Raw genomic sequence first — 60,948 nt, forward strand, 5'->3', positions numbered from 1 at the left:
AATTCATTAAACAGAACTTGCAGTTGCACGCAAGCATAAAGAGCTCTTCAAGTTTAAATAAACAATGAGTGGTTGTTATTAAAGACTGCTCTGAATTACTCATTGAGTCAATATCTGTACTTTTAGCTTTTTAATATCTTCAAATATGTGATCTGTGGCCAACCACTTCCTCTGGATAAAATTAAAAAATGTACCCATAATTTTTCTCACGCTAGCATTGCCAGATAAAAGTATCAAACCACCTGTTAATAGGCACCGGAATGCAGGAAATGACTTGTACTCTGTTAAATATTTGTGATGAAGGACCCCCAGATGCCCTGTTGGATTGTCCCACCCACATTTTCAATGCCTCTTACGCCCATGTGAACACGTAAATGATGACATCAAGTACATTAGCTGCTTGCCAGCATGTTGAGCCGACTGAGTCTCACTAAGATTACTAAATGCGGTCAAGTGTTTCCCACATCCAACATCCTATGAAGAAGAACAGCAAATCTAGTGCTGTGGCGTGTTTCATGCTCAAACTTAAACTGATGGATTACATGTTCTCCTGTGTGTTGTGGAAACAACATGACCTCTTGAGCAGATGAAACAGTTTAACACTAAAAAATGTTATTTAATCAAACTGAACAAGAAGTCTGGCTTTGTAGGTCTGAATTTTGGAATTTAATGGCTTTTGCTGTTGCTGTTATGTTCATGTATTTGCTGTATATTTTATTTGTCGCTGTGCTAATTCCACAGAGACATTTACTGTGAGAGTTACCTGAATGTGATTTAATAGGAATATATTTTAGCCTCTGGTTATAGTTGCAGTTACATGACATGAACAAAGAGCTAACAGACTCTGAGTGATTATCATTTTCATGTGTAAAAATACCACAGTGGAAGAAGTTGGCCTGTAGTGCAACGGAGTGGCTGAGTGCCAAACTGTGTCCTCACACAGCCATAAACAAAGCCTTACATGGGGAGACGTTATACTGTATAGAGCGGCATGTGGGACTAAACTGGCCCTTCAAGGTGATGAATCTAACAAATTTCAAATGATTTTAGTAAGATAAATTATTCATTTCTCAGCCTGAAAATGAGACTAACAGTGGAGAAACTTCGTAGTAGTGTTGTTCCAAAATACAGTACGAGACAGAGAGTGAGTTTTTATACCTGGCACCAATCATTTGCTGTAGGAAAGAAACATTTGTATATTCCTCCCTTATAAATGGTAGTCTCAGAGATGCAGCTAATCCTTTTTTTCATTGTAAATTAAACTATAATATAGTCGATAATCTATAATCCAATCAATAGTGTATAAAATGTCCAAAAAAGTGAAAAATGGCCATTACAATTTCCCAGAGCTGAAGGTCATGTCCCATGCTTGTTTTATCTGACCCCTAATTTTTAAATAAACAATTATATAAAAGTATATAAATTGATAAATTATATTATATAAAATTGAGAAAAGCAGCAAATCCTCACATTTTCAACATTTTTAAAATTTGGCATTTTTCCTAAAATGATGAATCGGTTATTCAAATAGTCATCGATTCATATTTTGTCAATCAGCTAATCGATTAGTTGACTAATTGTTTCAGTCCTACCAAGCTACAGTATCTTGATATTATAGAACATAAGAGGCTGGTTTACATGTGGTTTGATTTACTTTTGATTTACTGTCACCTTTTCAAACAAAATATCGGTCTGCACAAATGATGCGGTTAATAAGTAGAAAATAATTGCCTCATGTTTTTTAGTTTCATGCAGCAGAAAAAGAAGAAAAACAAGGAACCATTTACTGTTTTTATATTCTAGACATTTTTTTGTGACCTGATGACAGTTACAGCTGGTACAACTTAAGGATTGGGGAATGAAATACAATATTCCAAGACTTGCAAAAATACAGTAAAAACATACTTATACTGTGGGCAGTAAAATTCAGAACTGTTATAATTTAACTAAAATGTTAAAAACAGAGCAAAGATGCCATTCTCTCAAGTTTCCCGTAAATCAGATGTGCAGTGGCAAAAAAGACAATATATCAAACTTTTAGTGCCTCCATTTGGCCGAAGTATATTTTAAAAAATTCAGGGTCTCAGCACTGATGTCTGATTAGTGATGTCGGAGGTACTGTGTCTAATGGAGGGACCAGATATCGTATCTGGATTTGACAGCACTCTTTCTTTTGGCCTTGATTAAATTTATGCTGACCACAGCACAGTATTTGAACTTCAGTAAGGTTGCAGGCTGAGGGCCCTTTAAAACCACGTACTATCAAAGTGTGTTTGACGCTGGCACTGCCTGCTTACTGTGAATAAAAGCATTGCCTAATTCCTTGAATCATTAGTTGCTAATGGGAACAATGTACAAACACTGTAGGAGCGTTTGTTTAACTTTGTGCAGTTTACATTCACACTACAGTAGCAAATGTACACAAAGCCAATAGGAATCTGTAACACCATGTCTTCTCACGTAATACACTTTTTATTATCTTCAAAATAATAACTGTTGAGTTTCCACTGTCAGAGTTAATTCTTTTCTGTGGATGAAAACACAAACACGCATCAGCACCCTGCATCTGTTATCTAGATGGATGAGAGAAGTGTGTGTAAAACAGAGCAGGGTGCTGGTGTGATTAAAATGATCTGTGTACAGGACATTAAAACGATTCACTGTGACTGAGATTTAGCAGAGCAAATACATGTATGTTTATTATTTTTGTCATGCTGTCTGTGTGACTCTACGGAAGGTAATGGATGGAATAGGTTGGTCCATTTGGTAAAGACTGAAATATTTCAACAACTATTGGATGGGTTGTCTTTAAATTTTGCACAGACATTCATGGTTCTCAGAGGATGAATCGTACTAACTTTGGTAATCCCCTGACTTTTCAACTAGTGCCGCTATGAGGTTGACAGGTTTTTGATTTGAAGTGAAATATCTCAACAACTATCAGATGGATTGCTATGAAACAGATATTCATGTCCCATTAAGAACAGAGCCATAAGATGTTTTCTCGGTGTATACAAGTTTTTTCGTCTCTTGGCTGTTCAAGAAGAAATTGGTAATACCTGAATCAGTGAAATGAAAATGGAAAATGATAAAACTGTGGAATCGTTTGGTTGATATTGAAGACGACAAGATAACTAAAAAAGTTTGTTTTTGGAGTAAATAGCACAATGGACTACAGAGCTCAATATGAAGGTACGTGGGCTACAATATATCTTTAGAAATAATCTAAGGTGCAACATTGATACAATTAGGATGCAGCTACTCACTAAGTAAAGAAAAATGGTTAAAAGATATTCTATTAAAACCAAAATTACATATTTAAATTAAGCACTCCTATGGTACTGAACCTTATGTTAAATCACATTCATCAAGAAGTCAAAGATCATTAGTCGCCCAGTTGAGAACAGATACCCTCCCAGTGGCTCCAGAAGTTGGCAGGTTTAAAAACATGTAGGAGGAGGGCAGGTTGTGTGAGCTGTGTGAACTGGGAGACGTTGAGAATGAATTACATTTTCTTTTGTACAGTCCCTCTTATGAGAATTTAAGAACACCAATATTAAGTGAAACGTATGATTGAAATTCAAGAATATTTTAGAGCACTGATGAAGAAAGATGGAAGGGATGTTTAATTTTAGTGTCTTTAAGATGGCAAATTTTGTTTCTGAAGCCTGGAAAAAAGACAGGATGGTTTCTTTGTTTAATAGAGGTATTGTAAATCATATGGGATGCAGGATCTTTTTTGTTTAATGATGTCATGTAAAGCCATAGAGGCTGGGCATTTGTAAATGCATGACACAATATTAAAAATAAATCAAATCAAATGTAAAATTGGTGATCCCCTGACTTCTAAATCCATTATTCATCAATATGTTGGTTTATGACTGAATACCTTAAAAAACAAATGACATTGCAGCCTCAGCTGTACTCTACAGCTGTGCTTTACAGTTCTTTTACTTGCCTGTTAAAAATAGTCGTGGTACCTCTTTGAGGGAAAACACCTCTGCAGACATCTGGTCACACCAGGAACTGTCTCCAAACCATTCTCCCCCTCATCCTCTGCCACATCCTCCTCAGGTTCATCCTTCTGGGCCACAATGTCACCAGCCCCATTGCTGATGTTATGGAGGAGGGTGCATGCTGTTATGACCTGAAATGGGGAAAATGGGAAAAAAAGAAATTATTCCTCCTGAAAAAATAATTCATCCTGTTTGATTTACTCTTGTTCTGTATTCTAAAAAATCCTGTTGAGTGATTACTTATACAAAGGTGTGCTGCACCTCCAGTACTTGCAGGAAGATGGCCTGGAACCTGGTCTTCATCATCCTAAAAGCATGTTCTATATTGGAGCGTTGAAGCCTTGGGCTCAACCACCTTGTACTTGCCTCTTGTAGGGAATGAGGGGGAGTGGGTGTTGGAGGCATGGGTACCATCCATCTGTGAGGATCAAGTGCCCTGGAAGATGATAGAGTGAACTCCTGTACAGTAGGCTGTGGCAGAGCACTCTTGTGTCATCGACTGACCCAGGCCAGTCCACGTAGGTGTCATGGAAGTGGCCCTGATGATCACAAACAGCCTGCAGGATGATTGAAGGGCACAATTTCCTGTTCCTGTAGCACTGACCATCAGGGCCACTCGGGAGCTTGATGTGGACATGACAGCCATTGATTCCTCTAGCTGCTTTCATGAAGGCTCTGTGTCTTGCTAGCCCTGCAAACCCACGGGATACTGCTTCCAGGTCTTCCTGGGTCTTCAGGAGGTGGATGACCATGTGGTGAATGACCACCACCTCCTCAGTGACTCTATGGACGATGCGGTAGACAGTGGAACAAGGTATTCCAAACACTCTGGAGACCACCTTGTATGATGCCCCACTTGCCAGGCAGAAGAGAAACACCAGGCTCTCAATTGTGGCATCCCATCTGTGTCTCTGTTCCAGGTTGAGAAGGCCCAGCAGCATTGCTACCATGCTCAGCCGAAAATCAGACCGTGTGTCCTGCTGGTTAAAAAACCTGTCCAGCACTCATTCTGATTAATGACAAGACATTTTTTTAATAATAAAGTAAGGTTAGGGTTATTTAAATATGAAATTATATTGTCAAAGTTAAATGACATTAGCCATAAATGGTTAGGGTTAGGGTTAGCAATGGTCCTCTCTCAGCCTGAGATACATCACGCACTGGCACTGAAGCTTCTCCATTTGCTCTAATTAATGGCAAAACAAAAAAATACAAGTACAATGGTTTTTTCCTCTTGACTGTAAGGAAGCCCAACCAACTATGTGATACAGAGAACAATGATGAGTACAAAATTCGTCATTTGTGATAAAGCATAATACACTGTGATACACAGCGTTTCTGCTGAAGTGTTGGTGGGGCAGCATGACAATACAGGATATCTCCATAGTCAAGGACATGAAGGTTGGCTGCACAATAGCTTTACGATTGGAAGAAGACAGGCATCATTTGATTCTATACAAGAAGCCCAGTTTGTTTTTTAATTTTTGAGTAAAATGTTGAATATGAATCTTGAATGAAAGTCTGCTGTCAAGCCAAATTCCTAAATATGACTCAGCAAGACTAACATAGGTGCCATTTAAAGTTTAAATTTACAGGCAGGATAGTCAGAGTACAGTCAATGCTGTGGACACATGGTTGTGTCCCCCTGAAGCAAGTCTTGTTTAAATTCAAAACAAAATGCAGGAATAGTTCATATTTGTGCAAAGATAAAGACTCCCTAAAATAGTTGTTATGTTCTTCCTCTTGGCACAGTCAAGTCCTTTTTTTGTGAATTTTTGGGGGTATTTTTTCCTCAAAGGAAGGACAAAACAGAGTGAGAGTGAGGAAAAGGGCTATATGAAAAAGTTTTATCTGTGATAACATAAAGTGCAGCTTGGTGACAGAACTGTCCCGTTTGTGCACAAAACTAGCTTTCCACTTGAGTCGTAGAGTTTTTTCTCTTAATTTAATTTGTTTTGACTACATTTTAGGGAGGTTTTAAAGATTCAAACATTGGCCCCGTTTGTTGGTCAAACACTTTGTAACAAACTGTGACAAATGGTCCCCAGAGAATTTGAACGACTTCGGTGACTCATCGCACACCACTGACTAGTCAAAATATCCTCTTGACCAACACAACATGTTATCACAGGATGCCTCTGAAAGTGATGACCTAATTCTTATCAGCAGCCATTGTGAGCATGAACATATCATCCAACAGTGAGACTGATGAAATGAAGTTGATGCTGCAGTCTGTCTAAAAGTGGTCACATGACACTGACTTGAATGCTGTAGTGAAAAGCAGGAGGAACAAATATAGCATCCTGCAAATTGACGATACACCTTTTTTAGAAAGTTTTGAAAATACAATATTTGAATCTGAAAATATGTAAAGTAGAGTATACAGTTATACAAATGGGAACACAATCAATCAAAATGAGATGTCAAACTCACACTCTCTGTCACGTTGGCGTGATATTGCCTTATAATCAGATTGAATTACCATTTTGTTTTCATTTCTTTATTCATTTAATTTTTAATATTGAGAGAGATTCAGGGGTCTGGAATCAGGCTAGAGAGTCTCTGTTATGAAGGTCAAATTTCTGTTTGGATTCAAAGTAAACAAGGTGAGATGAATTTGTGACAGGAAGTAAATGCAAAGTGAAATTTCAGTTTTACCGTGGTGCAAAAACACCTCAGTAGAGGTTTGATCATGTAGAGCCTGACAAGCTGAGTAGGAAAAGTCCCAAAATGGCCAATGTGTAATCTCTGTAGTGGTAAAGATCCAGTAATTTTGTTTTCTGTGTATGACAGCCTGATGGGGTTGCTAGATTATATACAATCTATTAGTTCAAGTAAAGTTCCAGGTCATCATATATATGATAATGCCTATTTCCTGAACGATCACTGTGTCAAACTTCAGCTGAAAGGCACTTGAGAAGGGAAATGGCCCTGACTATGTTACAATAACTCAGATGGCTTCAACAGAAATCCACTGGAAAAATGAAATCACGGTACCGCCCCCAGTGTTTGTTTACATATCATCTTTGGGAAATGCAGCCAAACCACCACAGTGAGAGCCTTTGCTCTTATCTTTACCTTATTGTCTTATCACATATGAGAATAATTTGCAATTCCTCTATGAATACTTTTATATGGTCAAAGAGCTTACTTTACAAAACTTGCTTTCATCAAACAAAATGAAATATCTGTGGCTCATAAAGAAGCTGAAAGAAATATGAGCTTCGTAGAACAGCGTGAGATTAGAGCCTGGAAAAGGCAGAGAGACAAAATTTCTTAAAAGTGTGATATGATCACAGGCTTCTCCCCTTGCAGCTCTAGAGGGCTACAGAATCGTTTGTTTGTTCTCATGCATTTCCACAAGTTCCCCGAGAGGCTCTGGCAGCTGCAGTCAAATTCTTTGAAGATCCAACAGACTTGATACTGATTCTGATACTGCAACAATTTGGTGCATTCTGGTCATGATTTTTATCCCTCCGATATCCCTCCCTATAACCTATTTATGCATGAAAAGTATGAAATAAAACATTTTAGCTTCAAAAAGTATGCTACTAATGATGAAAGGGTCTTATTTCTCTCCTTACTACTTAACAAAAAACTTGTAGGTCTACTTATTTTAACTATCCAATTATATAATAAAAACACAAATATCTGTACTTATTATCTTTATCTACGACAATCTACATCAGGCATTAAAAGAAAAAAGTTAAAATTCTTGTCACTTTCATATTAACATACATGACTGCACACTGACAATCACTACTCCTGTCGATACTCCTTATCAGTTCTTTTTCATTAACAAATAATTGCTTTTTCAAATATATTACTTTTTTAAAAAGAATAAATTCAGAACTGTCATGGAAGTAGCAGGAGGTGGATATAAATGCAGAGCACTGGAGGCAGCAGGTACTCAAGAATACTCTTTATTCCAGACAACATATCTGACAAAGCAGGGAAACACAGGGAGCAGGGCAGGGCTGACGAGACTGATACAGGGCAGGTGTGGAGAAGACACAGAGTAGGGCAATGCAGGGCAGGTGAGAGGAGGAGCACATGAACACAGGAGGAGTGAAGGAACACACAAGGGAAACACAGAGCAACAGAAAACCAATACCCAGAAAACACAACACTCCTAGTACAACCCAGCATATCAATGAGCAAAACCACATGACCAAAAGGCAACCGAAGCAATACACATCGGATAGTTCAAGAAGTCCAACTCAAAATAAGCCCTCTCCCAAACAGTCCAATATTCACAAAACAGAAAAAGTCTGATGGCATCTGGAGGATAATGACAACCAAGGAATTCAAAGACAGACTCACAAGAGTATCTAGATTCAATGACAGAACCATGACAGGAACAGGATTAGAATTTATTTATATTTTAAATATAACTAATTGTTTCTAGAGCAGCAACAGTAATGTTACAACAGCAAAGTCACTATATCAACTCAACAATATCTCACTGGAAACAAATATAAAAGGTCAATAAAATAAATAATATTCAAGACATCACAATACTGTGTGAAGTTTAGAAAGAAAGAAAGAAGAAAGTTTAGACATCGATCAGTAACAGTCCTTCATCCTGTCCTCTGTCCTCCATCCCTACAGAGAAATAAGTGCACATTAAATAAAACTGCCATACCTTTGATTGTTTTGGAGAAAATAAGACATATAAATGGACTGTACTTGTATAGCACCTTTCTAGTCTTCCGACCACTCAAAGCACTTGTACACTACGAATCACATTCACACACATTCATACACTGAATGGGTACAGGGGCTACCATGCAAGGTCCCAACCTGCCCATCAGAGGAAACTAACCATTCACACACATTCATACACTGATGGCACAGCCATCAGGAGCAATTTGGGGTTAAGTATCTTGCCCAAGGACACATCAACATGTGGACTGGAGGAGCTGGGAATCGAACCGCCGAACTACTGATTAGTGGACGACCCGCTCTACCTCCTGAACCACAGCTCAATACATCAGTACATATACAACCGTGGGAAGCTGGAACAAGTGTTGATGTTTGGAACAACGAGCATCTCTTTCCTGTGCTGTTTAATCATATACAATCAAAAAGCAGAAATAAGGTGGCAGAGTAAAATCTTTTTTGCACCAGTAGTAAAAATAAACAGACTATGATAGAACAAATAATTCACTTTTGATGGAAGTCCATGTGTAGATGGAGCTCTTGCACTCATGTGAACATCCATTAAATTCAAGCCTTTGCCAAATGAGTTTGCACAATGCTTATTAAACCTATGACTGTCAGACAATCGGGTTTCACATTTCCACGCTGGCTGGATGAATGCATACTGTGCATGCTCTATGGGCAGAGCGATCGACTAGAGACTTGAGCTGGCTAACTTCCAGTTAGCTCTCTGTTAACTTGAATGGGGATAAAAGAATTTAATTGTGCAGCTCTTCAGACGTTCCAAATGTCATTGGACTGAATAGATCAAATTCTGATAGTGAAATGAGTCATTTCACAAGGGTTGTGTGACACTCAAAACAATTTATTCATGCATGGTTTTATAACCAGTAGCGACGCAGTAGGCTACAGTGGAGCCTATGTTGTAAGCATGTGTTGACAGTGTTTTTGTAATTACTCTCACTGCCAGACGGGGGAGACCAAAGTCCTGCACTCCAGCTTTAAATAGGGAAATTCTGAAGCTCTAATAATTTATAAGTTCATTCACATCATACTGGTTTATGGCCTTATCCATAACTCACACTGCTGTTAACACAACAAAGGTAATTAAGAGCATTTAAGAGAGAGTGAAACATGATAAAAGGAGTTTCCTTGAGATCCCTGGAGGTCACTGTGAACTGGTTTAAATAGGTCACACATTATCCTCAAATTCCAGCTGCAATAAACAGATGTAACTGTGAAGAAATACATGATTCATTTTTGAAAATGTGTGAAGTCATCAGTTTAGAAGTTGTTCAGTTTACCAGAGGGTGAAAACTCGGCAGCCAAATTGGAGTGCTGTTTATATTTTATTGCAGCAAAAACACACTGAGTCTGTTATCAATTCTCAAATATTAATGGGTCTCCAAAGAATTTGACGCAATCAGTCAAGGCCTGTCAGGGTACTGATGTATATGCATGGAGCACCAAAACAAACAATGCTGTATCCCTCGAGTGTGAATTTCTTGGCACTGTTTGTAAAAAAAAAGGGGAAGTCTGCTCTCGTTTCAGCTGAATCTGGAACCTGAAATATCACACTTTTGAGAAATGTTGCTGCTTCTCGTTCTCAGTGACCCTCTTCCCCTACATCGCTCTCTAATCTCATGCTGTTTTTTAAAAAAATGAAAGCTCCTTTCTAACTTCCACGCAGCTCGGAGCATGAATTGCAAAGAAATTGCAAATTATTCTCGTATGTGAAGGGTAAGAGAATACGGTAAGGATAAGAGCGAAGGCTAAATCCCCTAACGTCAAATTTAAATGACCTGTTTGACATAATACCTGCATGTTACAGGAAGACAAGATATTTGAGCATCTTCCCCTTCGTCTACTTTCTGGTAATCCATACACCTCGAGGGACTAGTACCCAGACTTTAAAAATCTTTAACATGACCTGCTCTGAATCATAACTTTATCTGATTGATCAATTAAATTAAACCTGGGCTGCAGTCAGTCAGTTAAAATACAGTAGTTGGTCCACCCTTAATTATCAGCTGATAATGTGCTGTGTATTCTTCCTTTAATTAAAGATTGGATGATGGTAGTGTAGCTACATGTCATAGTTGTTTTTGTCCAAAACAACTCATCAGTAATATTTAGGCATGTTATTGTTTGTTTATGCTGCAAAATGAGATGAAATATTGCAGCACATTGTACTAGAGGTTAATGGTTCGCTGTGACTATATCTATCTGACTATAACTTGGCTTAGCTGCAGTTTAGAATGGGCTCCACTAAACTATTTAAAACAGTTGCATGTTAGGAGCACTCCACTGAGTTTACACATCAAAATGTGATAACAGGTCTTGGGTGAGTGAAAACAGTTGTATCAAGTATTTTTGTGGCTCCAGAGGAAGCTGTGTGAAGTCTGGACTGAACTGAATAAAAAACACAGTATCTCTGGCTCTGCTGCATTGGTTGCACTGGCAATGCCACAGGAGTGCAATACTAAATCTATAGAGAACTTTTTTTTTTTTAAAGTGAACCTGATGGCTTTGTGAAAACACCTCATTTGTGACTGCAACACTCCTTATATTAATCTGTGACTCAGTTGGTTGTTGTAAACATTGGTTCAGCCCTGGGCAAACACTCTGGGCAGACAGTTGACAACCGTGAAATCATGAAGAAAACTATTCAGAGTTTTGTTTCAGATTTTCCTCAGTTTAATACGAAACATAAAATACATCATAAACTATCTTTTACACCACACAAGAGAGAAGAAGAGAAAAAAGACTTTCTTATTTAAGTGTTTATAGGGACTGCTATGTGACTGAAGTAATGTACAGAGTGCTGAGGTCACAGATGGGGCTAAAAACATGCAGAGGTTCATCTGAACCAAAGCTAATCTGCAGGATGTGGATGAAAGTTAAACTCAGTCCCACACAGATGATTTAGAGGATAATTAAGGAAATTGGTTTCAGCTTTCATATTTTTGATTTTTTCCAACTATCATTAACACCCAAGGAAAGAATTTGACTGTTTTTGTGTTTTTCTTTATGCGCCAGCTGCACTTTTGATTACCACAAAAATACATTTTAATATATCTAATTGAAATAATTTATTACAACATTTTCCCTTTAATAATAACTATTTCTCCTTACAATCTACTCTCATATCAGTAATCTGCTAAATATATTGGCTCACATTAAAAAATGCGGTGGGAATCAGTCTTACAGTAATAATTTTACTTTTAGCCTCAGGAGACAAACTGACCTCCTGTCTGCAGGAAATCGACTTGCACTGGTACATTAGTTCATACATGGTTGCTATGAGTTGCTCTTCAGTTTGTCCTCCTACACTTTTCATGGTATTGCCTTGATAAGATCATATGTGGCGAGAGATTTGAACTTTTAGAAAATAATTAATAATCTGCACTGTAGAAATCTGCCCTTAAACATGAATCCTATGCTCATATGTGTGTGTGTGTATATATATAAAAAACACAACTATATATATATATATATATATATATATATATATAGTTGAGTGGGCTCTTTTACAGCTGTTACTAACCTCTGACTTACCAGCTTGTGTAACTCCCCACTGGATTTTGGATTTCCTCGTTATTTTGATCACATCATCTTGACTCACATCCCGGAAAGGGCAGAGTTCTATTTCCCTCGTCTCAAAAGTCCCTTAGTTCCTTTCACTCCTTTCACTCCTTTTACTCCAAAAAAACCCAACAATCTGTGTGTGGAAAAAAACAAAAATATCTTATGGGATTTATTTATTTCCATTTTTGTTTCTATGATTTGGTTAATGAAGCCAAACATGTCTGAAATAACTCAGTTGTGATTGGACTTCCGTTCTCACATTCTGAGTCACACAACTGCGACTGCTGCTAAACAGAACAAAAACCACATAAGAGGATTGTAACGCTGACCTGTATGTCATTTTCTAGCCTGTTTGACGTGCGCAAATCATCAACTATTCTTTTGGGCAACACAATCATTACAGTGTTTAATTGATAGATGGTCCGTCAGTGTGGTCATGGAGGAATTTATTTTCATGCTACTGTGGTCACAAGTTTTGTTTTTGTTTTGTGTGTTTTGAAATGCCAGAGAGTATTTTACCAGGGAGAATGTGATAATAGCTTAGTGATATTTTATATGTTTATGTATTTTTAAACATTGTTTCTTCTCTGCAGCCATGGGGTAATAGTTGTATAGTTGTATTTCTGTTATTCTGCAGCGACTGAAGGTTTCTGATCTCTGTTTTGTTCTGTATTGTTGATATCTAACACACATCTTGTCTCCATTTGTGAACAAAGTTCTGATATACAAATCTGTTTTCAGTTTTTGGATTTTTACTCTAATCTTTGTTTTTTTTTTGTGAAATATTGAATCATTGAACATCTTTTGAAATGAAACCATGTGAGAAGTTTAGATGGAAAAATCACTATTTGGTGGAGCTGTGAACAACTCATAGACATCTGAAATGGGACCCCGACTACACACTGCTTTTAGTAAGACGTCAAAAGCCAAAAAGGTTGGAAACCACTGGTTTCATCTTTAATAATGTGTCAAATGTTCATCTGAAAAGTAACTAAAGCTGTCAAAAAAATGTAGTGGAGTAGAAATTACAATATTTCCCTCTGAAATGTGGTGGAGTGTGAAATACTCAAGTAAAGTACAAGTACATCAAAATTTACTTAAGTGTAGTACTTAAGTAAATGTACTTAGTCACTTTCCAGCTCTGCTGTTAATGTTAGGGAACAGTGAAATGGGAGGGAAGTAGCCTTTTCACAAAAAACACCATATGGTGTTTAGGTAATTTATCAAGCAAAAAAAGACCAACCATTTGCTGGTTCCAACTTTTCTTTTAAATCACTTTAAATCCATTTTGAGATGTTCGATTGAAAGGAGCACAGTCAGTACATGTAACATATAGTTAAATGTGTTAAAAATTATTGCGAAAGGAAATGATCTCATGTTGCAATTTGGTACGAAATGTGGTGAAATGGGATCCTGGATTAGAGACCAAAATAAGCCAAAGCTGCTGAATTCTGACTGCAGGTGGCCTTTTAATACCTTTGGATCTTGGATTGCTGATTGGACAAAAACAGACCATTTGAAGTCACCATGGGCTGTGGGAAACTCTGATGGAAATTCCGCACTACCTTCTGACATTTTTCAGACTAAACAACTACTAGATAATGAAAAGCATCTTTACCTGCAGCCCTGGTCACATGACTGAGCGTCTTTAGCAATGGATTACAGTGTACCCTCAGTATATTTTTGTTTGACGTCACCAAAGTGGGAGTAGAGCTGAAGCAATCACTCAAGATTCAGTATTTTCCTGGAAGTAAATGAAATGATGTTATATGAAACCAGATAAAATAAATATGTCCTTAGTGTTTTCATTGTTTTGAGAATAGTTGGCTCATTTGTCAAGCGTAAGAGATAGGTTTATAGACAGACAAATACCTTTATAATGACCTTTTTCAGTGGTATAATTAGAAACGTTCTGTTTTGCAGCTTAGTCATACAGTAAAATCTACGTACACTTTTGTAGCTCTAGCCCACTGCAGAGATCTCAGATTGAGATGATACATTTTAAGTGCAGTTGCAATACATAAAATACCTTTACGACATTAAAGAAAACTATAAACCGTGCAAGGATGGCTTGTACATCCCATGATTCACTGTGGACTTGAGGACATTCCAGTCGGGATTGGACTTTCCGAGCCTTGGCATCACTTAAGTGGTTTGTTGTTTTTAGAGTCTGCCAGCTCCCCACAGCAGAGACGAGCAGCGGTTTACCTCTCGGAGGGGTGTTGTGTTTTGTCTTTTAAGGTCGGCTGCAGACAGAGACCCCTCGCCGCAGCTCCTCACTGTAAACATAAGTCACACTGTAATTAATGTGTGATGGCTAGAGAGTTGGAGCAGACTAAGTGCACTGACGTCCCGTGTGTTCTTGCTGTCCATCAGCTCTCTGTTGTTCCTCACAACCATTTACAGTCATCTCTGTTTAGGACAAAGCTTTCTGCTGCACTTTGGACACAGGCGTTTGTCAATGGGAAAATATCGCCCACAACACATTTGAAGACTGCTGTGTTATATCTCTTTTTTCCAGCTTTTGTTATCTGCAGACACCATTAACCTATCATATTTAATATTTGTAAGCAGAATACAAATATTAAATACAACAATATAGTAAAACACAGTTGTAATAACATAAAATATATCTCATAAGAGAAATTATAATTGCAGGCAAATACTATACATAATGTCCTTTTATCTGCTTATAACTACATTATATAGTGTGTTGTAAACCATTTATTAAATGTTTGTTTACTGCTTATAAATGCTAAACAGGGAGACTTGAATTTTCAAAAACAGGTAATGAAAAATTTCTGAGTAAACTCCTTGTTCATTTATTTTAGATTTGGAGTTTTAGCTGCAGTCCATGCTGTTTTTATTCCAGTTTTATGTGCCAACATTGCTGACAAAATCCCCATTTCCACTGTCACAGACACTGGAATGAATTAAAGGACCACTGTATAGAATTTAGTGGCATCTAGTGAAGCGGACTTGGCAGAAATGGAAAATGATAATGATAATTATAATTATGTTTTAATTAGTGTGTAATCACCTGAAACGAAGAATCATTATGTTTTTGTTACTTTAGAATGAGCCCTTTATATCTACATAGAGAGCAGGTCCTCTTCCACAGAGCCCGCCTGTGTTGCACCTCCATGTCTCTACAGTAGCTCAGAACTGACAAACCAAACACTGGCTCTAGAGAGGGCTTTTCGTGTTTTTCATGAGTTTCACGGCCACCCAAGGTTCTTCTACACACTTGGAAGGGGAGGGTGAGGAGATGAGGATTCAGTTGGTTGCAATCTGCAACCTCACCACCAGATGCCACTAATCCTGCACACTAGACCTTTAAACTACATGTGAAATATGAGACTCATATTCCTGGTAACTGCCACAGATGATGTGATGGTTTGCAGTTTTAAGAGACACTCACAAGAAAAGAGAGACCTATTAGATTCCTTGATTTGATTCACTTTATCCAATTCAAACACACATGCTCAATTTGATGCATGTGTCTTAACAATTAGCTTGTTACACGTCTATTTTAAATATGTATTGTTACATCCCTCCCACTGTCTGGGAGGCCGCCCTGGCAATAAGCTGACAGTGGAGAGTTGTCGGGTGATTTAATCCAACTGTGCCTGCCAGGCTATAAAAGCTGGTCCATGTGGTCACTCTTTCCCTTCCTTCCTCCTGCTGACATCCAATCTGCATCTGCTTCTTTTTGGTTTTACACCTTGTTCTAAAAACCTTATTGTTTGCTTTGTACTGGCTTTAGTTATAATAAATTAAATTTGTCTTAAGAATACTCTTGCATGGACTCCCTCCTTACCAGTTTGTTCAAATATATTAAAATGACAGTCCTGTTGGGTCAGTGCTATTGGTTTGTAAACAGTGATATTTATTATACTATACTTACATACTATATTTATACTATTATACTATATTTATTATATTATACTTATTGATGATTTTCAGGGATTAAAACAAACCATTCAGTTACTTATTGGACAACTTCAACTGAGTTTTGTGCATCGCTGAAAAGAATAATTGATCACAAACTTTAGAATTGATTAAAAACTGCATGAACTCAGCTGTGGAGGAAGAGGAGGTGTAAATAAATATCTACTTCTGAGGCTTTGACAGCAAGAATCCACATCAATGAAATTTCTTTGAGCAAGAAACAAAATCCCCCCTAATCCGTACTGGCTCAATGAAACCACAAGTGTTGCAAGATTCACAAGCACCAACAACACAGCACCTTACAACGAGTAGAGTAACACAGTTGTTGAATGAAAGACTTTCATCTCCAAAAATATACAGTAATAAACCTTGTTTATAGCATGATGAAAGTGTACATTTTGCAATAAATAATTATGTACAGTTCACATTATTCATTATAATTTGATTAGTTTTGTTACTACTTTTTAAAGAGGTATCCTTTATTAATGGTTTGTCAGGAATAGCTTTATTAATGGCTAATGAATAATTTATTCATGTGTTATATATCAGTTGTAGACCATTAATAGGAACAACTTTTGGGTTGTAATAAATGGATTTTGGTCCAGATCCTCTGCAGTCATTTTCCAGAAAGTTAGATTTTCTGACCTGGGAAACACTTGTCGTTATTAATGGCCTTTTACTGATCAATAAAGCTTCAGTAAAATATGAATTAATAAAGCTATTAGTTAGTTAGTTCCTTATTAGAGAAAGTCTCCATCAAGGCTCAAAAGTCTAGTGAGCTGAGTTGCTATTAGTATTTCATTTGCCACAAACCGTCTAATAACTGGGTGAGAAGTCTGCTGAAGCATCTTCTATTTGTCTTCTATCTTTACTCACCAGCCAGTGAATTTGACCTCCTGACGGGCCACCACAAACATTACGCAGCGGTGTGATGACGCCAACACTGACAGATGAGACATGGAGCGGAAATGCACGAAAGAGAAAAAAAGGGTCGATTTTCCTGTATGTCTATCGCTCAGAGCATCCATCCTGCCAGGCTGCTGGGAGGTCCACTACTGTATATAGAGACAACCCGCCTCACAGCTCAGCTGTGCGTATCGACCTCTGTGGTTCACTACATCTGGGATTACTGGGAAGCAGAGGGATGATACTTATAGAAAATATTACTCCACTAAGTACGCATACTCTCCAGCAGGTTCAAGACGAAATCAACTCCGAAGTCCACAACAGACCAAAGAAAGTAATGCTCACAAACGCCAGCCCGTGGATGTATTTGGCAATGGAAAGCATAAACTTTACGCACGTTCCTGTTTCCACAAACGAGACGCCGGTTCAGCCCTCGCAGGGTCCCACTGAGAGCAGAATGGCTTTACCGATTTTTATGTTTGCTGGAGGTGCTATTGGGAATATAATTGCGATAATCGTTCTTTCAGTATCAAGACAGGAGAGGAAATCTTCAGCTTTCTTCACTCTGGTGTGCGGTCTGGCAGTGACGGACCTGCTGGGCACATGTCTGGCCAGCCCGCTCACCATAGCCAACTACCTAAACCCGAATGTGCTGACTGACAGACATCTCTGCGAGTTTGACTCCTTTTTGTTGCTGTTTTTCGGTTTAACCGGACTCAGCATCATATGCGCCATGGCTGCCGAGCGGTACCTGGCTATATGCTGCCCCTACACCTACCAGCGGTGGAGGGTGGACCGACGCTTTGCGCAAAAGTTTCTTTTATGCATTTATATCAGTCACATCTTCTTCTGCTGCCTCCCGATGATGGGCATGGCAGGGAGCGAGCTGCAGCCGTCCAGAACCTGGTGCTTCATCAACTGGAGGGCGGGTAAGCCTGTGGCCGCAACCTACACCGTCCTGTACGGCGTCGTCAGCGTGCTGCTCATCCTGGGCACCATCGTGCTGAACCTGGCGGTGTGCGGATCGCTGCTGCTGATGCGGCAGAGGACCGTGCAGCTGCCCGTCGCCAGATCCAGCGTCCGGGAGCGGTGGAGGGCGCTGTCCTCCGCCGCGGAGACGCAGATGATGACGGTGCTGGTGATGACCTCCGCGGTGGTTCTGGCCTGCTCAGCCCCGCTAGTGGTGAGTCAAGTGCAGCGTTTTTAATAACACAGTAATTGGTTTACATTAGTCGTTTATGTTGCATGCAGTCCAGTTTCTTTTCCTACACACGGATGCAGCTGCAACACATGAACCACAAGAAGCTTGTCTTCAAGAGCCTAAAAAACACAACCTGTTATATCCTGAAATTGGGCAGGTGTCTTAATACTATGATAGATAGAAAATATCCAAGTAAAAGTAAGTAGGCAATTATCAGCAAAATGAAAAACAAAAACATGACATTTGGATTATTATTATTGAGACATGAATGTATAAGCAGTTGGTCCAGGCGAGCTCATTTTTGCTTCTCATTCATCTTTTAACAATTCATCGTATTTTATAAGCTGATTCCATGTTTTCTCAGTAAAATCTGAATCTGTAACCAGCTACAGTTGTTAAATGCAGTGGAGTAAATGTTATATTTGCCCCTGAAATGTAATGGAGTAGAAATATAAAATAACTTAAAAAGGAAATACTCAATCAAAGTACAAGTACCTCAAAACAAAACAAACAAAAACCCCTTGAACTGAACTCAGCCAATCACAAATTGGGATCAAATGCTTCCTTACATCAATTTTAAAGCTATGACCTAGCTGTACTTTAATCTCATATGCTTTCTCCAATGTTATGATAGTTTGTGGAGACAGTTTTTTTTTTAAATAATCTTCATTTTATGAGTTTCATACTGTAGTTTTTAACCATTGTTCACAAGAGATTTAGGAATTAGACTAAATGTTTCCAATATAAAGACAAATCTATGACAGATGCCTGTAGATATCTGACCACAGATTTAAATCTCTTATTTCCAGTGTGAAGATCTGATGTGCTTGTTTTTGTCTTTAAGGTCCGTGTGTTTGCCAACCGGTTTTTACTGACAGTTGACTCCAAAGCTGACCTGGCTGCCATCCGGATAGCCTCTGTTAACCCAATCCTCGACCCCTGGATCTACATCCTCCTCAGGAAGTCCCTGTTTCGCCGGTTGCTCAGTTTGTCGAGGCGAGGTAGCAGCTCTCGCAGTAGTTCCACCTCAACAACAAGAAATCCGTTTTATACTGAAATCACTAAGGACAGCCATGTGTTCTCTGAGCTCATGCGTAACACCAACATCATCACTCAGCTACCTGCCACCGTCAAGTTCACATCGCACGACACGGTGAGCCTCCAACAGACTTAAAACACTGCAGACTGGGGACGTGTATGACAGCTGTGAATGTTTGCTGCTTTGTCTCGCTGCAAGTAGCTTGATGCAGGGAAACAGACTCTGTTTAAGAGCTGAAGGCAGTGGGATTACAATGTTTTTGGCCCCACGGCTGGACAGGACCCTTAAAAGCTCCAAAGGGATTATTTATTAAATGAAAGTGGAGAGCCGCTCTGATAGGCTCTATGAAGAGGGCTCCTGCAGGGACGGAGGACTGATGAGGAGGAAAAAGCTACTAGACTCTGATGTTTTTACTTAAGAGAAACAATAAGACAAGACTGAGCCTTTACTTTGTGCCTTTGACTGTCATCCAGCCTCTCCTCATCTAATATAAACTCACTCTTTTCCTAATCCTCTCTCCTTGCCATCTCTCACGAAACCCCCACCTCCAAGATCAGTCACTCCTTCTATATGTGAATTAGTCAGTTGGATGTTAAAGGAATAGTATACAGCTCCTGCAGATAAATCTACACCTCAGTTCATCCAAACACGGCACTCAAACTGACCAGTGACTCAAAGTCATGTTTTCACTGAAGAGAAAAGAGCATGTGGACATTTCAACATATTTTGGATGACTGGGTGAGAATCATCACAACTGTTTTTTTATGTGAGCTGCTCTCAGTTACGGCTCTGTTCATAAAAAGTCTATTCCAGAGTGATTTTTATGACTGATGAGGCATTTGAAACACTTATGAGCTTATATGAGCTTGATGAAGCACAAAGTTTGTTTGGATTAAAGATTCTTGTTTGCAATAACATGAGACTAATTGTTGTTTTTTTTCTAATCTCTACTATTTGTTGACTGTTTTAGTCTTAGATGGAACTGATATTGTGGTCTCAGCTGGTCTGAACCCAACTCCAGTTCTACTTTATTTTACTTCAATGAATGATTTAATTAAAATGATAAATGGTTCGGCCAAAATGGTCCTGACAACGGTAATGATAAACCTTCTTTTTTCTTGCAGTGTTGCTCTACATTCCTCTTGGTGTGTACAGATTCTTCTGTTTCGAATTCATAAAAAAAAAAAAAAATTTTTGAACTTGAAGCCAAAATTTGTGTTGGAACAGATCAGTTCAAGTCAAATGCAGAGATCATCAAAGAAATAGATTTTTCTGTAATAATAATGACAAAAGATGTGACTTTCTAGCATTTTCCTGGTAGAATCAACAGACTTTGGTTCGGTCTTTACTGAGGAATATTAGAAACTCAGGCAGTAGCAGGAAACCAGGTGCCATAAAATACGACTTGTACCATAATACTTCTGAACTTTCCTCTGCACGTCATGCACTGGAAAAAGTTAGTTTACCACAGGAGGATTCAACCATGTAGGAAAACAATGTAGTGGTAGCTAATAGCTTTCATCATATGCAGGAAAGGAACAGTGACTGAGCTCCATCTGGAGGACTTTTCTCTACAGGATGTTTGTTCTCCAAATGGAACACCAGGCTGATTTCTTTCCCCGATAGGTTCAAGGAAAGTTGCACTGTACTTGAAACTTTCTGCTGATGATAGAATGAGAAAGTGATAAATGATTGACAAAATATGTATGCAATGTGCTGAAATGCTGATTTTTCGCCACTAGGGGACAGAAGACCTTCAAAACATGCTGACAATCACACATCCAGCAGACATGAAGGACATAATCATGCTGTTGGGAGTCTGTCTCTGACCGCCTGATGAGCAGAAGTCCATTATTCACCGGAGTTTTAGCTGTTTAGGTCACTCTTGAGAAAAATACCTGGATCTTGAGTTTGCGAAAAGCTCAACTATGTTCAAAAACCACTGTAGATGAATTTAAGTTATACTTTTGGTGAAGATAGCTACCTCCACCTGTATCTGACACAGCCAACCGTTACAGTGTAGGGCTGCAACTAAAGATTATTTTCACTGTTGATAAATCTGCCAATTGCTTCCTCTATTTGGTCTATAAAGTGTCAGAAATTAGTGAAAAATGACCATTAAAAGTCCAAGTTGAAATCTTCAATGTCTCATTTTGTCCAACAAACAGTCCAAAACCCAAATATTCAGTTTACTATCATGTATGACAAAGAAATGCATCAAATCATCACATTTGAGAAGTTGAAAATGTTTTTTTTTCCTTAAAAAAAAACCCCAACTAAAATGATTAATCGGTTATCAAAATAGTTGCAGATTAATTTTCTGTTGATTAATCGTTGCAGCTCTGTTACAGTGATATTTCGCTGTTTCAGCTTGTGGGGGAAACAGTTTTAACTGCAACAGAGCTTCTGCTCTGTTATACTTTGATACCTTAAGTTTGATGAAGCCTACAGGGTTCACATTTACTTACAAAATATGATGCTGGTGCAATATCTAAATCTTTTACTTTTCTTTTTTTGAAAAAAATTACCACAAACGTATGACTGAAAATAGTCCTTAAGTTTTAAAAATGTTCAGTCTCTCTGCCTGCAGCATACAAACAAATAAGCACATTTATATCATGAGAAGAGACAATATGTTCAGTACCCCATAATGCATTTATTTTTTCCCCAACATTTAAAAATAGCATTTACTAAACATAAGCAGACACGACTGTGCATAGCTGCACCTCTGTACAACATTTTGTACATTGACACCATAAATAAAAATCTATAAACATCGGTTAAGTAAAAATTCTGTTCAAGATCCATTAAAGACACACAAAAATAATAATTGTACAAGTTTTACAAAGTAACCTCCCCTTTCTCCAGTCATTAAACATTTACATCCCATTTGAAAGCTTTACAGCAGAGAGCCGATGTCCAAATCCAGAGCTTTCTAAATTCAGTTCTCCCAGTTAGCTCAAAAACAAGCAGCCAGCAGGACACTGAAACAGAAAATCTGAATGAAATTCATCGACTGCCACATCAAAGCCTCCGTCCTGTGGTGCATCAGCAACAAAAAGGTTACACGCTTTGCTTTTGGCAACAAGAGGAAGGAACAAAACAGATATGAAGAAATATGAGTCAATGCACTCTGACAATCCAAACCAACAGGGAAGGAAGATAATTTTTTATCCACCAGCTTCACCTGCAGAATCCAAACATCCATCCATGGAAATATTAGATTTCAGTGAAATGAGTACAAACTCTGAAATGCAGATTGCATCCTCTTGACATGAAATATGTGGAGAATAGTCATCTTTGTTAGTTCTGATCTGGCTGTTATCTATCATTCAGCTGTTAAGATGTTTTAATTTTCAAATAAACTCACAGCCTGATAAACACTTGAAAAGAAAAGTTAGAGGTATGTTACATCTGGAGGTGCACGATATGTCACATTTCATGATTTATTGCACTGACTTGATATGCAGATGAAGTGCCATTTAGTCACAACAGGTTATTTTATATTAAGATATGTTGATTCAGTTTTAATTAGAAGTTAACTGTTTGTAAAAGCATTTATGATGCTGATTGATATGAAGGCAACAGTGCGACATTTTAAAAGTTTTTAACAACACGACCTGCTGTAGAAAAAAAAACAAGAATCAAGCTGTTTGAAAATTTTCTCACAAGTAAATGTTTTTGAGTTGAAGTCTGATTGCAGGTACTCGATGTTTAATATAAATCAGGACACATAAGGAAGTGTTTTTTAGAGATCTGCATCTTCATTTAACAGTAGTAGGAACTAGAGGAATAATACAGAGTAATAGTGAACAATATCCATGTTTCTGGCCAAGTGTCAAATGATTTTCACTTGTCTTTTGGCTGTTCTGTTCTTCACCAACTAGCTGCTAGATGCTCCGCTCTGTTTATCACCCGCTCAGTAAATTTGTCTGCCATTTAGTGTTGGCTGGTATCTGTGAGTTTATCAGAGCTTTTTTTGTTGGAAACTGCTGCTGGTAGGAGTTGATGAGAGCAGTGAAACTGAAATATACAGCAAAAAAAACAAACAGTGTTGGGTGATAATTCTTCAGTGATTTCAACACTTTGAGCAACCGTCACAGAGTTATTTCACTCCATATTAATGCCAAAGACATTAACACAGCTTCGAATTTCATGACAGTTAAAAAACTTATTCTAATTTACTGATGCGTATAATTTTTAATCATTTCTAACATTTTTTCTGAGAGATTTGGATTCAACTCTTGCATTTTTGAGGCTGTAGTTTGCAAGGTTGTATCGGATTGAACTGTTATCATATTTTAAGGTGTTACGGATATTTATGCTCTTCCATATAAGTAAATAAAAAAGCCAAAACTTCAGTAACACCTTTCAACTTAATCCGGTCCATCATCACCACCACCACAAAGCACAGCCTCAAACTATACAACAGAGCTGTGTGAACAAACTTCAAGAGCCGTCTGAACAGAAAAATGGAAATAAGGTGGTGGTTGTTAGAGGGCTCTAACATATGTTTATATTTTTCTGGTCACTCAGTGTAAACCAATCATCTTTTTGTTAACACAACCTCATGTTTGGTTAGTTACCAATGTGGTGGTGAATTTCCTCCCTGCTGGTTCCCAGGGTCCTACAATCTATGTCAGCTACAGACGATCTCAGCTCCACAAACTCAAAGTGGAGCGATCAGATAATTGATACTAGTTTAACTCTGGGAAGCCCAGAATGCACCAATCCCACAGAGGGACAGGACAATTTGGGGATTTTTCCTCCAGACTAAAGAGTGTGACAGTTTTCTAAATTTGTCAGAAAAGGCAAAAAATAGAAGACTTTAAAATAAATCCATATTCTTTAGAATACAACCGAAATATCTCGGCACATACCTCAGGGACAAATGAAAAACAAACTCTCAGGCTAAAGAAAGAAAGAAGTTTTCAGACACAAATAAAGAAGAAAACAAATGAGCAGAGTGGAAATACACTGATTTCAGATACAAAAAAAAAGAAACTTGAACCGTATTTTATATTGCTGCAGTTAGATGCTCAGTGTGCAATAAAGATGCTGTAGCAGAAACTCTCTGCAAGGAAAAATAAGATGTTTCATTCATTAAAAAGCTCTTTAAGCAGTTAAAAAAAGGCTTTTAAATCAATAAATTATTATCAATTACCAATTTTGCTGACACAACAATCAATAATGATAATCAAGCCTTGTCCATCTGAAATTACAGTTCAATCTTTAATTGCACGAACCAAAACTCTGATTTCATGCAGGTCTCATTTTGATTCAAGTCTGTTCGGTGATCGTTCAACACCAACGTTACAAAAACAGTCACCTGACAGACAGTCAACAGTCTGCATCACACCTGTAGTTGTTTCATGATGTGCAAATCTAATGAGGGCCTCTGTTTTGGGAAAAAAAAAACAACAACCCATCAACATGAGAGCAGCTCTGGTTCAGGCTCACAAATCGCCTGACAGCTGAGAGAATATCTCACTCTGCCTGAGAAGCTTCGCAGATCAATAAATACCAATAATCAATTTTAAAAATGGATGCATCGTTTCAAATTGATTCTTCAAAACCAAACTATGACAACAAAATAATAAATTTTAACATCTCTATCACATTTTACATAGTTAGACTCTCTAAGAGAAGATTCAACAAAGAGCATCCGTATCGTTTGCAAGCTGTTGTCGTGCATTTTACAAGGATGCTTTGTTTTGGTGCATCTAATTTTAAACTAACTTTTTACATTTAAACCTCACGATAACAAATGGTCGACATGTTTGTTACCTTGTAGGGAAAAGGGCAGATGTGTCGGTAGGTCATTGACCGTTCTGGATCACAGAACTCGTCTCGCTTTTAGTTTTAACTGAAGTTTTAAAAAGGTCTTTTCGGAAAATCAGGTTTTCAACGGTGGCAGTTAAAAACACTTACTGGTAACAAGTTCGACTGATCTGCATGTGCAACAGGTTTACAAGCATCAGTTTCACAATGAATGGATTTTTTTAAATTTGGGGATTTTTCTTCACCCGGCACTTCATAAAGTTACTGGTGACTTTACACATTTTATTTCTCCTCACATCGCGACAGGTGCCTGATGAAGAAAAATGGCAATTCTACACTTGAACTGCCTAAAACCAAAATGTTAAGGCCTTCCACTAAACTTTGTCTGTTACTAAATGTAACATGACAGACTTTCGGTGCAAGTTAGAGTTTACAGTAAATAATTACAGCTGACATCCTTTCCTCTGAAAATGAACAATATAAACCAAACAGTTTATGGCTGGTTGGAAAAACAAAAGTCAAACATTTCCAGAAAGTGAGTTTCACTCTGTTGCAACATCTGAAAATGACTGATATGATTTTGTTTTTTGTCAGGCCATCCCATACAGTCAGTACCAAAGTAATAAATAATGACACTGAGCGAAGTTGTCAGTAAGTGAAGTACAGACATGGAGCATGGGAGAGGTCATGTCACTGGCCCTTTCATGACGGACTTGTCTCATTCTTCCTATCCAGAACTAACAGCACTTGCCTTCAGTCTCATGATTGGAGCGGGGCTTTGAAGATCCGCTGCTGAGAGGGCGGCTACACACAGAAATGTCTATGACAGCTACCCAGAGCGAGGAGACCCCTCTTTTAGACCACATACTGGTGGTTGCCACTGTAGTTTGACGTGTAGGCCTGTCGGCTGTACTGGAAGTGGTCAGTCAGCACGTTGTTCCAGTTGTGCTGCTGCTCTGAGCCGTGGGAGAAAGGCACTGATCCGTTGGCCTGGAGCTTCTCCAGAGCCGGGTTATCAAAGGACATCAGGTCCTGCTTGCTGCTCGGCAGCAGCTTCTTCTCCTTGTTAGCGTCATACTTGGCCTGTTGGCAGAGAAGGGCAAATGGATTTTAAATGATTGAGTGTCTCAGCAGTTGGTCCCCTGGCACTGTGCTGCAGCTGCACACTGATCCTAAATAGTCCGAGTGTAACTTAACTTTACTATTTACATTTAAGTCAAAGGCAAATAGCCACAAGTTGGAGGGAGAGAGACTGAAATGAAAAGATGCTTTTATACAGAGCGCCAAGCTGTGTACAGTTCAGGAAGACAAACAACCACTGGAGTGTAAATGAAGCAAAAGGCTGGTAGAGAATATAAAGACTCAATGTATGTATGTATGGAGAAGATTGGCTGTGTTTTCTGTATTAATAGTGGCAACTGCAGGATGATTTGACCCATAAATCAGAGTGATATTATCTGCTGATATTAGCTTGTCACATTTACATTGGTGTTGAATATTTGCTGGCTGAAAATCCTTGTCTGACACTTGACAAAAGAGTTTTAGTCGTATATTAACTGTAGAGTACTTCATCATTTCTGCTTTATATTCTGTCCCAAACATTTCTCTGTGACTCCCTCCCTTCATTTGCTCCTCCTTTCTCCTCTTTCCTTCCCTCCATCCCTGCCTGAAACATACAGGCTGACTCACCTTGTTGTAGAGGAAGACCCCAACTATCGCCGTCATCATACCCAGCACATTTGTGGGGCTGACCGGGTTGCGCAGCATCAGCAGCGAGATACTAATAACCATGATCCTCTTGGTGGCGTTGGCGACGGCGTAGCTGAGGGGGCTGACGAGGTTGAGCACGCTGAAGGCGATGACGTTCTGGGCGAAGTTGCAGAAGCCGCTGATGAGCAGGAGGACAAAGGTACCGGTCCATTCTGAAATGTCTGACTGCGAAGGATCACAGTAAGGTCAGATCACGTTCACGGTCATAAAACGAATCGCATTCTGCTGAACTGTTGGTACAAATGTCAGAACATATTGAAGAGCTGTTACTGCGACTCACCAAGTCTCCATTCACAAGAAACACAGAGAGGTCCACCAGAACCCAGGTGGGCAGCATAAAGATCACAGCATTGAAGCCCAGGATGTTGAGCAGCCTCAGGTGATGGATCCGTGTGTCACGCAACACCTTTCAAAGAAAAAGAAGATCTATTAAAAAAAAATAAATAAATAAAGGCACTAGCCGAGCAGATAATGATGTGCAGTCTTGGGTCTCATTTTTGGAACGAAGTACTTCCTGAACATGATCAAATCAAATCAATAACAGAACAGGTTTTAAAAAATATCACATAACTTGATTCTCTGTACAAAAAAGCAATTATTTTGGCAGGTTTTTACAAATTTGACAATTGTTAAAATGTAAAAAAAAAAAAAAAAAAAAAATCAAGTTGCAATGATTAAAAGTGATGATGCTATGAGTGCAAAACTGGCAATGCCAGTCACAACCTGAGAGGTAAAAAAAAATGCAAATCTGAGTGAAGCTACGTGCATGATTTGCATGAAAGAAGCAGTTAGAGAAATACTTCAAATTTTTTCCATTTCCTTTTGTTGTTTTCTAGAAAGCATGATTTGTTGAATAACTGGGTTTAAATTGTCTTAAATAACATTTGTGAAAAGGCTCACTGAGTGAAATGTAGCCACCATCTTGTGGCAAGAAACTGCATAGCAGTGACCTACTAAATTCAGGACTCAAAAATAGCTTCCAGCACTGTATACAGCAGCAACATTTTGGAAAGGTTTACAAAGGTATCTTACTCACATGTCACATGAATGTAATTAAGACATCTTCTGTTAATCTTGTAAATCTGAACTGTCCACTCAGAAAAGCCACTCAAATGAATGTATTGGTAGTAAAAATAAGATAAGTCAGATGGTGACTTATGCTGGGATCATGTGGGACATACCAGCGTGAGGATGATTTACCTTTTTGGAGAAGATGTTCTGCAGAGAGAAGCAGAGCGTGGCGGCCAGAGCACTGATTAGGCCTGAAACATCAAAGGACAGCTCAGTCACTGTGGCCAGCAGCACTCCGCCAATGATAGGGATGAGCGATATGTACACCTGCGACAAAGACCACACAGAGATGGAAGCAAAGTCAGCAGAAACAAACAGTACTTCAGTAATTTAAAATCCAGGTCAGTGAAATACTAAAATGTAATTTGCTGCTTCAGGCAGAGTTTCCCAATCTGCAGTCAAGGACCCAGTTAGCAGGCTCCAGACAAAGTCGTTATATTAAATGTAGAGCTGCAATCATTAGTTGATTGACAGAAGGATAATCAGCAAACTATTTTGAAAATTGATTCATCGTTTCAGTCATTTTTCAAGCAAAGCTGCCAAACATTCCCTCGTTTCAGCTCCTCATTTGTAGGATTTACTGCTTTTCTCTGATTTATGTGACAATAAACTGTTGGTCAAAACAAGTCATTTGAAGATGCCAGCTTGGGCTTTGGGAAATTGTGATGGGCATTTTTCAATATTTTTTAAATATTTTATAGACCAAATATTAATCAAAAAATAATTGGCAGGTTAATTGAGAATGTAAAGAATCATTAGTTGCTGCCCTACTAAAATAAGTAATAATACATGAAGCCACCTAATATTTGTGCGGTGATATCTCAACACCAATAATTTAAAAAACAGTGATTTTGACCTACTAACAGAGTAGTAAAGTAGTTGTTATTTCAGGCTACAATTCAAATTTTGCATAAAAAATGTCAAGTGACATTTCAAACCCTTCTCTGAAAAAATCCAAACCGCAGCCACATTTCAAACCCCCAAAAGAAAAATGAAAGCCTAAAAGAAACAGCTTTGTAAAACATCTGCAGTTAAATGCAAGAATGTGCAGCAGTAACACTATTAATCTGTCCAAACACTGTTTAGATCAAACAGTGTTTTCACTTGCAAGGAAAACTTGGATCTGTCTTCCAGTTGTGTGTCAGTGGAGCCAACTTGTTGAACCACATGCTGAAACTATTTTAACATCTACAGCAAGATTTAGGTGCCTGTTGCAAATGCTGGATCATGAGAAATGATAAAAGACCTGCAGTAGTTATGAAACCCACTTGTGCACCCACTCACTCACCCACTCTTCCTCCTCTCAGCCAACGACTCAGCATGAAGCTGAGAAAGCACACGGCACTGAGCACTTATTAGCTGCTTCCACCAACTTACTGCCATCAAACGATCAAACCGCCCACAGCTTAATTGTCCAAGTAAGTAGTTAGAACAGTCAAAACAACAGGCTGGGAGCTTGTTTTAGCCAGAAATTGGCCCCAAACTTAAAAAAAAAACCATGTATTTATTGTTTTACAGGCTGGAAATACAGACTCTACTGGCTGGAGCTGAACACTAAAAGTGTGGACTGGCCCTTTAAACAAACTGGCTTTCAATGTTTGGCTCTTAATGTTTTCATTGATGATTAAACAGTTTGAACAGGATGTATAATGAGGAAGCAGAACAGCTTCCCCGTAGTTCCCATAACCCTAGCTCCATAATCAGGTTGAAAAGTTAACAAAATTATCTTCTGTCTACACACCAAGACGAGCGTTACATTAAATAAGTCCCCATTTTCTTATAAAACAAGTACACTACTGAGAAGTGGCTGTTTAACCCTGAACATTAAGGGAGGCCTTGTCTATTTTGGCAGAGGCCTAGATTTCTGTCCCATTTCAGGTGTCCCCACTTTAAAAATTCATCCTAAAAGGCTTTCTGCATTCAAAAAGGAAAAGATGGAGACTGCACCACTCATATGCACTCAGTTCTTCAACATACAAATCTGAGCTGTATTATTTTAATAAAGTACTTATGCATTATATTAGCTGCTCTCATGTGTTTTATACAACTTAAGATTTCTCTGTAGGGTCCAGTGCAGCCTGCTGCTCCTCAAAAAGGATCTGCACACTCACACTAACACGTCATCAACACCTACGTCCCCTGTCTGAACACTGAACTGTCAACTGAAAGGTAAACATGACAAGCTGATGTTAAGACTCTGTAGTCTCCTTACTAACCTCATACTTAGCCAAGCTTGACTGTAAACTGTTGCTACAAATGTCACAGAAAATTAGTTAAGAACCTGGGATGCCCCTTCAAGTTTTTCCTGTTTCTTTAATACCAACTAGACACAGATATTATACTACATTATAATCAGTAAAGCCAATATGATTAACAGTTTAACAGCTGAATAAAGTAGCTGCGCATGAAGAAAATATAGTCTAGTTTCATTAAGTACATGAATAGGTTCTGTCTGATAAAACGCTGACAAACCTGACGGTGAATTTCATCCCACGATATACTTAATTACTTGACTGATTCAACTTGATTTACCAGTCTATCTAGTGTGAATTCCTCCCACAGCGTTTCCCTGTGCTTATGGGTTTATAATTACGCACACAATTTGTGCGCCTAACTGGTGATTTGTCCTCCCCCTCAGCTTCCTCTTGTTCTCGTATAACTCTGCCTGCCTCCTTGGTTTTGATAATGTTCAGTCACCTGTCTGAAGCCTCTGCACCACCTGCACATGCATTAAATTATACATCTTATAATATCAAAAGTAGTGAGTTAATTTAGGGATTTACCAGGTGAATGTGGCCGACCAGTGGGAATAAAAGCTGGTTTCCCCTCCTTGACCTCCACCCCCCCCCCCCCCTGCCCCCCCACAGAGTGTCTGATCGACTCCGGACAAAAGCCCCCGCAGATGGCCGTAACATGAGATGCAGTACAGTCGCACAGTGTGCCACATCACCACTGCGGAGTCTCAAATGCTGAGTAACAGACTGAAACAGAGCGGGCCTTGTGCCTTGTTTGCTGTGTCGAACCTACTCACCTTTGTGGTTTGCTTCTCCCTCATGATAATTCTGGATAACAACACAACCCATATTGGCATTGTGGCTTTGACTGAGAAAAAAAACAGATAGAAAAACGACTCTGTTAGTTTGGAGAGTATAACAATCACTCTGTTTCATTGACAAACATGCAATTATGTGCATCAGTAACAGGTAGAGAACAGGTACTTTTAATGCTCCTGCGTCAGATACAGACCCACGCCTCTGACAAACACTTAACTCCTGTCATTCAGGGATTCACATGGTTCAATAGTGTTGCGTCATTTAAACTCTTTACACACTGTAACTTTATCTATGGTGTGGTAATGGTGTGTGTCACCAACACTCAACAGTGTTTCCACCCTAGTTACGAAACAAGTAAATCACTGATCAATGCATATTTTCTTACTGGTAGTTTAAAAAGAAAACATTAAGTGACAAAACCAGATCCAGTTCTGATGGAAACTCTTATCCTCAAGGACAGAAGTCTTTACAAACAGCAAAGACTTTGAAACTAAAACGATTTTATTGACATGACAGCTGTGGCTCCCAAACGAGACCCAAAGGGTATTTGAAATAGTTTGGGGGGAGGTTTCATCTGAAGTTAGTTGTATTTGAAGACAATCTATTAGAGCGAGGAGGACTATGAATGAAATATTCATAGGTTTTAGATGCTTATTTGCTGGATACACACAATTAAAACTGATGCAATAAGTATGAAGGTTCTGTTTTTTTGTTGAAACCGTTGCTTGTAGAGAGTTGCTTCGACTTTATGGTCATTTTAGAGGCTGTAGTCGGTTTTATGTTGAACTTAATTGCATTATAATAAGGGGTGTTTTTACTATTTTGCCCATCCCACTTATATCAAATGAGTGTAGATTTAATGAGAAACACCTCTCAGTATAAGGAAGTACAGTCCACAGCCTACAAAACAACCATAAAATTGAATCAACACCTTTCTTAAACAAAAACTGAACATTATAACCTTAACAGAGGTTTGGTTTTTAGCTAGTTGTACCTAATAATCTGCCAACTGAGGGTACAGTTTTCATACTGTTCAAACTAACTAGCATTAAGTGGCTAAACAAGTACTGATGGGATTGATCTCGTTAACTAGCTTTAGGTATTGACATGGCAGCTAAGGCTCCAAAAACTAGGTCCAAAGACCATATTTTACATGATTTACTGGAGGTCTTTAAATATGAAGTTAAGACAGAATATTAGACGTTAGGGTGACTATTGTATTCAGTTTCATTACATATTCAGCCTAGCAAAAACTAACGCAGGCAACTTCCATGACGGTTATAATGTTCAGCTGTCATTTAAACTGTTGCAGGTACGTGTTGATTTAACTCTGTTTACTTTTACTGAATGGTTTACTGAATCGTGGTTTCTATTGAATTGTGTTGGGAGTGATTGTAATATTTTGTCCATCTCATTCATATCAGTGTATATATCAGTGGGTATGTATCATTTATATCACTACAAACTATTCTCCAAAACTAGAAGCTTCATGAAGGTGTGATTTATTGCAGGGCTGTTGTTAAGAATCTATTAGTTTAAGTTCTGTTCACTGAAAGAAACAGCAATTAAAAGTCAGTAAAACAGAAATTAAACTATTCCTAACTCATTAAGACATGATCTAAACTTAAAGACTCTGCTGGTCTACGGACCTGGTTATATGGAGCCACAGCTGCCATGTAAATCAAATCTGAAAGTCCTTGTTTTACTTTAGTATGTAGTTTATTTCTTAGTGGACGGATGACAGTTTTACCACTTAATTATAGAAATAGGTAAATTTGACATGAGCAGCAGATCTCGTGTAGAGACATGCATCCAGTTTGCCTTATTGAATTAACAGGTAACTTAATATTATTTTCACGTGGGGTTTCATAGAGGGAGAAAAATCAAATACACGAGGAGCTGTGATCCAATTTTTACCTGGTAGTCTGAGATCAAAGTTATAAAAGCTCACTGCATTAAAGGACAAATTTCAATCTGCACGTCCAAAATTGAAAAACTCTTTCAGCTTGCATTTCAAATAACACCCCTGTAGGAATAAAACTTTACATCAAGGGACAGGTTCACAATTTTTAAAGTCTGTCTTAAAACAACAGTCAGGTGTCTATATTAACACTGAAAGGTTTTCCTCACTGTAGTCATTCCTCTTGTTCATGCTGACTGTTAAAAGATCCCCTTCAAATGGGCTTTCAATGTAAGTGATGGGGATCAAAATCCACAGTGTGTCCACACAGTCATTTTATGCAAAAATGCATTTAAAAGTTTATCTGAAGTTTATATGAGGCTTCAGCAGTCTGAGTTAGTCATATCAAGTGGATATCTGCCACATTTACAGTCTTTTTAGCATCAAATTCCCTCTTTGTGTTTCCTCAGACAGTTATTCCCTGTTGAACTGCAGTGGAAGTATAGTAACAAAAAGAGGGACTCTAAACAGACTGTAACGTTGAAAGATACCTACTTGATTTGACTAATTTAGCTGATAGCTGAAGCTTCACATTAGCTTCAGATAAACTTTTAAATACATTTATGCACAGAAGGAGGACTGTGCATTATGAAGGGATCTTCTAATGGTCAGTATGAACAGGAGGAACGATTACAGCAAGAAAAAACCTGTTTCAACGTCCATTTGGATACCTGACTGTTGTTTTAAGGCAGACTTGAAAACTGAAAATTTTTTGAATCCGTCCTTTAAAAGGTTCAGGAATGGACCCTCCCCCCTGACGTAGTATATGAGCGTTAATTAAGTTGGCTTGCTAGCTAACAGCAGCCAGTTACTTCTTATTTCAGGGAAGTCCAAAGCTGTTTCATTTAAAGTTAGAAGCCACATGTTAAGCTAATTAATCTCCTGAAAGCCTGTTTGTTCACGACTTACAACGCACTGACTAAAACAGAGGCCCTCGTGCTAGTTAAACGTCGGTGTCGCCGAGTTGTTCAGCGTTAGCCGAGCCAAGCTAACATCAGCTGATATTACGGACACATCAGCAAGTTAGCAGTCGGTCCAGGTGGCCGCACAACACCAAAATAAAGAACACAAACCCGCCGTACTCACCGGTATGCGCGTAGGAAACCGGCACCTTCCATATGCTGAAGTGAGCCGACACAGATGCAAAGTATTTCCCGAAGGCTAAAGGCAGGACGTACCATCGGTAGTACCTGTTCGGTAGCTCTGTTTTGGGGACTCCCCATGCCCGCAGCAACGGCGGGAGGAAGACGACGATTGAAATAATGTGGAAAAGAGAGACCGTGACCGGGTACGGGAATCCATTGAGGATTATTTTGTTGACGATGTTGCCCCCCGAGCTGACCGTGTACCAGAACACGCACAGTATAGCTATCCGGAACCCTTCCCTGACCTGGGTCCGCTCCACCGCAGCCATCTTCCAGCGCGGAGTGACGAGTCACCGGCGGAGTGTCTGCTGCTGCTGCACCGGGGAGGACAGCCGTTAATCAGCGGCAGCGCAACACTCTGCTTCCGGCCTTCAAAATAAGAGACAGCCCCAGACCTACGATGATGACGACGATGATTGTTTTTTTATTATTGTTCTTCTTCTTCTTATTGTTGTTGTATGTTTGTTTAATTATTGTTTTGTATAGATTATTTTATTATTATTACTATTATTTATTTATTTAGCTTGACTACATTTACTATTTTTTACACCTACAATAAAGACATACAAAGTAAAACAAACCAAACAGGAAGCAAAACAAAAACAAAGCATACAAAAAAGATATAAATAGGCTATAGTTCATTAGTTCAGCATGCTGTCATACATAAACTTCATTCTTAAATCAGTTTTTCAGAAAATACAAAGGTGGTGGGGTAACAGTCTCCACATGGTGCACAAAGCAAAACTGAAATCTCTCAATCTGCCTGGTCATGTAAAAGCTGACATATACTGCAAAAGGACATGGACATTTGAGTGATTCATATACATTGAAAGAAGACAAAGATTCACAATTCTTGCAGTTTTTTTTATTAACACATAACATGTCCACTTAAAGGACTAAGTAGCAAATATGTTCTCTTCTGCATTCGACTGAACACAAAAGGCTAATTTCTGTACATTCACTAAGGCTCTGTCTTTAGGGAAAACACAGGTTTCCATAAGGCAAACAATATCTAAAAGGAATGATATTAAGTACTTTATCCAGCATGTCAATTTATATTTCAGTTCTTCCTGACAGTACAAAGATGCAACCTAGTAGCATGATCTGCTCTGCCATCTTAAATTCATATTTTTACAACCTAAATACACAGTAAAAAGAAAAGGCAAGTATAAAATAAAATTAGTTCACATTATCAAAATGTGTAATTTTGGAGAGTTTTCCTGTGTAAGGTAGGTTGGTGTATCAGCAGGGAAAGTTTGGAATGTCGCCACTGCATCACTGATTTATTCTGAACAGAGAAAAATGGTTTAGTGTAGTCAGAACATGTATGTAAATCTTAAAATTAATATGTAAATGTGAATAAATATCATACATGACAGCCAACCCTTTCGTAGCCCTATACAAGCTTCACTTTCTCTCATCTCAAACTGCACAGTCACATCTGGCAGTTTAATGTCACTTTATTTAAACAGAACTCAAACCTCACAACACAAGAAAAAAAAAAATCTATTGTTTTAAAACTGATTTGTTTGTTAATATTTCTGCTAAAAGTCATGTATGAGGCAGTCGTGCAATATTAGAACAGCGGCTCTAAGAGAGGGAGCGATAGACGTTTTTCACAGCACATTTAAAAGATAGGTTCACTTCCCCCCCCCCCCAAGTCTGTCTTGAAACAATCCTCACGTGCCCAAATTTACCATGAAACCGTTTTTATTCCCAGTTATCGTTCATAATGTCCATACCGGCCATGAAGTGCCACTTTTCTAACATGCTTCCAATGGAAGAGACCAAAGAGGTGAGTGTTCCCAATTTACAGTGTTTTTAGTACAAAATGTACTTGTGTTTCTATCCCTCTACCAAACCTCAGCAAAGAAAAAACCGTCCACGGAGACACAATCGTGATCGCAAGGGATTTCTTGACAGCCAGTATGGACAGGAGGAACAATTACAGCTACCGAAAACTCTTATATAAACATGTAGGCATGTGAGTATTGTATTAAGACAGACTTGGAAAAAACTGTGAACCTACCCTTTAATAGAATAGTGATGAGGATAGCTCCAAAAGGATAGCTGCTTAACTTCAGCTGCTTCTATTACCTTTTAATGGATTTCAGCACGGCGATACACAACCTCATCATGAAATGTTTCTGTTGGATGTCTGCTCTGATTATGTAGCTTACTACTCTATTGAAAGATGATACAAGTTAATAGAGTCATAGTCTTTGACTGAAATCTTAAAGAATGTGTGAAAATTCAATATAGTCACATTCCACGAGGCATGTGCTTATCGATAAGCGAGATAACATAAGATTAAAAATGTGGCTGTGCAGTGTGGTGTGATGTTCTCTCCTATACAAAGGATGGCAGGTATTGGAGCTGGTCTTTTGTCTGCCTGGAAAACTCAACTGTTCACTTACTGAGCATCAACAACTTAATGGGCAGATAAATGCATAGCCTTTCCCCTTCACGCTGTCCTCACACAAGGTTCAAAAACTCATAAAAAAACACTGATTACACCCTCTGTCCTCCACACATACCCACGCATTGATTCCATTTTCAACAATAGTGCAAAACAGCAGTTTACACTTTGATGAAGTGTCTTCATAAACCCAGAGTTGTGCCGCTGCACACTGAAGGAAACTTACACCTTCCCATTCAAAAACTAGACCACAGTTTCAATCCAGACAGACGTACGGCAGTATGTTCAACCTGCTCTCGTCTCCATGAGGGTCTAAGGAGATGCACTGCGTCCAGTTGTACCAATTACCCTTTGTGTCATAGCAACCGTTAACCCCAGACCAGTGCTCTGTGTGTAATCTGTTCAGGTCTTCGTTGTTGACCTCTCTTTTAACCCCTGGTAAATCCCTGGCTGGGGGTTCTGATACCAACACGTGTGTTTTCTTGTCTTCTTTACTTCGGTGTTCATCTTTTTTCAAGTACTCTGTCATGAAAAAGTGTGCACCAGGGGTGTTGGCGCCTGATGATGTCAGCACGTTGCTTTGCTGGCTAAGGTATGACTGGATGATTTCGCTCCTCGACAGCTCTTTCCAGTCTGTCTGCTGGAAGGGACTGGGAGGAACCTGTGGATTCTGCTTCGCCTGTTCTGTCCACTGGGGCTCAGGTCTGTGGTCCAGCCTGACGTCTTCCTCCTGGGAAGACTCCTTATGAAAGGAGGATTTGATCTGCCCCGTTACAGGGTTAAATGTCAGTCTCCTGTCTTTTAACCTGACAGGTTTAGTGCCGTCATCTACAGTCTGTCTGTCTAAATTTACCACATAGTCCTTAGGCCTGTATTTCTGTCTTTTCCTTTTATCTGTATTGCTAAAAACACCATCATCGTCCAAACTGACCCCATCACTGCAGGAGGAGGCATTTGAGTTGTGAAGAGGTGCATTAGGAGGCCTGCTTTGAGAGTCCAAATCTGCAGACCATGAACCGTCAGTGTGCAAACCCTGAACACAAACATTTAAAGGCTGAGAGGAAGGCCCTAGCCCAGAGGTGTCCACAGACCCAGGTCTCACGGTGGGGCTAGAAATACTCTGTGCTTGTGGTGCAGTGTGTTTGACGACCGCTTCCTGCTTTGGGGTTTGAGGACTGTGCAGGGAATGGCGAGGGCTTCTGGGTCGATACTGCCCCCCAGAGGCAGCTTGCTCCAGTCTGGCTTGCTGCTGCAGAACTGATTTTTTCAACAAAGAAGTGCTAGATGGCTTGCTGTATCCCGGGGCACTTGGATGAGGTTTTACAGCGTTGACAGGGATTTTATTCGGCCTGTCATTGTCCAGAGGCTCAGATATCTCCTTGTCTAAAGGCTGATGTGCACAAGTATCTGTACAAATGTCAGAGCTACCGCCAATTCCATTGGTTGGCAGCTGTTTGGAATTTTGTATTTTATCATTAAGAGTTGTTTTGGTTATCTTGGCTGGTAAGAGCTGTCCCTCCTTCTGGTCGCTTTTACGTTTCCTGTTGCTCTGTTTCTCCACCTTAGGGGAGTAACAGTTGTTGAAGTCATTTCTGTTCTTCAGCTCTGGACCCGTTTTACCTGATGGTGCCGTGGCAGCTGGAGCGGAGATGCAAGGATGAGCACCACCGTTGGAAGACCATGATGTACCAGTGTGGCCTCTGGACAATACCTCACTCTTCCCCGGCTCAATTAACTTCTGCCAGTTTCGCAGGAGCTTCTTGGCCCTTTTTGCTAGGTCCTCATTCTTGGTTTTCTTCCGCACATCGTTGATGAGTTTGCCAAGACGGGTTTCCTTTAAGGAGATAAGATGGTTGTGATTTAACCTCTCAAAAGCTGGATTCAACTGCAATTTATTTGGTTTATTTGGTATTGTATGTCTTACTGTAACCTACCTCCAGTGCCTCTTTGGTGATAGGATATTTCTCCAAAAAAGAGATCACCTCCATAACTACCACCATGTTGCATATCTGCTGAAAAGACACACAGATTTATACATCACAATCCTGAGACCTCATACTGCTGTCAGTACATTTGCTTGTATGTAGATGTTGTGTGCATATTAGGCTCATGGGATTTTGACTCACAAATCACATTTTTCAAATAAGGACGGGCAATTAAAAAAAGGTCAAAGCAAAATTTGAATAGACTTTCAGATGTGCACCTGCAGTGTACACCAGGAAACGGTGTACTCATACTGGTTTCAGGACCAATATGACAAACTGAGACTACATGCAAATTTTATTCCACTAGAACACCAAGTGACATCTTGAAAGAAAGACAGGAGATACATGCTGTCCATAGCTGTGCATTAACTTTGATCTGGGCCTATAACCACTTCTACTCTAACTGTGTTTGGGCGATATGATGATAAATACTTCAATGATGATGATAGTTGAAGTTTGTAAAACAGTGGTAGCACTGGACCATTGTAGGCAATACAATGTAGACTGCTTTAAGGCCACAATGTGTATTTAAAAAAGATTTCTGCATGAACATGATAAGGTACCTTGTCACAAGGAAATAAGGCGGCTGAGTCAGTGGCCTCTTTTAAATCTAAGCTCAAAACTTTTATCGGTCAGCCTTCCCTGATTTTACTTGATGCTTGTTTATTCTGGTTTTTTTTATTTTTTATTTTTATTGTCAGACAGGATATTTTATATTGTTCCTTTAACTCTTTTACTCTTGTGTGTTCTTACCTGCGATTCTATGTGAAGCACTTTGTAACTTTGCTTTGAATAGGTGCTATATAAATAAAGATATTATCATTGATTTGTAGCTGCATTGGTCCAAAACAGAAACTTGTGTAGTTACTTTATTTACCCAACTGTTTTAAACTTGATTTTCTGAGAACTTTATGATATATATCAATTTTGTGAAATAAAATTACCAATACATTACAATCGCCTACTATAACGCCTGCTAGGTGTTAGTCTATAAGATCAGGTTTCTGCAGAAGATATCTAGAGGGAACACATCAGCTGGTTAAGTTATGAGCTTAAAGCTTTGAACACAACAGTATATAATATATTGCAAATTTCATATTGTACTATTCTCAAAGTTACCATGACAAAGCGTAAGTTAACAAAGCTTATCAGATTGTTATAGCAGTTTTCAGTCAATGGAAATACACATGGTACAGCCAAACTGCCCAGCATCCTGCAGAAGTTTAACATTATGACATTATAGTATCAAACCTTTGGGGATGCTGTCAAATTTGGTTGTAACATGATTACTGTCAGTCATTGGAAAACTGCAATAATGATCCCAAGCCAATCTAACCAGCTTTATTAACTCGAGTTTTCATCAATGAGAAGACTAAACCTTCACTAATGAATGTGTCTGTCACTTAAAGTCCCCCTCCACTCAAAAATGTTTTTCTTCTTCTTGTTTTCTACAATTAAATGTTTGAGCTTCACTGTGTAGAATGACGTATGTGCAGCGTTTTATACTTGAAGGCTGTTTTCACATTCATCTGCTGACAGTGAAAAGTTTCTCTCTGCTCATTGAAAATCTCAGTTTAAGTGCCTACAAGCATGATTTGTGACATCACAATAGTTTTGAAGCCAATGCTGGTCCAATATTCAACTTACACAAATGTGATGTGGAAAACTGAAGCCTTCAGTGCACAAACACTGAGAACGGACTTTACAGTGAAGGAGGCGACATCTTGCGTCTAGCTGTTAAACTTTTGAAATTAAATATTTTTGCATATTCATACTTTTTGGATTTTTAATGAAAGAGAGTCAATGTCATTTTAAGGCTTTTTAACTGGGAAAATGAAAACTTTTCTGTGGAAAGAACATATTAGACACAAATTATTATTCAATGCAGATTAATTTTCATATGTGTTATATATATATATGTCTATAGGGGATCTTTTAAGGCCACTTATCTCCAGATTTCCACTTCCCGCCTGTTAGCTCAGTGTTGCATAACTACGGCCCTGAATCACTTTGCATTTTAAGTGTTAAGTGGGCAAAAATAATCCAACTTTGCTACATCAGCAGCGACCTCCAGCAGCCAGCTAGCCAGGCCCCGGTGTTACACCGCATTTGGTGACCCATCAAATTCTGTGACCTGCAGTGTCGGAAGAAGTAGTCAGATCCTTTACTTACATAAAAGTATCAACACCACAATGTAAAAAATACTTCATTACTTCAGCATTTAAAATCCAACTTTAAGTACAAATGTGAAAGTACTTATACTTTAGTACTTCAAGTAAATTTAGTGGGTAACAATTCTATACTTAAGTAGGATTTAAAATGTAGGCCTTTTACTTGTAATGAAGTATTTTAAGTAAATTAAGCTGGTAATACTTATATACTTTAACTTAAGTGTGCGTTTAAATGCAGGAATTTTACTTGTAATGAAGTATTTTAAATAAATTTAGCAGGTAATACTTCTATACTTTTACTTGAGTATGATTTTAGATGCAGGATTTTTACTTGTAATGAAGTATATTTACATTGTGGTATTGATACTTTCACTTAACTAAAAGACCTGAGTAGTACTTCTTCCAACCTTGCAGGTCCCAGAGTCTAATGGGTCACTAAACACGGTGTAACACCAGAGCCCGGCTAGCTGTTCCCGGCTGTAGCACCTCAGGAATGCCTGGCATCAGTGACTTTCGCTAACTAGTGATATTAGCGAGCTAATTAGCAAGCAAACAACATCTAGCCGTACACTGACTGCCATTACTTTGTCAGCCCTCCGTGGCGACCTGCAGCCGGCTCGGCCTCATTGTCTGCCTTTCTTCGCTCTTTGGAAAACTGGCGGATTTTCACTCACATTGCTCTGGCCGTCGATGGCCTGCAGCAGCCGGTCTCTCATCACCTGCGGAGTGGCTGTGGCCGCTGTCATCGCCTGGCGGTGTCGCGGGTCAGGACGGACTCGGACAGCAGAAACCCTCCGGAGAGGCGGCGGTGAGAAACCTGCCGACACTCACAGGCCCGACGGAAGCTCCTCTGTGGGAGCGAGCATCATGTCTCCTGATGCTTTTTATCTTTGTTTTTCAGCTCGCCGCCGTCACGTATTTGACAATTCAGGCGACGAGAAACAACAGAAAACCCCCCTCTCCTGGAAGCGGCCACCCCTCCTCGGCTGGTAGCCTCCTCCTCCTCCTCCTCCTCCTCGTCCTTCTCATCGGGCTTTTTGTCGAGAGCTCGTGAAAAGCATGATGGGAGTTACGTAAGCAAGCGTCAACATCACTACGCTCTGGTTTTGTCCCTCCTATCGCCTCCTGTGCTGTATTGTTATGTGGAAGATGTATAAATTAGACAATAGCATGAACTGTATATTGAAGGATAGTCGTATTTTATTCTAAACTACAGGACAAGTTTACATTTTTTTTAAAACAATAGTCAGGTGCCCAAATGAACATTGAAAGATGTTTTTCTTGCTATAATCATTCCTCCTGTTCATACTGACCATTAGAAGATCCCTTCATAATGCACTCACAGTGTAAGTGATGGGGGCCAAAATCCAGTCTTCCTTTTTAGTTTATCTGAAGCTAATATGAAGTTTCAGTCATCCAAATGAGTCAAATCAAGTAGATATCTTTCAATGTTAGTCTATTTAGTGCCAAAGTCCCTCTTTTTGTTACTATACTTCCACTGCAGCTCAACAGGAAAACACAAAGAGGGAATTTAATGCTGAAAAGACTAAATGTGGCAGATATCCACTTGATAAGACTAACTAAGACTGCTCAAGCCTCATATAAGCTTCAGATAAACTTTTAAATGCATTTTTGCTCAAAATGATGACTGCGTGGACACACTATGGGTTTTGGCCCCCATCACTTACATTGGAAGCTCATTTGAAGGAGATCTTTTAATAGTCAGTATGAACAGGAGGAATGATTACAGCAAGGAAAAACCTATTTCAGTGTTAATATGGGCACCTGACAGTGAACCTGTCCTTTAATGTAAAGTTTTATTCCTCAAGAGGTTCAAAAATGATATGTGATGTGTTATTTGAAATGCAAGCTGAAACAGTTTTTCATTTATTTTGGACGTGCAGATCAAAATTTGGAAAGACATCGTAGTAAAAGATAGTATGCTAAACTTTAAACAAACTGCAAAAAGCAGTAGGGCACAAACTATATAATTTAGTATGTGGTTTGGAATTAGGACACAGTTAATTAACCTTTTGTCATTATTAAGAGTTTGGATAATCTCATCATGGACTTTGTCATTTAGCAGATTCTTATACAACGGCAGCGGTCAAATCCAACCCAGTAATGCACACTTGACAGATGGTAATGACCATTTTCATTGAATTAAAGACACAGGATAAGAAAAATGTACTTTTATTGAATGTTAAGAATAAGGACACATTTACATAATAGTGCATATACATTTACTTACAGCACATGTGCCCCAGAATAAAGGAAAATGGCTTTTTTTTTAATCTGAGAGGCTGCATTAAAATACTCTTGTATTGACACACATGAGAGCATAACAGCTATTGAGTAAATTTGGAGATGTTTGTTCCATTTATCCAACTTAAATCCAGCTGAGCTCTGATGGCCTTGCAGGTAAAAAGAGTAAAAAAGATGTTTCAGCCTGTCACAAAACTAACAGCAAGATGATTTTGGTAAATCAGAAGTTCACCACCAATTTTGATTATTATGATAGTAGCAGTATGTGAGGTTTTAGGACAGAGCAGGACCGTTAAATGATGACAGACGGGTAACATTTACCATCCTGTTAGCGAAGTCTGCCCGTCATTTTCAACCCTGCCATTTCTGACATGGTGGAGAAAACCGCCCATGTCCTGTAATGAAACACAAGGGCACGAGACAGCACAAGTGACGGCATAGTTACAGCCTCAACGAAAAGATAAAACATAAAAAAACTTCTATGAGTTGATCTTACAAACATGTAGGACAAAATAAATACAGCGGTTCATAAATTCCTGTACAGCCAGAAGTAGGTGAGAAAGATAACGGAGCACGATTACAGTTAAAGGGGGCAAAGGAACAGCGAAGTCCTGTCAAGGAGAAGTATAGAGCATCCATCTTCATAAGTAACCTTTCCAGTGGGAGTCCAGCCACAGCCAACGTCAATCATGACCCAAATAATCTGTGAAGATTGGAGATATTTAGACAGTTAGACAAGCAACAAGTTCACCTCTTGTTTCTAGGAGTTTGCAAAAAGGTAAATGTATGAAATCATTAAGTGGAGTAGAATTAAATTGTCCACACAGTCATTTTGAGCAAAACTGCATTTGAAAGTTGATCTGAAGCTTATATGAGGCTTCAACAGTCTGAGTTAGTCATATCAAGTTCATATCTGCCACATTTAAGGTCTGTACCATTGAAAGATATGTACTTAATTTGACTAATATTGACAGCTGAAGCTTCATATTAGCATCAAATAAACTTTTACATACATTTTTGCACAGAAGGAGGCGTGTATATTTTGACCTCCATCATTTACACTGTAAGTGCATTATGAAAGGATCTTCTAATGTCATTATGAACAGGAGGAATGTGTCAGTGTTCATTTGGGCAACTGACTGTCGTTTTAAGACAGACTTGATAAAATGTGAACCTGTCCTAACAGAGTTACTCACAGTATCATGCAGAACATGATGAAGATGTTCCACAGCGCGATGAAGATCCGAAAGTATCGCAGGCTGAGCAGAAACTCTCTGATGTTGTCACCTAAAAGACAAACTCTGATCAGGACTACACACACTTGGCACACACACTTTTTCTCAATATCATTTTTCAATCTCTCTCTCACACACCTGTTGTTGGCCCTCTGGACTCATCTCCAAATCCCTGGGACTCCTTTCTTTTCCTGCAAAACATCCACAGTTAACCTCCTACTGCTGAAATGACATCCATGTCTGATTATCTGTGAAGACTGATAGTGTCCCAGTGTTTGAGTTTTCCCCACATCAGATTCTTTTTGGACAATATGTCATCTAATATATCTGATTTGGTAAATCTGATTATAATTATGGGCAAATACAATGTTCCTGCAGCGAAGTGGAAAGACACCAAACCCTCATTTACTTTGTTTAGGATTGATTTTGTAAATGATTTTAAGTCACTTAAATGTGTAACAAACAAGAACAAAAAAAACATCTAAAGTTCTTCTCTTTTAGCTTTTCCACACAAAGCAAAACAAAGACATTTGGTTTTGCTGCTTTCAGCCATTACTGAATATATTGATATTTTTAAACATAGACTAAAAACCCATCTATTTAGTCTGGCTTTTATGCAGTGTTTTATGATTTTATATACTTATTTTTTTTGTTTATTTTATATACTTATAAATGTATTGTTGTTGTTATTAAAGTAAGTTTCTTTGCTTTTTAATTATTTTGGAGTGCATTGGTCTCTAAATCCATTTTTAACATCCTACAGCATGTTTTAATCAATTGCTTTTAAAGTACTTGATTTGTTTGAAAGGTGCTATATACACTAAGTAAAGTTTGATTGATTGATTAATTGATTGATTAAGGCTTTGTCTCAGTCTGTATTATTTTAAATGAGAGAAAACGGCTGCTCTGGATGATGATAATAATGTGGTTTATTAGCTATGAATTCATAAAAGGTTGGCAATATTGTGCTAAAGTATTACCCTCCTGTACGGCTGCTGGTCGATATGGACAAAATCAAATATCACAATATTTTTGACCAAATACCTCAATAGTGATATTGCGACAATATTGTAGAGATGACTTGGTTTGGATTGGTGCTTTCACAAAACATTAACACCATGAGATTTTTGATAAACAATCATCAGTAATGTGGATATAATGACTAAGTGGTTAAAGGCAAATAACAGAACAGCTAGAACAGTCTGGTAGGTTAAGAAAATTACATCACTTTACTGTAATGCAGCCTTTAAAACCAGAAAAAAGACACTTATGCCATATCACGATATTACGATATTCAAAATCTAAGATGATATCTAGTCTCATATCATGATACTGAGATAATATCAGTATATTGCCCAGCCCTACCCTCCTGTATATCTGTCTCAGGTTTTTATTTAGTTAGTTTGTTTGTTTTTTCCCTCTTCTCTGTCTTAGATTTAGATGTGTGCTCACACGCCGGTGTTATATAATATATATTGTTTGTATACGTTCTTTGACCCCAACCTGGAATGCATATACGTTAAGCTGTTGTTAATAAAAGTATTAAAAAACAAAACAAAACAAAACAAACAAACAAAAAACCCTCCTACTGATCAATAGGCTATGTTTTATAGCTCTGATAAGTTTACAGCAGTGTTGATTAATTACTGAGACTGTAACGTGAATACTCACAGCTTGAAATTCAGCACAGCTCCTGCGTTCACCAGTAAGGTCCTGAAGACACACAAACAGTTTGTTGACAGGTGAGAAGTTTTAAGTTATTATGTTATTTACCTGCTGAGCTGGCGTTAGCACCGAGCTAGTTAGCTTCATAGCCCGCTGTCTAAACAACAACACAGAGCACAATAACACACCCAGACAACATCTTAGTTAGATAAAAAATGTGCCCACAAGTGAAATCTGTCAAAAAAATGAGACAAATTACCCGAATATCAACAGATCTCCGATCATCTTGTCCACATCACATCACAGAAAACGCCTCACTTCCGTGTTCGCAAACGCAACCAGGAATGTGACCAATAGGATTTCAGTACCTGGAGGAGGGGCTATCGGGCTTTAGGACCCTGAGTTCTGCTTGTCAGGCTGCTCACCAACCTTCACCTCATATCACCTTCTTATAACACATCCATAGTCTTCACCAAGCAAACTGTTATGTTGTTTTCTATTCGATTTATTTATAGATTAATGGTCGGCTCGGTTAATGGGAAGGTATGAAGCCAGAACAGTGACAGAAAGTTGAAAATGAAAACCACTGTCACTGAAAAAACACTAAAAAGTGTGACTGAGAAAATCAGAAGATAGGCATTGAAAAATACATCAGAATTAAAAAATATATATCAAAATGAAATAAGATAATGAGATTGTGAGTGTGTGGTCAAAAAAATGAAATATGAAGTATTTTACATTCATATTTTATAAAAATTTGATTTTTTCTTAATGCCCATTTTTATTGGTCAGTGCCAATACAACTTTTTTCTATATAAGTGTCTCAAAGCCACTGTTTCTTTCTTTTCTTTTTTCTATTATTTCTATTTTTCCTTTTTTTTTCAATGCCAAAACTTAAAGGAACTGTTCTGTCTCCCCAGAAGGATATATATTTAAACATTATTTAGAACAATACATGTGCAATTTCTTGTAGGAATATTGATTATGCATTCCTCAAAAAAATAGAAGCAGATCCAAAACAACAGCAAGCCTACACTGACAATATACAAAAATAGATTGATAAATAAATAAAAATAAAAACTAAAATAATAAATACATATAAAATAATAAAGTACATATACATGATAAGAAAAAAAAATCTTTACATTCCAGCAGTCAACGTATCAAGTTTCAATCATATTTCAATACATAACTAAACATTGTACCATAAATAATTTATACATTGAAACCCCATCAACAAATCACACAGATGACCCATGTAGTGGCAAAGATAACTAAATGAATACATAAAAACATACAGTCTTAACATAACTCATTTATAAACCAAGTTAGTGAGGGTTTCTGATTTTTCCATTTACATGAATAAATGTGATATTTACCTGTAATTATGAAGATATTGACCATATCTGACATTTCTTTGGAGAGATTATTGGAAGGAGATGAAATTTGTATGACTATGAAGTTTTACCTGAAAGATCAATATCAGGGAAAAATCTTGAACCACAGACTTCACACCTGATCAGCAGCACCAGCAGGTAAATCATCCATATTTCAGACCTGCATTTTTAAAATGAGCATCACCTGCAGACATAAAGAGCAAAGAGCAGCAGCAGTTTCAGAACTCAGACCTGCATATGTAGAAAACAGCTGCTGTTTTTGGCTGCTTTTTAATTATGGTTTATAATTTATAAGTTATAAATTATAGCTTCTATCTCCAATAGATATATTATGTTATAGCCTAATAGTTATAAATTATAACTAGGCTATAACACCAATATAAGCAGCCAAAAACAGCAGCTGTTTCCTACATTTGCAGGTCTGAGTTCTGAAACTGCTGCTGCTATTTGCTGTTCATCCCTGCAGGTGACACACGTTTTATAACACAATAAAGCTATAATAAAGCTACTTAATAAAACTTTAGTGAATTTATAATTCAGGTTGTGGCTTCTTGTAACTTTTTTTCAGTTTTCTTATTTTACAACATTTATTGAATGGAAAAGATGCTGAAATAGGCAGGTATGAAATACTAACATCAATCTTTACCCTTTGTATAAATTTAATCATGTGAGATGTATGTTATGTATGTATAGAACACATCACCCACACACCACTATATTTAACTTACAAAAGAGAAGAGAAAAAGAAAGAAAGAAAGAAGAAAGTAATGCACGGGGGTTTCTGTACTATAGTCCCAGGAGAGCTTGTTGCATTTGGCAGAACTGTCAAAAAACATTAGTCTAGTCAAACATCTCTGCCACCACTTTCAGGACCTTCATACATGCTCCTCCTTTGCTTGAAGTGTTTATTAAACCCCTGTAGACAGTGAAACCTTTCAAAACCTGTATTTTTTCCTAAAATTACACATTCACATTTCTACAGAATAGAACTTTACACAACACAATAAATGCACAAATAGACAACATCAACAACACATAATTGGGGACACGCAACAGTACAATATCACCTAATTAGGCATAATGTTAATAGTAGTATATGAAATGGTAGTAACAGGGCCTAGCTGATCTGTTAGGGGGAACCAGTTTCCAAAAAACCTCTCAACTACAGCTACTGACTCAAGAAAAGCAAAAATTACCCGGCTAAAGTGAGAGCCTCACAGTATCGGTCATATTTCCACGGAAAGCAACCACATAATTTCAAAATCTTTTGGGTAATAATGTAAAAATAGTTAGTTAGTTAAATGAACTGTCTTTGATGTCACCACATTAAAAAAATGCCAATTAATTGAAGACAGCAAGAACAAAAAAAAACATTAAAAAAAACCAGCATGACTTGAAAAAATAAATACAGTTTATAAAAATGAAATAAATAATTAAAACTGGAGGGACAGGGTGCAGAATGTAGTTAGAGAAAGGAGAAAAAGGGGGCTTTGTATGAAATATTCTTTATTTATCAAAAATACAGTACACATTTTAGGTGGCTTTTATTTCTCTCTAACACCTCCCTGAATGTTAAAGTATAGTATAGGGTGTACAGAAATGGACCAATAGATGATAATTACAGTGTTATCACTCTCAAACAAGGACGTTTGTTTCTTCTTAGCTCCTGAAAAGTTGATATTTTGGAGATACAAGGTTTTCACCTGACAACACCAGTGTGTAATTCGGTGGTTTTAGCGCCTCCTTGTGGCCGTGGAGGTTATTGCTCTGAATATTATTATTGTTCATAAAAGAAAAGAAAAAAAAAGAAAAATAAAGAAATTCAATTAATTAAATATGTATTAAAAAATCGTGTTGCTGTCTATTTTTTTATCTTCATTATTTCTGCGCCTTTAATCTGAAACGTTTTGTAAACAGCCGGTTATATCAACAAACGTTACCGAGGTGTTTGGGATTAGATCCGCAGGCACTCAGCCTCGGTGCGGGATCTGATCCGGACTGAAGGATGTTTTTACGAGAGGGGGAATAAATCTTACTCCGCATTAAAGCGGGGACACTTGTCTCGGGCTTCAGTGCGTCTCGTGGCTGCAGACAAACCTCCAACTGCGTCTTAAATGACGACGGTGAAGACACGACAAACGAGCCCTTTGTCTAATGTTGTAATTTTCAAGCAGCTGTCATGCAGAACCTGCTGTCGCTTCAAAGCAGCTGGGACGGAGCGCAGATGAGGATGATGATGATGATGATGATGCTGAGGTTGTAGAGATGAGAGGTATTAATAGGAGGGCTTGAGTGTCACAGGCTTTTCACTGTCGAGACCGGGGGGCTTGGTGGAGAGTCGGCGGACCGGGTTTTTTTGGGGGGGGCTTCCGATCTCGAGTGCGCAGTCGGAATAAAAAACAAAACAGGGACTCACTGGTTCAGGATAAGACGGACAACATGGAAGTGCTGGCAATTCTTAATTTGGGCGATTTTGCCCAAGCTTTCTCCAAAATGGGAATGTTTCCTGTGTTTGACCTCGCTTATTACATCGTGTCCATCCTCTACCTCAAGTATGAGCCAGGTGAGTGTGTTTCTCACTTTTCTGCTGGCTTTAAGTGCGCGTTATCCTTTATTGTTTCACAAACATGATTATCTGTGAGGTATACTGCATGTTATTTGGCAGGTGCATGCGCCACACTCATCAGATCTGTGCGTAAATGCGCAATTATCTACAAAGAACAACACAAAATAAACAACTATCTAGAATAACATATTTCCAACTTAGATAATTCATCATTTAAACCATTAAGAACTTGAATTTAATGAATGAAAAACCGTAATATTTGTATAAGTAATTAAATGTGCATTAGAAAGCCTATTCCAAAGTTTATTTTAGTACATTTTCTGTTCTATTACTGTACATTGTTCTCATATCCCTACAAGGACTTTCTGTTGCTGTTATCTGTATAGTACCCTATCCTTATAAAGAATGACCTGTTACATAAACTCCAGCAGGAGCAGCACAGCTCTGCATGCTTGGTGTGAGGGGAAGTCTATTGCTGCAGCAGCACTGACCTCATTCACACTGAGGAAATAACTGAAGTAGATTAAACCACTCGGCTTTGCCTGCTATTTTCCAAGATTTAACTCCTTTGAGCAACGGAGTCCGAGGAGGATGAAACCCGAGTGAAGGCCTGTGCATGCCAGCAACTTAGGCAATAAATAGAAGATCCTGAAATAGATGTCAGTGGGCCTCCGAAGCCCCTCTGCTGCACTTGCAGGCTATTTACACTGACTGCTAAACATGAAATAAGCTTCTGAGTAAAAAGCCCAGCATTGCGTAGTCTTTAACATAATTCAGTTGCCACATTCTTAAAGGAGAAGTTCACTCTGAGATGAAAATTCAGTCACTGTCTGCTCACTTTCATGTCAGCTAAGACTTCACTGATGATGGTAGAAACAGTGGGAAACCATCTCGGCCACAAATTATAAAAGTTTACAGCTGCAGCTTTAAAGCTTCATATGAGCATATTGTGTCCAGCAAATCCCCTCAGAACAGCTTGTACAGCATAATCCATGTGTCAAACACAAAAGTTTAATATTTACCTCAACAGTTCGTACGTATTCATCAACAACGATGCTCCAGCTTGCCGTGAGGAAACTATAGGAGCTACTAGTCAGATGAATAAACTTTTACAACCCCAATTTAATCATTTGGCTTCAGGAAACTTGGAATAAACAATGCAAGCTGTTAGAGAAAGTTAATGCACATTACATGCTTTTCTTAAACTTGTACTATAGCCTTCGATGCTTTCAATAGTTTGTTAGACTGACTTGAAAGCATGGTTGTGCAGCGGTGTGACACAGGATAAAACCACAAGCACATGAACACAACATATAAATATAAAAACATCAAATAAATACAAATGACGGCAGAGTACACAAATGAAAACAGCTGAAAACAAACGGTTTACATATGAACATATGAATCATCATCGGATATTAAATTGAGTAAAAATTGAATGAATTTTCTATTCGGACTGAACTAATTCATTCACCTTTCTTACAACTGATGCTGTTTGCTAATTTTAGCAGAATATTCACATAAAGTTATGAAAAGAGGAAAAGAGCAGTTGTGACACTGCTGCGCTCACATCTCTCATAGTAGTTTATAGGATGACGTTTATTTCACCACATTTGTTGTATTTTGTGTTAAAGGAAATGAAAAAGAAGTCAAAAACACTCAGAGTGCCCATTCGAACATTCATACAAAGTGTAGAGTTAAATGATTTCATCAGGTTTACTGTAACATGCAGCCACCAAAACTGACTTCATGACTGCAACATTTTTTTTATCTCCATATCTGAGAAAATTTTACAGTCAAATGACCTGCGCTGCCAACATTTGCAAGATGTTCAACATTGGCTACACGTGTCCGAGAACAGGGTCACGCTGCATGTCGGAGGAGCACATGAATGAGTTTCAGGGGGTCGACATGGGTGGGGTAGGAGAGACAAGTGTGTGGGGGGTCAGAGGTTAAGACAGGCCTGACAGATGCAAGGCAGGAGAAGCAGTTGAGCAGATGATATTTATAGGGCGGCATTTCTCAGGATCAGATTGCTTTCAAACTGAGCGCCAGTCGCACCATGACACCCTCACCCACCTGTCGTTGGAGATTTGTGAGGCGAAGCAGTCGCGCTCTGCTCACGTCTCGACTTACTGTGTCCGTAACAATGTTGGCAAGTCTTCACCCACATGGAAACACATATACAGTCTTAAAATCAGATATGTGCATGTTGTCGTACACGTTTATGGTCATGTTTATAAAGACTTCATTATATATAGACCTACTATGTACTGTATGCGATATATGAATCTGTTGTTTTTGTATATCAGGACACCTCTCAAGTACTGTTCTGAAGTACAACTTGAAAGTACTTGTACTTCACATAAGTATCCTACTTTATACCTCTGCTCCTTTGTCATTCAGAGGGAAATATTGTACTTGCACCACATTTATTTCACAGCGATAGTCACAGTTATAGTTACAAAATATATAATCAGTTTATATAATAGTGATCCAGTGTTATAATACAACACTAACAGGGGCCGTTCTGCATAATGAGTGCTGTTAGTTCGGATGCTTTAGTGCATTTTGCTGATGATACTTCTGAACTTTTACCTCAGTAAAAGTTTGAATACTGGACTTTTTCTTGTAATGGAGTATTTTTGTAGTGTGTTATTGCTGCTTTTACTTCAGTAAATAATCAGAATACTTTTTTCTTGTGTTACTGCTGGTATGCTATGTCCACTTACTACAGAAAAACAACATAAACCAACAGTCATCTATTTTTTTCCAGTTTATTTGGAGTCAGTTTTACCCATTGATCTGTGTTCATCCAGTGAAAGGTTAATGGTAACACAGCACAAGTTTGGCTGCAGTTAGCTGCAGTTTAACATGTCTTGCATACTGATTTATTGGAGTAATTAACTGTTGGCACTTGACACAATGATTGAAGCGTCCTGATATATAATCAAAACTCAAAAACAAGGACTTTCTATGGGTCATCATATATGCGTGTTTTATATGTGACAGATCAGTTTTACATGCACGTACCTTTAAAAACCAAACTATTATATACAAAACATATAAATTGGATATTCTTCTCCGCTCAGTTATATGTACTTTAAAGACTCAGTCATTGATTTTGTTGGTAAGTTGTCAACTTCCAAATGACTGTAGACGTCCTGAGTCAATATTAGGTTATGATAAAAAGGCGTGTTATCAGGGCGTGCACTGAAATTGTTGACTGGGCGTGGACGAAGATACAGCACATAGACACACAAGGCTTCCACTGATAATGAAGGTCACTGCTAACAGTTTTACTCTGTAGGAACTAACAGAAATTTTCAATCTTATCTTTGTGATTCCCAAAAAAGAGCAAAGAATTCAAGTATATGAGACTTATTATTAAGGAGGTTGGAATAATTTTTGATTTTGATGATAAAACACTTTGATGAGCTTTTGACAAATAAATAAATAAAATATTTAAATAAAAAAAACTTTTTTGTGGATCCAGAGAGAGCTGCATGAAATCTGATAAATGTTACTTAAGTCAGCATTGGTTGGGAATGCGGACTACAAGTTTGACAATGAAAAAAAGTTTGGAGTTGGTAAGAAGTGAGGTTATCTACAGGACCTCTGTAGCCTGCTCCTCATTTCTGGTTGAGATTAACAGCCTGAAGCTATTCTGAGTTGCATTGTGGGTAATGTAGGCACCAGGTTTTGACAAGGAAGAAGCATGCGTGGAATTAAAAAGACGATATCTCTGGTTCTGCTGCTTTTTGATCCCTTTTTTTTAATTTTTTTTTTTAAAACTCTCCATCATGACAATATTATAGAAATGTGATGCTAAATCAATGGAGGTGGCTACTCTATTAAGAATCCATAAATCATTTTGAAACAGATTTACAGCATGCATTGCCACTAGGAGTCACTAGACTATACAGACTTTTTACCCCAAAGTTTTTCTTAAATTGTATTATTTACCAAAGATATATTAGTTGTTTCATATTTTGTTGTGTAAATAAACCAATTCATTAATTCATTATAAAGAACTTAAGTTATTGTGGTTTTTCAAGGTAATTCTGTAGCTGCCTCCACATTGGCAGCAGATGATCCTGACTGTGTGACATCTGACATTTAATAAAAGCCGAACACACACGCACACACGTATATATACATACATATATATATATATAAATATATATATATATAAGTAAGACACTGACTGCGTAATCACACACACACATTCTAAACTAACTTGCACTCTTACTGCAACAAATCTTTATTGCTGTGATATTTTTATTTTCACACTCCACCGTGTGTGACGGACAGGTCCTGACAGCTCTTTTTCTGTTTTGCAGGCTCGGTGGAGGTTTCTCGCAGGAGTCCTGTGGCCTCCTGGCTCTGTGCCATGCTCTACTGCTTTGGTAGTTACATCGTGGCAGACCTCATGCTTGGAAGCAGCCCCATCGACTATTTCCAACACAACAGCCACATCCTGCTGGCCTCAGCTGTCTGGTGAGAAAGTCCTCAAAATGGTTTTACTCTTCACATGGGAAGAGATTCTGCTTGAAGGTCACACGTGGCTGATGGATGCGTTGGCTTTCTTGAATTATGTTTTCCCATCAGATTTCTGTGTGGTAGATGGGAAAATTGATCATTCCCTTTGAAGATAATTTTGTTTGTAATATTTTGGTAAAATTGCTGCGTAATTGTGACATGTGTGTGCTAAAAATGTAAGTTACTTTGGACAAAAGCATCTATCAAAGGAATGTCAGTGTTTTAAAATGCCTTTCACAGAAAAAGAACAAATTTTAAAGGGTCAATTCACCCAAATCACACACACACATAAATGTCCCCCTTAATATCAGAGCTACCTAGCTATGAGGATAGTTTTATTTTTTTGTGCTGAACATTATATATCCAATTAGGTGCATTGCAAAATTACTTACTAATTACTAAAAACTCAAATGTAACATATCTTTTAAGAGCCAGTGACCCCCGGAGGCGCCCTTGTGGCTTCTGGTTTACTACAACATCCTTGGTTTTAATCCAGCTGGGGACCTCTTTTGTGTCTCTTGCTCCCTTGTTTCCTGTTATATCAATTGATGTTATTTAACTAATAAGGGCATAATATTCCCCAAAATAAAAACACAATGACACGACCAATCAGGATAATCTGCAGACCTCGGTGTCAGCAGTTGGGAGCAATTTTCCTCCAAATGCAAAAAAACTGAGAAAAATATCCACAATGTGGTCTGTGGATCATTTTAGACACCATTTACCTCATTTGTATTAGAATATCAGCAGCAGAAATCTCAAAACATGGACAAATAAAATCAGCATGACTTTATACTACTAATTAGAAGTGGGAAAATGTGTTGTTTTTGTAAATTGAGTGAACTGACCCTTTAATATTTGATACAAACTTCATCCATCAAAGCTGAATATACATCATAGAATGACTAACAGCAGAAAACAGGTTTTTACTCTCCTCTTTCCTCATTTTAATAACCAACTCTCCACCATTCGTCTCTCTATATGTCAAACATAGGTACCTCATCTTTTACTGCCCGCTGAACCTCTTCTATAAATGTGTGGCTTTCCTGCCCGTCAAGCTGGTGTTGGTCGCCCTGAAGGAAGTCGTCCGCACCCGTAAGATCGCCGCCGGTGTTCACCACGCCCACCACGCCTACCACCATGGCTTCTTTATCATGGTCATCATCGGATACATCAAAGGTCAGTGTGTTGTAATTTCACAGAAATGTGCATCCATTCACTGTCTGTAAGTCAGTAAACGTGTTTGTACGTTGTAACGGGACAGCTAGAAAAAAATGGCAATATATAATTCATCTTTTACTCCATCATTGAATGAGGGATGACAGATTTATTGTGAATGAAGGAAAGTTGTGGAGATTGTTTTAAAAAAGAGCGAAGTGACAAAAGACTTTTCCTTGAAGAAAGTCTTTAATAGCACTTGATCAGTCTGTAGTCCTCAGTGCTCGTTGTGTCTGCGGCTCTGTGGGCTGACAGCTGCATTCACTGAGTGACAGTGAGCAACATCTTCAGTTGATTGCACAACAGCCAGATTTAAACATGAATGAGCTGCACATGTGCACTAATGCAAGGCTGGGAGACCAACTGAGCGACTGCCCCACAGCCCCAGTGCTTCAGGAGCCTAAAAATCTCAAGACTTACTGTATATCAAATGGTTTGCAGTGATTTAATTGATCATTTATTTAGGAATAAACATCACTAAGGTACAACTGACATGATGAAAGTTTTGGTTAGACTTTGGGTTGACCATGTGTCAAAATCTAGTTTCAAGATTATTTCAGATTTGTGCTTACATGGTGCAATATGATAATAAATGTCCATGCACTGTATTCACAATGACTAATCACTACTTCATAATAGGCAGCAGTTTAAAATAAAGTTTGTTAAATTAGAGCTTGATTTAAATGAATTGTTGCTTGAATAAAAATGTTTGGTAAGTTTGTTGGGTCGTCTTAGCTTGACTTAATGTCTCCTTGAGCAAATAATTCTAAATGTCTGAAATATGCAACAATTTTTGAAGGAGAAAAGTATTTAAAAAAAAGCCTGATATGGATCAGGCAGATCAGTTACTTTGTCCTTTACTGTAAAATGTTCCAGTAATACAGAATGAGCCATAGAAATACATAAAAAGGGTTCTGCTCTCTGCTCTTCTGCTCTCTGCTATCCTCCTACTGTCACTGATATAATAGCGAGGCCCTGCAGGCGTCCATGTTGAAAATGGGATGAGAAAGATAAGAGCAGTGAAACAAGACAACAGACTTTCTTGTCCTCATTTTTTTCCACTGTCTATTTTTATCTTCCCAGGGTCTGGAGTAGCTCTCATTTCCAATTTTGAGCAGCTGCTGCGTGGTGTGTGGAGGCCTGAGACCAATGAGATCCTCAACATGTCATTGTAAGTGTGTGTGTGTGTGTGTGTTTCCTTCCCTGTGACTGCTGATACACAAATACATTCATTACTGCCCCCTCAAGACTGTGTGTAACCAAAACTTTCATTCACAAAACTATGACTCAAAGGTAACTGTGGTTAAAAAATAAATCAAATTATGCACAAAACACTGTCAGCCTTTTTTAAACACAGGTTTGTTAAAGTCACAGTGTATTTGAAAATGTCTGATTTTGGTGCCCTCTAGTGGTAGTATCTGAAAAGGCATTTTGGCACTTTGTAATGCATGCTGCTTAAACAATATCGCCGTCAGATGAAACTTCTTATTCCTACAACAAAAAACCAAGCATTTAATCAAAATGAAAATGCAAAAGTAAAATAAAAATTGCAGGTTCTCAAATTCAAACTTGTTAGAAAAAATATTTGAGGCACTTTTATGTTCTATCTCATTGTTATTTTGATCTTTGCTGCAGTCGGATATTTTACTAACAGTTTGTCTTTCATCTCTGCAGCCCGACCAAAGCCAGTTTGTACGGAGCCATCCTCTTCACCCTGCAGGAGGCTCATTGGCTGCCGATATCCAAGGGCACCCTCATCCTCATCTTCACCCTGTTCATGGCCACAAGCAAGGTACGATCAGTGCTGCTCTGTGAAGCGTAGTTGGCAGTGCTGCTTTCATGATTTATTTTCAATTAAATTCAATTCAGTTTTATTTATATAACACCAAATCATAACAAAAGTTATCTTTTCACATAGAGCAGGTCCAGACCGTATTCTTTATTTCTCTTAATTCTGACTGTGTGTTGTGTTTAATATAAGAAGATGGCATTGTTTCAGTATGAACATGAACATGACAACAGCATATGTACAGATTAGTTAGTGGCTAAGTTTAGGAAAACAAAACAAAAACAAGAAAGGGTTAGGTTGAAGGTTTTTATAACTGGTCTGATATTAAAGAAACAACCAAAATCCTTCCTCCCAGTAAAAGATTTAAGATTATAAATTGGTAATTTAACTCTGAGCATTAGAGCTGGAGTTGAAGTGTCAAAGCACCTGCTGTTTCTAGTTTGTCTTTTAGTGCACAGGGCCTGTTGTGTGTATTTTGTGTCCCTTGAATTAAACACAACCTGTGGACTATTTGACTACTTGTGCAGCAGTATTTGGATGAGCAGCTCCACTATCACACACACACGTATGCAGATGAGAACGTCGGTGATGCCAACAGTTTCTTGCTACTCTACTGATCGAGAACAAATGTAGCAATGTGCCGGCAAAAGAAGAAGACTGCTAGGCAATGTAAACAATGCAGATTTCAAAACATTCAAACATTTTGCTTTGCAAAGGTTTTAAGAGGAAGGAAATATATTCAGCATGTCGGGATTGTTCACAAGATATTTTCACAAGGTACCTTTAATAAGAGACAGCAGAGATGCAGTATTTCATTTCCATATATTGGAAGAGAAAAATGCAAAATATGATGTTCACACATGATGCAGAAGAGGCAGAAGAGGCAGAGATATCCTGAATTTGTGTTCTCTAGAAATACTGGATCCTACAATTCTCATAATCAAACAGAATCTTTCATAAGACTGTCTCTGCCTGCTATCACAGGCTTTCTGTAAAAAACTGAAGTCTCTTGCTCCTTTAAATATCACAAAATCAGGCTGATCTCTTTTAACCGTCACCATCTTCCTGTCCTCTCAGGTGGTGATGACTGCTCGTCACTCTCACGGCTCCCCCTTCGCCCTCATTGAGTCCTGGATTTGCCATCTGCTGTTCGGCTCCCCTCTGGGTGGCTCTGAGGTTGACCACCATCATCCCCCCGCCGCCGTCCCATCCTCACCGCTCAAAACCAAGGAGGAGCTGAGCGAAGGTGCTCGCAAGAGGAAGGCAAAGAAAGCCGAGTAGGGCGCCACACTGCACCAGTGAAACTGCATCTGACTCGCCCTCATGGCCTCCGCATGATGGCACTTCCCATTCCTTTCTAGGGAAAGGGGCAGTTTGATGTTTCACCAAATGAGACCCTTTCTATTAGAGCAACAAGGTGCTTTCTGCGTTTTACATAGCACAGGACTCTGTAAATATCACGGCAAACGATTCACTCTTCAACCCAACCCGGACATTTGAAACCTATTTATTTACCTGCATCTGTGCTCAACACTGTGCGGTGATCCACGTTCAGGAGGCGCACGGTGGTTTTAGGATGGCCTTTTGTTCCACATCGCTAGTTGTGTAACCGAGTGTCAGCGATTTCAATCTGAAATTCAAATGTGAACGAAGCGTAATGTGAAAGAACATTTCTGCTTTTTACATTGAGATGAAGACAAATTCATGTCTTTAAATAAAAATCAAGAGAAACATTTTGTCTTGGTGGTTTTTAATTCTTCAATATTCAGTGGTAATAAATGCTTATAACCAGCGTTCTAGATGTAACATCTTGTCTCTATTTTAGTTTTAGATGAATCAGTATGCATTAAGGTATTACATATAAGGACAATACTTTTAGATGGTTGATCAAAGTAAAAAGTTTGAAGTTGTAGCTGGTAATTGGATGAAATAGATTTTTTTTTAGGTTTTCACTGACTTAATACTTTACAACTAACTTATCTAACTTATCTTTGACTTTAAGATCCCCTCCAGATATGTTAAAGATATTTGTAAATATTCCGCTCTGAATAATAATTTGTGTTTAATGTGTATTTTCCATAAAGAAAAACTTTGATTATCTAGTTAGAAATCCACGAAATTACAACTATTCCTTTTCCATCATTGAAAAATCCAGAATCTATGCAAATATTTTTGATTTCAAAAGTTTAACTGCTGGACACAAGATGTGTGCTACTTCACAGAAAAGTCCATTCTCAGTGTTTGTGCACTAGAGGCTCTAAGCTTCCATGTAACACTTGTGTAAGTTGCATATTGGAGCAGGATTGGCTCCAAACTAGTTGTGATGTCACAATTCATGCTCGTTGGTACACACCTTAAACTCAGAGAAAATTTCCACTTTCAGCAGATGAATATGAAAACAGTCATATACATCATTCTGCACAGTGAAGCTCAAACATCCAAACAAAACACATTTTTGAGCAGAGAGAGTCTTTAAGTAACCTCAGTGAACTTCTAACTTCTAAGACCTGCATGTTCATGCTTCATTGTTTCTTGTTTTTCCGGAAGAGTCCACAGGGGTCAACCTAAAAATTGAGACACCTACTTTAAAGGTCATACCAGCAAGTTTCTATATTTAGAATAATCTTAAAATGTCATTTCTGTTTTCTCATTCATTGCTGTTCTCTCAAACTCAATAGAAATCTTGTATTTTATGCAATAATTGTTGCACTTTTTTATAATTTCTACAGATGTGGTTAATGTGAATATTTGGAAGAATTTTATTGAGTATTTGATTGTATTCATACTGAATCCTCATTTAATGAACTAGATGACTACAGTTGTTTAATGCTTTGTGAGTTTTAGGGCAGAATTTATATCCTCTTATCAACTTGTCATCATACATTTCCAAAATATCTCCTTCTTAACTTCTTCCTTTGCACCATTACACAGAGCTGAGACCAGGTTCTAACATGGCACATAGTCTTAACCCTTTCATACTTTTCAGGTCAAATTTGACACATTTTTACATTTGAGAGCAGTAAAAACACCTTAAACACCTTTTTTTAGCCTGAAAATTTTCTCCTAAAGTGACCCAGAATATACAATGACTTTTTAAAAAGTTTTGTGCAGCATATACGCATTTTTGTAAGTAGAGGTGTTCTGGATTAAATTTGTCCCATATTTATTTAAAAATTCTAAACGTTTTAGGTAATGTAGCACCATAGTATAGTGTCATTGTGAATGTTTTTTCTCCACAAACAAAGTGTGTAAAACCTAAAGAATGCACTCTCTCTGCTCTCTGAAAGCTTCATAAGGATTAACCACCCATTTATTAATGACCAATGAGGTATTTATGAATGAAAAATAGATGTGTGGTTCAGAAGTTTGGTATAGAGACTAATTATGAGTCAGAAGGTGAACAGTTTGTGAGGGTTAAATGTAAAAATAGGTGCAGAAATCAATAACTCTGATAATTTTGACACATTTAAGGCCTAAATTTGACTCTAAACAGCTTTATATACACTAATCTAGTAATTAGCGGTCAGTCAGGAGCACGTCTTCATAAACTCTT

At 38.3% G+C, this 60,948-nt stretch overlaps 6 protein-coding genes across 9 annotated transcripts; 2 read left to right on the forward strand and 4 right to left on the reverse strand.

Annotated features, from left to right (window-relative positions):
* Positions 1-3,964: 3,964 nt before the first annotated feature.
* On the reverse strand, positions 3,965-14,586 carry LOC122989208 (putative nuclease HARBI1). Of its 2 annotated transcripts, XR_006404979.1 has the most exons (4): positions 13,885-14,586; positions 12,237-12,399; positions 4,278-5,025; positions 3,965-4,147 (listed from the first exon to the last, which is right to left on the reverse strand). XR_006404979.1 is itself a non-coding variant. In XM_044361932.1 (2 exons), the coding sequence occupies exon 1, from the start codon at positions 4,964-4,966 to the stop codon at positions 4,364-4,366; it is 603 nt and encodes a 200-aa protein (XP_044217867.1). In that variant the 5' UTR covers positions 4,967-5,063; the 3' UTR covers positions 3,965-4,147; positions 4,278-4,363. The 2 variants fall into 2 exon arrangements, 1 of the variants encoding a protein (XP_044217867.1); XM_044361932.1 differs by lacking the exons at positions 12,237-12,399; positions 13,885-14,586 and having other exon boundaries at positions 4,278-5,063.
* A 2,443-nt stretch (positions 14,587-17,029) lies between these two features.
* LOC122988927 (prostaglandin E2 receptor EP4 subtype-like) lies at positions 17,030-19,736 on the forward strand. The gene is made up of 2 exons (XM_044361603.1): positions 17,030-18,306; positions 19,169-19,736. The coding sequence occupies exons 1-2, from the start codon at positions 17,149-17,151 to the stop codon at positions 19,496-19,498; spliced, it is 1,488 nt and encodes a 495-aa protein (XP_044217538.1). The 5' UTR covers positions 17,030-17,148; the 3' UTR covers positions 19,499-19,736.
* A 2,263-nt stretch (positions 19,737-21,999) lies between these two features.
* On the reverse strand, positions 22,000-34,563 carry slc35e1 (solute carrier family 35 member E1). 2 transcript variants are annotated; one of them, XM_044360747.1, is made up of 6 exons: positions 34,085-34,563; positions 31,017-31,087; positions 28,115-28,252; positions 27,195-27,320; positions 26,834-27,079; positions 22,000-26,227 (listed from the first exon to the last, which is right to left on the reverse strand). In XM_044360747.1, exons 1-6 carry the CDS (start codon positions 34,410-34,412, stop codon positions 26,000-26,002), a joined length of 1,137 nt encoding a protein of 378 aa, XP_044216682.1. In that variant the 5' UTR covers positions 34,413-34,563; the 3' UTR covers positions 22,000-25,999. The 2 variants fall into 2 exon arrangements, with proteins under 2 accessions (XP_044216682.1, XP_044216683.1); XM_044360748.1 differs by having other exon boundaries at positions 34,389-34,562.
* A 423-nt stretch (positions 34,564-34,986) lies between these two features.
* LOC122988452 (mediator of RNA polymerase II transcription subunit 26-like) lies at positions 34,987-41,711 on the reverse strand. Of its 2 annotated transcripts, none has more exons than XM_044360745.1 (3): positions 41,393-41,711; positions 38,497-38,574; positions 34,987-38,396 (listed from the first exon to the last, which is right to left on the reverse strand). In XM_044360745.1, the coding sequence occupies exons 1-3, from the start codon at positions 41,462-41,464 to the stop codon at positions 36,819-36,821; spliced, it is 1,728 nt and encodes a 575-aa protein (XP_044216680.1). In that variant the 5' UTR covers positions 41,465-41,711; the 3' UTR covers positions 34,987-36,818. The 2 variants fall into 2 exon arrangements, with proteins under 2 accessions (XP_044216680.1, XP_044216681.1); XM_044360746.1 differs by having other exon boundaries at positions 38,497-38,571; positions 41,393-41,710.
* Positions 41,712-42,895: 1,184 nt separating this feature from the next.
* Positions 42,896-46,251, reverse strand: smim7 (small integral membrane protein 7). The gene is made up of 5 exons (XM_044362643.1): positions 46,143-46,251; positions 45,890-45,931; positions 44,357-44,409; positions 44,180-44,270; positions 42,896-43,686 (listed from the first exon to the last, which is right to left on the reverse strand). The coding sequence occupies exons 1-5, from the start codon at positions 46,166-46,168 to the stop codon at positions 43,671-43,673; spliced, it is 228 nt and encodes a 75-aa protein (XP_044218578.1). The 5' UTR covers positions 46,169-46,251; the 3' UTR covers positions 42,896-43,670.
* A 3,010-nt stretch (positions 46,252-49,261) lies between these two features.
* Positions 49,262-59,128, forward strand: tmem38a (transmembrane protein 38A). Its single transcript, XM_044362514.1, has 6 exons — positions 49,262-49,843; positions 54,190-54,346; positions 55,383-55,567; positions 56,690-56,777; positions 57,281-57,398; positions 58,473-59,128. The coding sequence occupies exons 1-6, from the start codon at positions 49,720-49,722 to the stop codon at positions 58,674-58,676; spliced, it is 876 nt and encodes a 291-aa protein (XP_044218449.1). The 5' UTR covers positions 49,262-49,719; the 3' UTR covers positions 58,677-59,128.
* Positions 59,129-60,948: the final 1,820 nt, after the last annotated feature.

Source organism: Thunnus albacares, chromosome 9 (genome assembly GCF_914725855.1).
Source record: "Thunnus albacares chromosome 9, fThuAlb1.1, whole genome shotgun sequence".
NCBI lineage: Eukaryota > Metazoa > Chordata > Actinopteri > Scombriformes > Scombridae > Thunnus > Thunnus albacares.

Excerpts from the sequence above, each read along its gene's own strand:
- tmem38a (XM_044362514.1), top strand. The coding sequence starts at position 49,720 with ATGGAAGTGCTGGCAATTCTTAATTTGGGCGATTTTGCCCAAGCTTTC. Across the intron at positions 55,568-56,689 it reads CATCATCGGATACATCAAAG|GGTCTGGAGTAGCTCTCATT; the intron begins GTCAGTGTGTTG and ends TTATCTTCCCAG. Across the intron at positions 57,399-58,472 it reads TGTTCATGGCCACAAGCAAG|GTGGTGATGACTGCTCGTCA; the intron begins GTACGATCAGTG and ends CTGTCCTCTCAG.
- LOC122989208 (XM_044361932.1), bottom strand. The coding sequence starts at position 4,966 with ATGGTAGCAATGCTGCTGGGCCTTCTCAACCTGGAACAGAGACACAGA.
- LOC122988452 (XM_044360745.1), bottom strand. The coding sequence starts at position 41,464 with ATGACAGCGGCCACAGCCACTCCGCAGGTGATGAGAGACCGGCTGCTG. Across the intron at positions 38,575-41,392 it reads CCATCGACGGCCAGAGCAAT|CAGATATGCAACATGGTGGT; the intron begins GTGAGTGAAAAT and ends GTGTCTTTTCAG. Across the intron at positions 38,397-38,496 it reads TCACCAAAGAGGCACTGGAG|GAAACCCGTCTTGGCAAACT; the intron begins GTAGGTTACAGT and ends ATCTCCTTAAAG.
- LOC122988927 (XM_044361603.1), top strand. The coding sequence starts at position 17,149 with ATGACGCCAACACTGACAGATGAGACATGGAGCGGAAATGCACGAAAG. Across the intron at positions 18,307-19,168 it reads CCTGCTCAGCCCCGCTAGTG|GTCCGTGTGTTTGCCAACCG; the intron begins GTGAGTCAAGTG and ends TTTGTCTTTAAG.
- slc35e1 (XM_044360747.1), bottom strand. The coding sequence starts at position 34,412 with ATGGCTGCGGTGGAGCGGACCCAGGTCAGGGAAGGGTTCCGGATAGCT. Across the intron at positions 31,088-34,084 it reads GGTTTCCTACGCGCATACCG|TCAAAGCCACAATGCCAATA; the intron begins GTGAGTACGGCG and ends TTTTTTTCTCAG. Across the intron at positions 26,228-26,833 it reads GGGTCTTCCTCTACAACAAG|GCCAAGTATGACGCTAACAA; the intron begins GTGAGTCAGCCT and ends CTCTGCCAACAG.
- smim7 (XM_044362643.1), bottom strand. The coding sequence starts at position 46,168 with ATGATCGGAGATCTGTTGATATTCGG. Across the intron at positions 45,932-46,142 it reads GGAGATCTGTTGATATTCGG|GACCTTACTGGTGAACGCAG; the intron begins GTAATTTGTCTC and ends GTGTGTCTTCAG. Across the intron at positions 44,410-45,889 it reads GCTGTGCTGAATTTCAAGCT|GAAAAGAAAGGAGTCCCAGG; the intron begins GTGAGTATTCAC and ends GATGTTTTGCAG.